The 72,089-nt window shown below is 45.0% G+C and overlaps 2 protein-coding genes across 2 annotated transcripts; one reads left to right on the top strand and one right to left on the bottom strand.

Moving 5' to 3' along the window:
* Positions 1-23,850: 23,850 nt before the first annotated feature.
* Positions 23,851-28,013, top strand: LOC109747268 (uncharacterized). Its single transcript, XM_073505211.1, has 2 exons — positions 23,851-24,089; positions 25,061-28,013. The coding sequence occupies exon 2, from the start codon at positions 25,061-25,063 to the stop codon at positions 27,800-27,802; it is 2,742 nt and encodes a 913-aa protein (XP_073361312.1). The 5' UTR covers positions 23,851-24,089; the 3' UTR covers positions 27,803-28,013.
* Positions 28,014-35,275: 7,262 nt separating this feature from the next.
* Positions 35,276-39,097, bottom strand: LOC109747269 (transcription initiation factor TFIID subunit 7). Its single transcript, XM_020306353.4, has 6 exons — positions 38,700-39,097; positions 37,655-37,808; positions 36,460-36,593; positions 36,271-36,390; positions 36,109-36,169; positions 35,276-35,703 (listed from the first exon to the last, which is right to left on the bottom strand). Exons 2-6 carry the CDS (start codon positions 37,779-37,781, stop codon positions 35,558-35,560), a joined length of 588 nt encoding a protein of 195 aa, XP_020161942.1. The 5' UTR covers positions 37,782-37,808; positions 38,700-39,097; the 3' UTR covers positions 35,276-35,557.
* Positions 39,098-72,089: the final 32,992 nt, after the last annotated feature.

The raw sequence follows: 72,089 nt of genomic DNA, 5'->3' as shown, positions 1-72,089 counted from the left end.
TCCATGGATTCTTGCTAGTTTTTGAGGGAAAAGAGAGAGAGGAGATCTAGATCCACATTTTCACCAATCACTTTCTCCTCTATGTGAGGGGAACCCCTTGGATCTAGATCTTGGAGTTCTTGGTGTTCTCCTTGTTCTTCCTCTCATTTTCCTCCCTAGCATTAGTTGCTTCGGTGGGATTTGAGAGAGAAGGACTTGGGCACTCCGTGTGCCCTTGCCATTGCATTTGGTGCATCGGTTTGAGTTCTCCACGGTGATACATGGAAGTGAAGGTTGAGAAGCTTATTACTCTTGGGTGTTTGGGCACCCTAGAGCTTGTTCCTCTTGGGTGCCTTGGCGCCCTAGACGGTTGGTATTGTTCGGAGCTCAATCATTGTGGTGTAAAGCTCTGGGCAAGCGTCGGGGTCTCCAATTAGGTTGTGGAGATCGCCCCGAGCAATTTGACGGGTACTTGTGACCGCCCCCAAGGGTTGCCAAAGTGTACGGGTTCAGTGACCGCCCCCAAGGGTTGCCATTTGTACGGGTTCGGTGACCGCCCTCAAGGGTCCCTTAGTGGAATCACGGCATCTTGCATTGTGCGAGGGCGTGAGGAGATTACGGTGCCCCTAGTGGCTTCTTGGGGAGCATTGTGCCTCCACACCGCTCCAAACGGAGATTAGCATCCGCAAGGGTGTGAACTTCGGGATACATCGTCGTCTCCGCGTGCTCGGTTATCTCTTACCCGAGCTCTTTACTTATGAACTTTACTTTGTGATAGCCATATTGTTTCTTGTCATATATCTTGCTTTCACCTAGGAGTTTATCTTGCTTAGCATAAGTCGTTGGTGCACATAAGTGAGCCTAGTTGTTGTAGGTTTTGTGCTTGGCAAATTAACCGCTAGGTTTATTCCGCATTTGTTCAAGCCTAAACCGTTATTATTTTAAAACGCCTATTCACCCCCCCCTCTAGGCGACATCCACGATCTTTCAATTGGTATCAGAGCCTCGTCTCTCTTTGTTAGGCTTAACCGCCTAGAGAGTAAAGATGTCGACTAGGGGATTAGGATTCTCTGACACACTTAGTTTCGATGGCACAAATTTTGATGTTTGGGTAATTCGCATGCTTAATCTCTTTAGGGTCGTGGACCCAAATTTAGAGCGAATTGTAGATATGGGTTTTTCTCCTCCAAAAGATCCCCAAAGATTATCTTTAGAGGATGAGAAAAACTCTTATCTCAATGCTCAAGCTTCTAATGTGCTTTTCCATGCTTTGAGCAATGTAGTTATATTTCAACTCATGTCGTTCCGGGATGCTCATGAGTTATGGACAAAGCTTCAAGATAAATATGGTGTGTCCAAGATTTGTGGGGATGATTGTTCTCCCTCCACCTCCGGTCGTGTTGCCTTCTCAACTTCTTCTACTTCACCTACATGTGGATTGCCACAAGGTAATGCTAGGGTGAGTAGTGGTGGTCATTGCAATGATGATAGTGTGCTTGTTCTTGGCGATTCTTCATCACTATCTTATTGCAATGGTCCTTCTTTGGACTTTAACACTTCGAGCACCTTACATGTTTCACATGCTCGTGTTGGTAGTCCTTGCATATCATGTAGAAATTGCTTGCTCAAATCTCATGATGATATGCTTGCTATGTCTTGTTGCCATGATGAAAATGTATCTATTTCCTCGAGTTGTTGTGCTAACAATGTAGAGGAAACCCAACACTCCATGAAACAAGATGTGGTCTTGAACGGTGCTTCAAGGGATCCTACATCATCATCGATTGCTTTTTGCCTTATGGCTAAGGCTTCAAAGGTATCTCCCACTTTGAATCCCAATATATCTTGTGATGATATTGATGATGGCAAGAATGACGATGATGTTGATTATGATGAAGAGAATGATAATGTTTCCTCCTTAAAAATTAAGGGAGAAATGGTTTTTAAAGCTCTTCATAAAAATAAAATTGCTCGTTCCAACTTCATGGAAATTATGTCCATTGCCATTGAGGGCAAGAAATATATTGAGGAGTTGGAATCTCATCTCGAGGAGCATGAGGTCACCATTGAGAAAATGGAAGGTCATGAGCGTGATTACGCTAATGAGATTGCGGACCTCTCTCAAGCTCTTGAACTTGAACAAACCACCAAGGAATCTCTTGAGGAGACTTTTGCTCTGGCATTATCTAGAGTGAAGGAGTCTCATGATAGAGCTCTTGAGGTGACCAATGATTTTGAAACTAAAAATGAGGAGCTTGAAGTTGCGCATGCTAAACTCCTTGAGGACTTTGAGCACCTCGAAAATGGCTCAAGGGTCATTAAGAGTGAGCTCATCAAACTCACCGAGTCTCATGCTCAACTTAAAGCTTCATATTCAAAAGAGCTTGCCAATTTGTCTTCCCCTCTTGTTGCTAATGATGATGCTTGTGCTACTAACTCTATCTCTTGTCAAGCATCCATATTGAAGGAGAATGTTGAGCTAAGGGCTCAACTTGAGTTGCTATCTAGCAATTATGGAAAATTGGAAGAAAGTCATGTAAAGCTTGCAAGCTCTCATGATGATCTTCTAGTATCCCATAATGTGCTAAAGATAGCTCATGAGGCCATGCTTGCTAAGGTAACATCTAGTGAGCCTCTTGTGGACTCTAGCACTACTTTTAGTCAAAATGCTAGATTTCCTTGTGCTAGTCCTCGCGATTCTTCCATGCATAACATTGGTACATCTTGTGATGAATTGCTTTCCTTGCCTTGTTGCTCTAACGATGAAGCTTATACTTCCTCTAGTGCTTGTGTTGAGACTAACCATGTAGAGGAAATCAAAGAGCTCAAGGCCCAAGTCACTTCTTTAAAGAAATATTTGGAAAAGTGTCATGACGGGAAGGCCACACTCAACAATATCTTGAGTGTACAAAAACCCCCCAATGACAAAGGTGGACTTGGATTCAACTCCAATAAGAAGAAGAAGTCCAAGAGCAACAAGAAGAAGGGCCAAAAACAAGTCAAGAATTCGGCCAAGATCATTTGCTTCAAGTGCAAAATTGAAGGGCATCATGTTAGATCTTGCCCTTTGAAGAAGAAGGCCATTAGTGACAAGCAACAAGAGAAGCGGCCACAAGTTCACTCTCATTCTCAACCTCAAGTTGAAGAAAGGCCTCTTCCCAAGAAAACTCAAGCTAATGCTTCTCAAGTTGAGAAATCAAGTGAGAAGAAAGTAAAGAGTAGACGTTGCTACCTATGTCGTGAAAAAGGTCACGTCGCTTCTTCATGCACGAATGGTACCTTATCCAACCCTATTCTAATTGATGATATCTATTCTCTTGGGAAGGATAAGGTTGGCAATGTGTTTGCCAAATTTGTTGGTACTCAAAGTGGTGTCAAGAAAAGAACCATTTGGGTAGCCAAGCCTATTGTGACTAACCTCTTAGGACCCAACTTGGTTGGGGACCAACTAGCTCATACTTGATCAATAGGTGTTGTTGGAGGTCATTGGAGACTTGGCTACATTATGAAGAATTAAGGGGTCTTCATCATTCATATTGCCTCAAGCCAAGTCATTCGGATTATCAAGTTTCCATCTCATATCCAATGTGCCTCCTTGCGGTAACTTGTACTTAAATTGTTTACATTGAAAGTTACTTGCCCCTTTGCATGTTTTGGTTATGTTCCTTGCATCTATTTGTATATGTTGTGTCTCCAAATTGCTTATCTTGAGTAATCAAGTATATGTATGTTGGTTTGCACTTCATGTACATGTGTGTCGTTCGTTGAGCCTTTGTGCATCTTGGTTGTATCTTAGTTGGCTCTTGTGAGAGATTAATGGAATATCCCATTATGGGGGAGTGATGTGCTTTGTGCACCTCACAATCCTATAAATGTGTGGACATGAGTAGTACCATCTAGTATTGATATTACAAGATTATCTAGTCGCTATGTGGTATGTCTTCTCATCAGAAATTCAAATTCTAAATAGTCCATTAATTATCTTTTGTTGGATCCTTTTAATTGCCTCTTGTCTATCTTTAATTGGTATCACATTATGGGGGAGTAATGTGCTATGTGCATATTACAAGCCTAGAAAATGTGTACATTTGAGATATTGTCACCTAGAATTGATATTGTAATTTATCTTGTTCCTAGGTGGCATGTTAGCTCTACAAGTTGCAATTTGCTTGTGTTTGGAGTGAAGATGATGTTGGATATCCTTGCTTTCTACCAATGGGAATTATTTCCAAATACTTCTTGTCTTATGACAATTGGTACTCACTTATGTGATGTAGAAATTATTGATCATCTTTACATTGGCCTTTGCTTTTATTTGCCTTGTCTCTTGCCTAGGAATGTATCAACTCCCTTTGTCTTCCATAACACTTGTGGATCTTGTTTGTTTCTTGATCTTGTCCAGTTTTTCTAGATATAGTGAAAGTGGTGATCACACCTTGTGCATTTTGTATTCAAATGCAAATTCTCTATAATGCACTAGACTTGGGGGAGCTATCCTATTTTCTATAAAACACTCATCTTGCGATCCTTATCAAGTGTGTGTTGGTGGAAGGCAAGCCGTTTTCGTTTTGGTACTTTGCGCCATCATGAAACTTTGTAGAGAGCTTGGTTTGTTTGGAACCATCCTCTCTGTTGGGAGTTTGATATTTTTTATTTTGAGTATATCAATGGATATCTCATTCCGTGATGTATCTTTTATGGATATCCTCCAAGTGATGATTTATTCATTTGGTATCTTTTCCTCGCTTGGTATTTCTTCTTCTTTTGGTCTCGATTCTTTGAAAGTCTTGAGCATGCATATTTACTTCTTGTAGTTTCTTTGGCATGCTTTCTTTCTTTGACCCAATATATAGGGGGAACTCCACCAAGTCTCAAATTGGATGAGATGTGCATGAAATTCATTTTCATATCTATATGCACATATTTATGTGGAGTTTGTCCTGTGTGTTGTTGGTTCTCTAACTCTTTGGTCCCAATGAGTTTGGGTACCAGTTTGTTTGTGTTGTTGTTCTAGGAACAAGTGGAGATGCATTGGATGCTCGGCTCACTCACAAGGAAGGTGTTGTCACCATGTGCTTATTGGAGTCAAGCTAGGATGATCAATGAACTACTTTGTACCTTCAACTGGTATCTCCTACATCCTTCCAATGTTATCTCGGTAACAAGTATCTTCATATACTTCATGCACACATTTCTTGCATCAACCTTGTGTAGGTTGTATCATGGCATGTTATCCATTCTTTCTTGTGATACTTGTTTTCTTTCTCAAAGCATCCCAACAATGATGTCTTGTTGCTAGTTGTGATGTCTTTGATGTTCGTGTGCTTGGAATTCATTTATATACAATAAGACCATATCTAGCCATGTGCTATGCTCTCAAGCAAATATCTTATTGGTATGTGTATGACTTCCTTTTGGATATCTTGTTCCTTCATGTTGTAACTATTTCGGGTGTACATCCTTCTTTGTAGATATATATCATCATGATTTCGTCTACCTAGAACCTTTTACACTTGAGAGAAATTACATCTCTAGATGATATCCTTTCTTTCACGTCCACCTTGTCTTTCTTTTGTTATTTCTTGGGTGGCTCCATGAAAGCTTTTGCCTTGAGTGCGTGTCTTATCTCGTTGCATCTTGATGCACTCTTGTGTGGTGAAGATCATTTTCCTCATGCTTATCTTTACGAGGCTTTTGCCATCTTAATTGGTATCCCTCATCTTGATGAGGCTTTCATCTTCTATCTTCACCATGGGTTGTCACAAGTGTTGGTTATTCATTTTGCATTTTTAGTGTGCTTGTGAACCCTTTTGCTTGGTGTGTGTGGGGAGGACATGTCATGCACCTTGTATCTCCACTATCCAAGACTATGTTGATGCTTAATGCTCATTCGTACATTAGTCTTCTCAAGTGCTTTTCCATGACTCACACACATCATTTTGGTTGAGCCTACTCTTAAGTTGCCTCTTTTATATGTTGCTCAACCATTTGTTTGTTGCAAGTGCTAGGCTTTGTTTCCTATATGCTCACTTGCACTTGTTGTGAGTTTCTATTGATTTTTGGGGAGTGATGATCCTATTTTGTGCACTCGGTATCCTAATGCAAATATTGTAAGAAGTGCACAAATCATGGAGAGCTTCACTAGTGTCTTTAGAACATTCGGTTGCTCTCTTGCACTTGTCGTGAGGTTCTATTGATCTTGGGGGAGTGACGATCCTATTTTGTGCTCGTTGTATCCAGTTACAAAACTAAATTGTGCACAAATCATGGGGAGCTTCTCTAGTTTCTCTAGAACACTCTTTTGCTCATATCATAATTTATTTCATTCATGTGGCACGTAGGATCATTGGTCTAGTTGGCTCAATTGATATCCGTTGATTGCTTGCTTCAATTGGTATCTTTTGATTGCTTGTTTGCTTGTTTCTCTCTTTCTTATGTCTTTGTGGCATATCTTTCTTTTGTAAACTTTGGGCATAAATATAGTTTGTTTTCCTCCTAGTATTTACCGTCAAACTTGTGTATTGCATTCCACTCTCTTGTTGAGAAATACACAAATTATGAAAGAACACAATTTATATTAGCCTTCTAAGCTTTTCTCCCATTTTGGCAATCGATGCCAATGGGGGAGAAGTTTTAGAGAGTTTTGTGGAGAAGTTTAGAGAATTCTCTCCTCTTGCTTTGGTTTTGTTCCTAAGCATTTGCATCTCTTACTCATGCATCATTGGTTGTTGCATTGCATGGTGATGCATAATTCCTTATATAAACTCTCTTGAAAGTGATTGTCATCAATTACCAAAATGGGGGAGATTGAAAGAACATGTGGTGCCCCCATGTTTGCTTTTGGTAATTGACGACAATCTCTATGGACTAATGGTTGCCTTGAGTTATATTTGAAGGTTTTGTCCATAGGCTTTTCTTGGGGTACATGTGTTGGTTTCAAGGAGAGTTTGTGTTGACCAAGGTGCTATTAAGGAATTATCCAAAGATTGGTCATGTGAGAGTTGAGCTTATTGCAAGCATGTCTTGAAGAAGAAGATTGTGTGATCATTCATGTTTACCTTCAAGACATCATCCAAATGAAGAGAGTTGGAAAGATTCTAGGTTGATCAAGACTAAGTCAAGAGTGAATTAAGTTGATCAACTCACAAAGCGCAGAAGATGTACCGAGAGGGATCAAGTGATCCCATGGTATGGTAAGCATTGTCCATTGTGCTTTGTGTACTAACCCATGGTCTATGTGAGAGTTCTATGTGGGGTTAGGTACGTGTTCATGGGCTTGCGTCAAGAGGAAGATATCACTCAACCCATGGAGAGGATGACATCAAGTGGTGATCGTCATCAAGATTGCCGTGTGCAAGTTCAAGTGGAGCATCACGAAGAGATCAAGTGCTTGAAGATTTCCGTCCATTGTGGTGACAATGGACTTGTGAAGATGTGCCGAAGAGTGGCTCACCCATAGTGGACTACGGGGGAGTAATCATCTAGTCTTCATCGAGCCAACGCAATCAAGAAAGGTGGTCCAACTTGAGGGAGTCAAGATCGTCATCATCTAGCTCAAGTGGACCATGTGCAAGGAAAAGGTTTGCCCTTGATAGGTTTTCTATTTTACCGGTCTCATGGTGGTAGTTGGGAGACCGGGTTATAGGATCGATAGCCGTACTATCAAGGGGGCTCTCAAGTGAGTAGCTTGATCGTATCGTTCGTCAAGAGCTCAAACCATTGCATCCTTGCATCATGTTTCTTGATTCTTGTTTGGTTCTCTTTGTGAGTCTTAGAGCTAATGGTCATCTTGATGACAAGCTTGAGTTCATCGAAAACGGAGTTTGCATGCGTCTTCTATGATGTTTTCGATGTTGGAGGTTTTACCGGTCTTATCCGAGGAAGGGTTCTCACCATTTTCTTTTGGGCCTTTTCTCATTTGCTTCTTATTGGTATTTCTATCAATATTGTGTTAGCCCTTGTCGCTAGCTTTCCAACAAACTTGGTTTCGTCGAATTCGGAGTCCGTTTGCAGAAGTTGTGTCAGTTTTGGTGTTTTGAAAAGGCTGCAGAGGTATTACCGTGGACAGGAGCGGATGTAATTTTTTACTACCGCTCATGGGAGCGGTACTACCGCTCTTGGGATCAGTACTACCGCTTGGAGCAGTACTACCGCGGCTACTTCCGTGGCTACTTCCGCTCGGGACCAAAAACTCGTCACAAGTCCAGCGGTGGTAGGCACGGATGTAATTTTTTAGTACCGCTCGCAAGCAGTAGTACCGCTACCCTTAGCAGTAGTACCGCTACCCCTAGCGGTAGTACCGTGAGGTCAAGCGGTACTACCGCTCCGACGGTTCTTCTGGCTTTTTTGCCTCCTCGCTGTTGTGTTTCAAAGGGCTACTACCGCCCTAGCGGTAGTACCGCTCCTTGGAGCGGTAGTACCGCTCGGTGCGGGCTGTGACCATAACGGTTGGATTTTTCCCCACCTATAAAAGGGGGTCTTCTTCCCCAATGAACCTTATCCTTTGAGCTCGTGTTCTTCCCCCATTGTTGACCTTCTTCGAGCATGCTAACTCTCAATCCCTCCATGGATTCTTGCTAGTTTTTGAGGGAAAAGAGAGAGGAGATCTAGATCCATATTTCCACCAATCACTTTCTCCTCTATGTGAGGGGAACCCCTTGGATCTAGATCTTGGAGTTCTTGGTGTTATCCTTCTTGTTCTTCCTCTCATTTTCCTCCCTAGCATTAGTTGCTTCGGTGGGATTTGAGAGAGAAGGACTTGGGCACTCTGTGTGCCCTTGCCATTGCATTTGGTACATCGGTTTGAGTTCTCCACGTTGATACGTGGAAGTGAAGGTTGAGAAGCTTATTACTCTTGGGTGTTTGGGCACCCTAGAGCTTGTTCCTCTTGGGTGCCTTGGCGCCCTAGACGGTTGGGTTGTTTGGAGCTCAATCATTGTGGTGTAAAGCTCCGGGCAAGCGTCGAGGTCTCCAATTAGGTTGTGGAGATCGCCCTGAGCAATTTGACGGGTACCGGTGACCGCCCCCAAGGGTTGCCAAAGTGTACGGGTTCGGTGACCGCCCCCAAGGGTTGCCATTTGTTCGGGTTCGGTGACCGCCCTCAAGGGTCCCTTAGTGGAATCACGGCATCTTGCATTGTGCGAGGGCGTGAGGAGATTACGGTGGCCCTAGTGGCTTCTTTGGGAGCATTGTGCCTCCACACCGCTCCAAACGGAGATTAGCATCCGCAAGGGTGTGAACTTCGGGATACATCGTCGTCTTCGCGTGCCTCGGTTATGTCTTACGCGAGCTCCTTACTTATGCACTTTACTTTGTGATAGCCATATTGTTTCCTGTCATATATCTTGCTTTCACCTAGGAGTTTATCTTGCTTAGCATAAGTCGTTGGTGCACATAAGTGAGCCTAGTTGTTGTAGGTTTTGTGCTTAGCAAATTAACCGCTAGGTTTATTCCGCATTTGTTCAAGCCTAAACCGTAATTATTTTAAAGCGCCTATTCACCCCCTCCCTCTAGGCGACATCGACGATCTTTCACTCTTTTAACTTGGTAAATTTGGGTGGCCTCAAGAGAGTTTGTCGATCGGGTAGGGGCGCGGCGGGAGGGGGTAGGAGACCGACATTATTTTTTTCTAGGGTTTGGGTGTTCTCGAGAGTTTTGGTCGAGCGAGAGGGCCAGGGGGTGCTCCGGACGTCCCCCCTCACTTTAGCAAAGAACTACCTTAAAAAAAGACTTGCTTCACCGTGGGTCCTTCTTCATTTTTTCCTTTGTTTTTTCTTATATGTTTCTTTTCGTTTTCATTCTACATTTTCGTACATATGAAAAAAAATAAAGTTTCTATACAAAAGTGCACAATTTTTATGAACAAATTACAACATCTAAATTAACTATATATCTAAATAAATATAACTATACATCTGAAATTTTCCTAATCTTAGAACTAAACTAAACATAAACTAAAATAATCTAAAAAACATCTAAAAACATCTAAAAATAGCATCTAAAAACATCTAAAAAACATCTAAAAACATCTAAAAATCTAATAGCTAGCACCCGGCAGGGGCGGAGGGGCACGGCCGAGGGGTCGGCGCCGGCGGGGCAGGGCAGGGGCGCATGGGCGCGGGACAGGGGAGGGGCGCAGGAGCAGGCTGGTGCTCACAGGGGGCGGCGGGTCACGGTGGGCGGCGCGTCGGGGCCGGCAGGGGCGCGAGGGTCGACGCCGTCGTCGGGGCAGAGGGCGTCAGCGGCGGCGGCGGCGACGTTGAGCAGCCTGACAGCGTTGGTGGTGGCGGCGACGGCGACGTCGAGCAGCCTGACGGCGTCGGTGGCGGCGGCGACGGCAAGGTGGAGCAGGGGCGTCGGGCGGCGACGGCGAGGAGGAGCAGGGGCGTCGGGGGAAGAAGTGATGGATTTGGTCGAAACTGCTAAGTGTTTTCTTATATACCCAGGGCATTGGTCCCGGTTCATGACAACAACCGGGACGAATGCGACCTTTAGTCCCGGTTGGTGCCACCAACCAGAACCAAAGGCCTCTTTTCAGCAGCCCAAAGGGCGGGAAGCGGCGGCCTTTGGTCCCGGTTGGTGGCACCAACCGGGACTAAAGGGATGGCATTGGTCCCGGTTGGTGCCACCAACCGGGACCAAAGGCCTTGTGCTGCTGCGCCGGCGTCAAAAGTTTAGTCCCACCTCGCTAGTTGAGAGGGGCGCACAGTGGTTTATAAGCCCCACTGTCGCACCCCTCTCGAGCTCCTCTCCATTGCAGGCTTACGGGCCTAATTGTGACTGCTATGCCGATGGGCCTACTGGGCCTTCTGCGGGCCTGAATCCTGGCCCATGGATGGGTTTCTAGTCGTATTCAGGCCGTGGTGGCCCAGTAGGTGGCAATTTTTTTATTTTTTCCCAGTTTTTATGTTTTCTTTTTTGCTTTATTTTTTTGTTTTGTTTCTACTTACAACAAAATACTTATTTATTTTATTTTATTTTGTTTCTAATTACTTATTTATTTTATTTTATGATAATTCTTTTTGCTATTAAAGTTTCTAACAAACAAAGTTCTTTATGAAAATTCTTTTTGCTTTTAATGATTTTGAACAGAAAATACTTTGATAATTTTAGTTGCATCAGTTTTATATAATTTTAGTTTCATAAATTTTAGAGGTCGCTTATAATGTTTTGAACAGAAAATACTTTGATAATTTTAGTTTCATAAATTTTATTTATGTTATTAAAGTTTATTCTATTTTATTTTATTTTGTTTCTACTTATATATTTTATTAAAGTTTATATTATTTTGTTTCAAATTACTTATTTATTTTATTTTATGATAATTCTTTTTGCTATTAAATGTTCATGCATTTACTGGATATTTTGAGCTATAAGACCCTGAAATTGAAAAGCATTTCAAATGAACTCTCAAAAGGTTAAAAGTTGGCATGGTATCATCATTTCACCCACATAGCATGTGCAAGAAAGTAGAGAGTGTTACGGCAAAAACTGGATACACTTCGTGTACAAAACAGGCAATCTCTTTCGAAGTATCAGGGTTTCATACGGAAACTCGTCTGTTACAAAAGGATTTCAATTTTTTGAAATTATTTGAATTCCATAGTTTTTCTATGTTCAAAAATGCAACATTCAAAGCCACATCATCAATTTTCAACCTTTTCTGACTTCATTTGTTATTTTTCATGCATTTACTGATTTTTTTTTCAACTATAAGACCCTAAAATTGAAAAGCACTACAAATGAACTCTGAAAAGGTTGAAAGTTGGCATGGTATCATCATTTCACCCACATAGCATGTTCAAGAAAGTAGAGAGGCTTACGGCAAAAACTGGATGCACTTCGTGTACAAAACGGACAATCTCTTTTGAAGTATCAGAGTTTCATACGGAAACTCGTCTGTTACAAAAGGATTTCATTTTTTTGAACTTATTTGAAATCCATACTTTTTCTGTGTTCAAAATGCACCATTCAAAGCCACATCATCAATTTTCAACCCTTTCTGACTTCATTTGTTATTTTTCATGCATTTACTGATTTTTTTAGCTATAAGACCCTGAAATTGAAAAGCACTACAAATGAACTCTGAAAAGGTTGAAAGTTGGCATGGTATCATCATTTCACCAACATAGCATGTGCAAGAAAGTAGAGAGGCTTACGGCAAAAACTGGATGCACTTCGTATACAAAACGGACAATCTCTTTCGAAGTATTAGGGTTTCATACGAAAACTCGTCTGTTACAAAGGGATTTCATTTTTTTGAACTTATTTGAACTCCATACTTTTTCTGTGTTCAAAATGCACCATTCAAAGCCACATCACCAATTTTCAACCCTTTCTGACTTCATTTGTTATTTTTCATGCATTTACTGATTTTTTTCAGCTATAAGACCCTGAAATTGAAAAGCACTACAAATGAACATGGATAGATAAGTGACCAAATTAATAGTAGTTCATCATCACATTAAAAACAAAGTACATACATAGTTCAAATTGAACAACATATAGCTCTCCAGACCATCTAGTTAAACCCATTGAAACTATGTAAAACCTTTCAATGCAACAACAAATGCGATCATAATCACAACTAAGGTAATAATTGATCCAACGGCATAATGATACCAAGCCTCGGTATGAATGGCATATTTTCTAATCTTTCTAATCTTCAACCGCATTGCATCCATCTTGATCTTGTGATCATCGACGACATCCGAAACATGCAACTCCAATATCATCTTCTTCTCCTCAATTTTTTATTTTTTCCTTCAAGTAATTGTTTTCTTCTTCAACTAAATTTAACCTCTCGACAATAGGGTCGGTTGGAATTTCCGGTTCAACCACCTCCTACATAAATAAAATCTATGTCACGTTGGTCGGCATAATTATCATAAACAATAAATGAACCAAATAGTTATAAAAAGATAATATATACCACATCCGAATCATAGACAGGACGAGGGCCGACGGGGGCGGATACCAGAACCATCGCACTATATAATAACAAGGAATAATAAAAGTAAGAAAATTAGACAAGTATATATCTCAAGTAAGAATTTTTTTTTTTCAGAAAGAAGATAAGAACAAGAGGCTCACCACGGTGGTGCCGGCGACGAGATCGGCGCGGGAGATCGACGGCGGTGAAGACGGGGACGGGACGTGGCGGACCGCTAAACCTAGAAAAATCTCGGAGATAATGGAGCTCAGAGGTCGAGTTTCGAGAGAAGAAATATTAACTAGTGTGGCTCGGACATTTCATCGAACACCTCATGTGCATAGGAGGTGAGCTAGAGCACCCAAATGCCCTCCCCTCGCCGGCCAGCAAAAAACAGAGCAGTGTGGAGTGCTCTGCTCGCCGGCGATGGGCTATATATAGGCAAATCATTTGTCTCGGTTCGTGGCTAGAACCGGGACCAATAGATGTGGGCCAGGAGCGAGGCCCATTGGTCCCGGTTCGTGCCTAGAACCGGGACAAATGGGTCCAGACGAACCGGGACCAAAGCCCACGAGGCCCTGGCCGGCCACCTGGGCTCACGAACCGGGACGAATGCACCCGTTGGTCCCTGTTCATATAAGAATCGGGACTAATGGGCTGGCCAGACCCGAACGAAAGCCCCTTTTTCTACTAGTGGTAGGAAAGTTTTCCCTAAGGAACTCTCTCACAGGTGGACGTTCGGTTCAAAGAAACAATGCCTAAGAGGCGACGTTCTGGTATGTAGTATCGAGTAAAATTACGGAGAACATCAACATATGAAACATACACTTTCCAGCTTGGAGGCTCTCCAGTAGTCCTATTCAGCGTTCAACCTTTATATGCGGTCAACTCACCAATTAATCTAGAATGGCTGAACCGAATTGAATAGCCCTCCTAGTTCAAGATCACTTGCATGCCTTGTCCCCGGCGAGTTCATCTTGTCTCAGTCACCATACAGTTAATCATAGCTCTCATCGCTAAGCATTTACTATTTGATTAATCCGGTGCTAGATTAGATCAGATGCCCGTGTCCCCGTCTTGCACCAGAGCATTACTGCATAATCAGGCTTAGGTGCAGAGTTGTTCTCCACCCAATACTTTGTGTTGGATATGATCCTCCCAAGTCAAAGATGCGCCGCTCAAACCAACTTTTCAATCTACTTCCCTCGTAATAAGTTAGTACATTAATAAGCTTCAGAAACCACGATAGCGAGCATGGTAACGTGCATTTGTAACTCTCTTGCGATGGTTTGCATTGTATTATTCCCCGTCGCGAGAAATGATGTTTAGTTTCTTGTAGGACGACGACACCACCGGAGTTATATGTATATCTTTGTATTTATTAATTCGTTTTACAAAATCATCCATGAACCTAGGACATTATGGAATGTTGAGTGGATGAAACTTCAGTTTGACCCAAAAAAGAGGCATGTGAAAAATTCACTTGACTCCAGCTTAGAGGCCCTTGTAATAATCTCTACTTAACTGGTTTTTTCGCGAATACGCAAAGCTAGTGTATTTTTCATTAATAAAAAAAATTAGAATGAGTAAAAAAAGGTGCGGCCACACCAACACCTCGCCGCACCCTGGACCATGTACACCTCCACGATTTGTCGGGTGCCAGATCCTATGTCATGTGTTTGGTGGGGCTAGGTGCGGCCCCATCAACCCTTCCGACATGGCAGTTTCGACCAACAATGGCTTCCTCATCTTAGGTTCCAGATCCGGGCTATAGGATTGCTTAGAGTCAGGCCAGGGAGAAACCTCTGCTCGACCTGCCGGTGCTGACGCTGGCGACGCTCGTGAGTGTTGTTTTCCTTCTTGGAAGCATTGTCATGGCCTTCATCTGTACCCCTCTTCGAGCTCAGGGGAAACCCTATGTTTGTTGTTTTCTTTCTTGAAAGTGTTATCTTGCTTGCTCGCGGTGTCCCTTGTGTCGGTTTGGCAATGTTGAACCTCTTGCTTGAAGGATACAACACACAGCTAAACCCTTGAAAGATTTTCTCCATATGCCGCTAGTGGACACGGCAAAGGCAACTATAATGTGCTCCGAAAGTGCTACCCCGAAAACGAAGGTTTTGTACAGAAAATGAGGCGACGGGAATGAAAGGAACAACCACTATGCGGCGTGAGGATTACAATGAGCCAGGACGAGACGGGCGTGTTTCTTCATCTTACCCCGCCGTGACATCCTATCGGCGTATATCACACTGACGTCGCGCCAAAGACAGCTGGAGTGATTTTTTTAACAAAATACACTCATAGATGCTCACAAACACGTACATACACTCACCTCTATGAACACATGCACGCACGTACATCCTACCTTTATGAGCATCTTCGAGATACTGACCTGGCACAACATCTACGATGGGAACTTCTCCTACCACCGAACGCACATCTTCGAAAAGTTCTAGAATATGGTGGAAGTTTTTGGAAAGGTCTGTAATCTTCCAGAACATTCCGAAAAAACCGTACCCCCCCCCCCCCCCCCCAATTGCTTGAGGTGGAAGTTGGCCTGATGGGGCCAGGTCGGCCGAACACCCCTTGGCTTGGGGGCAAAGTAGTCCTCACCGAACTCTACCTACGTGAGGGGCAGGACTCCCTCCCTAGGTTGGCCGAGCCCCCCCCCCCCTCCCCTCTCCCTAGTGGCGGAGCTAGACAAAGATGTCAGGGGGGGCTAAAGAGAAAACATGCATGCTTGGGGGGCTAATTACTACACTTTCTTGTATTTAAGATCCCAAAATATTTTTTCTTCAGTAATTATATCAAGGCTGGGGGGAGGGGGGCACAGCCCCCCCCCCCCCCCCAAAGACACACATAGCTCTGCCATTGCCTCTCCCCACCTATATATAGGGGTGCAGGGGCGCAGAAAGGCACCCCTTACAGCCCTGGCCGCTGCCCCATGTATCCCATCTAAGTAAGATCTGTGTAGTGCGGTTAGGCTGCTGTAACTCCACTTCATACATTCCCTGATGTTCTGGTGTACTGGTATATAAGGTGTTGCTAACATGATATGCGTGGATACCTTGGAGGTGTCGTAATCTTGGATGGTTGATCGGCAGATCATCACGAAGAGAAAACTCTCGCGGCTATGGGGTATAGTCTAGTTGCGCCAATAGGAGGACTTCATTGATACCGTCAACATCTCCGCCGCGCTGACGGATCGTCGAGGGTATGAACTCGTTGCCGGCACCTCCATAGTGATCCTGGTTGGTTTGTGTGCGGTAAGTTTTTGTTTTCCATAGCACGTTACCCTACATGGTGTGTGCATGGTGTTATCTAAAATGTTCCGTGTGACATGAATGTTTGTTTAGATGTAGAGAAAGGAAGAGTTTGAGTACATTTCATTATCTAACATGTCAATTTTCATGAAACAATATGTCATGCACACCAGCCTAGATAGTTTTATCTTCACCTGCTCTTGGTAAGGACAAGCAACATGGGAGTTGTGACTTCAATCATGTGCACTTTCTACACAAATAACGATTGTCCTGGGCACATTATTTTGTACCCACTTCTAGTTCCTTTAAAAAGAAATACCCCTTTCACCTTTATTTATAAGCTAATGGCCTCATTCTGTGACCTTGTTGTAGCACGTAGGTCATTGGGGGATTCATGCCACAATAGGAGAATGTTGGGTCCTAGTGCTCAACCACATCATAAGCAAAACTACAGACATATATAGCCGTTCATGTTGGATGATCATTCATTATGTTTTTGCTCGTTGGTTGACCAAACCGTTTGTTTGGCATGAGAGGTTTTGGGAAATTCAAGTATACATCGGCTATCATTCTGGCATGAAAATAGAGCACCATTTGGTGAAGCTGGGAGAGGGAATCTTGTGCGAAGCAGTAAGAGTCATAGGGCAGAGCTCGCCGATGAACGGTGACAAAGAAGCATGGTGAACAGGTTTGGGATGGAAGCATCAAGAGATCAGTTAGGCCCCGTGTGGTACCCAAGAAAAGCATAGGGAAAACACATGAACCTTGTTCCTGAGGAATTCTATCGGACATGGGCGTTTGGTTCAAAGGAAACACTGCCTAGGAGGCCACGTTCTAGTATGCAGGATTGAGTAAGGAGAACATCAACATATGAAACATTCACTTGTCTCCAGCTTGGACGCTCTCTCTGGTGAGTGCATATCCAGTGATACGAGCACTGCTATGATACCGTGATCCAGCGAGATGTGGTCCGTTGGATCTGTACCCGAGGAACAGGATTTAAGATCTGCAGACTCCACTGCTAAATATACAAAACAGGCCTTGAAGTTATTGCAAATTACTAGTTTGCAACAATGCATTATGCCATGTCAATCCTATCTCTTTTTTGCAGGGTACATGTCACTCTCACTGACACGGATAAATTACGAAATTAATATTAATATAATTATTGCATGCATGTGTTGATTAATCCATGCATCTTTATCTTTGTGCTACCTCACATGTGTTTCGCAGAGCTGCAAGAAAAAAGAAACCAACAAAACATCAAGCTGTTTTTGTGTCTGAAAAACATCAAACTAATTTAACTTAAGCTGATCTCTTCTTAACTAATGATTCGATTTGAGATACACAAGTGCACTTATCTGGTGCCATGGGTTTTATCATAATCTGTATGCACCAAGCAAATTTACATACCTGTTATTCAATGGTACAAATAGCTAATTGCTCGAATCAAAATCTTGTACCATATACGGCAAATTGCATACTTAGTTTGGTGCCAAGGCTACTTATTACTCAAATCAAAATCGTGTACCGTAGATGGCTAATCGCTCGAATCAAAATCGTGTATCATATGTGGATGATCGCTCGAATCAAAATCTTGGTAAAATGTTCCAAACCAGCCAGGTTTGATCGCCACGGGAAGCGGATATTTCAACCGGTTTCTCGCTTCTTCTACAAAAATAAGCCGGGCGTGCTCGCCCCCTCTGGTCTTTTTTTTTAAAGAAAAATCTTGGTAGAATTGGGTTATCTGATGCGAAGGCTACTTATTATTTGTACGTACAAGTAATAAAACATTTAGTTCCGAACTTCCTTTCAACGACCATAATCACATTAATGAAAGTTCCAAACCTCCTTTTTTTTAGAAAGTTCACAGCCTCCTTGCAACTTCCTTGTCAAATAATTGAATAATCAGTTTACTTATGTTGTCGAGGATTGCCTTGAAAATGTCTAAATATTTTCTGAAACGGTTGTTGTCAATCCATATTAAAAGTTTTAAACACATATGAGGTGTACCTCTTATTGTGCACTCAGCTCCAGTCTACCATCTACATCTACAGTACAATGCTATTGGTTCGCCTTTTACTTACGCATTAAGTTGTGAATTCCCCTTCCTCTTCTGTAATCAGGAAAAAGAGTTTGCATCAAGATTAAATGTATGAGCAGCAGTACACACAGCTTTTGAGTGGCAAGATGCAAATATACAAGGGGCATATGTAAAATAGACCTGTACTTTGATCAGATGCCTTGCATGCAGATCTGATGTACCACACAGTCTTGGAGCACCGTATCATCCTATGGACCGTATCACAGGATATTTTCCCCTCTCCGGTAGTCCTATTCAGCGTTCAACCTTTATATGCGTCCAACTCACCAATTAATCGGAAAGTTGTAGTGAAGCTCGAGCTACCTGGTACTCACTATCTCGGTCGTTGGTTCATCTTGAGATATGTGCAATTCAGTGAAGCAATGTCAGGCGATTATCAGAGACGGCTGTACTAATATCACGTGGCTCCTTCTCGCATACCGTGAAGTTGGCAGATAGGTGCACGCAGGCTACAGCCCACATTGGCAAGACCACGTGCAGGGAACAGAGAGAGGGGAGTGAGAGAGACCTGCCACGGTCACTGTGCACAGTCTCCAGGAGAGAGAAGGGAGAGTAGTTAATGCGGTGCAAGAGAGAGGGGGCTGTACGAGAGGAGCTAGGCCAAGGGCACTGTAGCAGTCTCCTCACGTTACTGTAGCACATGCTATGTACCCCGACGACTCCACTAGCACAAGTGCAACAGTAGCATGTGTAGGGTGCCGGGAATTAAAATAATTGACTCAGTTTGTTTTCACCTCAAATAATCGACTCAGTTTATTTAGTACTAGCAGGTTTGTAGAAGAAAGATGAGAGTTTCGCAAAGAAAAAAAGAGGAGAGAGTATGAAGCATGCAGAAGCTTGTCAGAAGTTGGATGGAAAAGTAAAGTTTCAACAGAGGGGGTCTGCCTTTGCTCGAAATCATTTGCACATGGCGATGGGAAGAGGGAGCAGGGAGTGTGGCCTGTACACACATCAGTGGTGGACAAAAAAATTCAACGGGGCTAGTCTGTTGGTCACAAGTCAAATCAAGTCATGTGCCTCGCAGCAGAGGATTAATCTCTGAGCGCCTGGCGCTAGCTGCTTATTCCTGCAATGATGCACACATCCACATAAACCAGATGCCAAAATGGATGGTTGTGATATGGGGTACCACGTAGGCCGAGCTAGGAAAAACCGCTCTCCCAATTAATCTAAAATAGTTGAACGGAACAGTCTTCCATGTTCAAGCTCACCTGCATGTCTTGTCCCAGCGAGCTCATCTCATCTAAGTTACCATACATTTCATCGTAGTTCTAATCGTCAAGCATTACCTATTGATTAATCCAGTGCTAAGGTTAAATTCAGATGCCCATATCCACTAGTAGAAAACAGGGCTTTGGTCACAGGGCAGTATTCACATTAGTCCCGGTTCAGTCACGAACCGGGACGAATGGCTAAGGCATTAGTCCCGGTTCACCGGGGCCCTTTAGTCCCGGTTGGTGCCACGAACCGGGACTAAAGGTTAGTCTAACCTTTAGTCCCGGTTGGTGCCACCAACCGGGACTAATGGGCATCGCACCCTTTAGTCCCGGTTGGTGCCACCAACCGGTACTAATGGGCTTTGAGGCATTAGTACCGGTTCATTTTCAAACTCTACCCCTCGTGGACCGCCTTTTCAGTTTTAGAAAAAACAAAAGAAAATGATAGAAATGTCAAAAAAAAAATAAGTTTCCCATGTGATATGTGGTCTAATTGTTGGGAAAATTAACAAATATGAATTTCGACTTTATTTGCAAAATCTCTCTAGAATTTGTAAAATGGGCATAACTTTTGCATACGAACTCGGATGAAAAAGTTTTTTATATGAAAAATCATCTACTCGAAAAGTTACATCCGAATTTAACAGGGGGAACCCCGTTAAACATTTTCAAAATCCTCAAAAACCTAACAAAAAAAGTTACGGGGCTTTTAAACTGTGGTCAAACCGTGGTCAAACAATGGTCAAACTAAATATTCTAGAATATTAGTGTTACTAAATAATTATTTCAGTTATTTTGAATTTTGGTCAAATCTGGTCAAACTGTGATCAAACAATGGTCAAACTAATTATTCAAGAAATATTAGTGTTACTAAATAATTATTGTTTTTTAAAACAATAGTTTCAAACTCAAACAGTGAAATGTGTCACTTCATGCTCAAGCAAAATTCCTGAGGGTTAATAGGATTGACATCTTACTATTGTCAGGAAAACAACAAGTGTAGACTTGGAAACGAGGGAGAATAGAACCCGGAAGTTAAGCGTGCTCAGGCTGGGGGAGTTGGAGGCTGGGTGACCGTTCGGGAAGTTAGATGATTTGAAATGATGAGGGATGATTAGAGATTAGAGGATAAATTGAGCAGTGATGAGGAGTGATGATTAAAGATTAGAGGTTAAAATAATTCAGAAATTTGAAAACAAAAAAAAAATCAAAAAAAAATTCAGAAAAAAAATCATAAAATTTTCTTTAGTCCCGGTTGGTGTTACCAACCGGGACTAAAGGTGGAGCTCCACGTGGCCGCGGCCTTTAGTCCCGGTTCGTGTAAGAACCGGGACTAAAGGGGAGAGGCATTAGTAACGACCCTTTAGTCCCGATTCAAAAACCGGGACTAAAGGGCCTTACCAACCGGGACAAAAGCCCCTTTTTCTACTAGTGATCCCCATCTTGCACCAGAGCATTACTACATTTTAAGGTTAGGTGCAAAGTTGTTCTCCAACCTAATACATAGACGAGCTTTCGCGTTTGTTATGATCCTCCGAAGTCAAAGATGCGCCCCTCAAACCAACTTTTCAATCTACTTCCCTCGTAATAAGTTGATCATTAATAAGCTTTAGAAACCATGATAGAAGGCATGGTAACCCGCAGTTGTAACTCTCTTGCGATAGTTTGCATTGTATTACTCCCCGTTGCGCGAACTGATTTTTTGTTTGTTGTAAGGGAGACGGCACTCGCCGAAGTTCTCTGAATATATTTGTATTGATTAATTCGTTTTAAAAATCATCCATAACCGAGAAAAAAAGCATTCATGGACCTAGAACATTATATGGATGAAAGCTCAGTTTGACCCAAAAAAAGACAGACAAAAAATTCACTTGACTCCAGCTCGGAGGCCCTTGTAATAATCTCTACTATCTTATAAATTGGAGGTGGTGGTGAGTTCACTCCCACGATCTATCCAATCTCCCTCATTCATCTAGAACCAACTGGATTCTGGTGCTCGCGTCCCTGTCGCAGTTACATAATTGAAGTTTTGGCTGTTTCATTGAGCTTCTTCTCCAGTGTTCACATGCATTGGTTGTTATATACTACTATATACTAATTCAATACAACTGAATCATTCAACCTTTATATGCCGAACAATTGAACTGACTGGAACAGTCTTTCGAGTTCCAGATTACCTGCCTGCCCTGCTCGTCATCTTGGCCCAGTTGGTTCTCATCTGGTCACCATTATTCTCATCGCCAAGCATTAAGTATTGGTTAATCTAGTGCTACTGTGCTGCCCATGTCGCCATCCCTTCAATAGATCATGTTATCAGGTTTAGGTGGTTTAGGTGAGAGTCGTTGTCCAACCTAATGCATAGACATCATGCCGCTGATAAATCATTGTTAACTCAGACAAGCTCTGTGATCGATCTGATGCATCCTAGCAAGTCAAAGACGCACCGCACGCGAAGCCAACTTCAGTCTGCTGCCCTCATGACTAGTTGAAGCCACGATGTTTACTCAACCTTGACACTCAACAATCAACATGCCAAGTTGCACATCAATAAATCCGCAAATAAAATAAAATCTCACATCAATAGAAGTGGAACAAACCATCTATGTGCAACAGAGGTAAGATAAACAGGCGCGCAAGAAAAGAAGATTCGGCTCTGAACTTGGACGCAGTTGGGTTGCTACCAAAGCAAGCAAAGCCGCGGGTACATGAGCACAGGAGCAGCAAGAAAAGACAATTCCATATGCGCCTAGGTACTCCCTCTGTGAATGAATACTTCTCCGACAAGTATTTTCGGACGGAGGGAGTATAGGATCGTTTAGATCACTAAGACTGTTTAGATCACTAGTGATCTAAGCGATTTTCTATTTGTTTACAGAGGGAGTACCAAATAAACGAATTTACTGGTCCGGATTTCATGGGCATTCTTTTCTTCCTCATAATACATGTCGCTAGTGGAGATGGCAAAGGCAACAACGATGCTGAGCGCAGAAAGCGGACACCCCAAAAAAGAAAGGAAAACGTCATGCACAGCGCGGCTCTTTCCTCCAGAACCACTCATTTTCTATACTTACCTTTCTCTCTTTGACGGTCGTTGTCACCTACCTCTCTCCTTCTCTAACCTCTCCGCCCAGCTCCTCCCATCACCACAATTGCGAGGCTGAGTCGGTATCGCGCGTGCTGCTGCAGTAGAGCACCGACGAGGTCGTTGAGCTCCTCCGCCGCCGCGTGCTGCATCGCAGCATCCGCTGTCATCGCTGGTACTACAATGAAGCACCACCGAGGTCGTTGGAGCTTTGCCGCGGGTGCAATTAATTGAGCTTCGTCGGAGCTTCAATGGAGCGCCAGGGGTTGTAATGCAGCGTCCCGGTGCCGTCGGAGCTTGCCGCGACTACTGTGGAGATCCGAGGGAGCTTCAATGGAGTGTGTCAAGGGCTGCAATGGAGCGCCGCCGGGGTCGTTGGAGCTTGTCGTGGATTCAAGCTTTCACCGGAGCTGCAATGGAGCGCCGTCGGAGCTTGAAGCTTTTTTCGCGCCGCAGTGCAACACCGCCGTCTATGTGCAACTTTCCGCCTGTTTCAATGAAGCACCGTTGTTCGTGACACCTGGTGCAACGCGGCATTGCCGTCGGACGCACGAGCTGAGAGGGGGTGCCATGGCGCTACCAACCAGGGATGTTGCTTTTCTCTCCCAACGCAACCACAATCTGCTCAGCTCCCCACATGCAGCAAGCTCACATGCCGCACCTAGCACACCGCGACACGACCACGTGACTGCTACTATCGGGGGCCATGGCCAGCGAGCTCAAGGGTTGGGGCAGCCATATGCCCTGCAAAGCTCAAGGGTTGTGGCGGTCATGGCATGTGAGCTCTGGGGCGAGTCGTTATAGGCGGCGCTACAACCGCGGAAGCTGACTGCTACAACCGTGGTGACCGTGTGTCGTGACCCCCAGTGGGGCTATGCTGCGACCGTCCGGGTGAGAAGCTACGCCCCCAGCCGAAGATGTTCCGACTGACATGGGCGGGGGAGGGGAGCACGGGCGGGCGGCGCAGCAATCGTCGGCGACAGGAAGGTGCAAACCTCGACAGCCATGCTACAACCTTCCAATATCTGGAGCTGGAGACAAGAAGGTTACCGGTGTGGTGCTCAGATCGGCCGGCCGATGCAGAGCACTGTCCAAGGCGAATACAAATTCGAGTCAAAATTGTGACAACACAGTAGGCGTGGCCGTACGAGTTCGAGTCACGCATGACTAACGATGCTCACGCACCGCACCAACGGCGTGAGCGCGGCGTCCAACTCCAACGGCCACCAACCAGCCAAATCCCCAACAGCACCAAACGACGTCACCTTTGGAATCTCCTCCCCTATTCTGGCTTTTGCGACCGCCTCTCTCTCCTCCGCCTGCCTATCCGCTCCATCCTCCACACGTCAGGCGTGCCGTGTCTCTTCTTCCTTCTCTCCCTCCCTCCCGTCCGAGCCTGCTATAAAATCCCTGCCCCCTCCCGTCTCCTCTCCACACATCCGATCCAATCCAATCCAGTCCCCGTCCAATCGAAGCGAAGCGAAGCGAAGGCTCTCTCGTCCTCCTCCTCAAGGTATGCGATGCGAGCCTCCGATTTTCTCTCCGCCTTCTCGTCATGTGCGTGCGTGCCCCGGGATCATTGATAAGACTGCCCTGATCGATTATTGGTGGTTCCCCTCGATTCCTGTTAGTAGGTTGGAGTAGATCTGCGGGCGGGCCGAGTCTGTTATAGTCGACTGATTGCTGCTGGTTCGCTCAGTCGAGGTTGATTAAGTCTCGATTTTAGATTAATCTCTCTCGATTATGCCTGGATTTTCGAGTAGATCTGCCGATTGGGATGCGATTTTTCTTGGTTTCGTCCATCTATATATATGCTGTGGTTAGCTATGTCTGCTGGTTGTTGATAAATCGTCGCAGTATTCTTGGATTTACGATTTTGTACCCCTCGTATCACACCAGCAATTTGCTGTTGCTAACCTTTGCTTGCTGTACGCTGTGCATCGACTTTTTACCTTCATATTGCTCCCACAAGGCTAAAGATTGCTTGTAGATCTGCTAATATATTTCTGTTGAGTTCTGCTAAGATTTAGCACTGCATGCTCTGAAATCCGTTTGCTTAGTCTAGCGGATTCTTTGTACTGTGGCCTCGTTTATCTATAGATTGACTTACTGCAGATTTCATTATTCTTGTGGTTTCGGCCCTGTAGCTACTTGTTTAGTCTTTTGATTCAACTCTTAAATACATGTGGGTTTGATGATGTTACTGTTAATACGTCCATGACTTGACCAGCTTATTCTGTTTAACTGACTAATAATATATACTCCCCATGACCATGAGGCTAGAGATTTCACTGATAATAAATCTGCTAATATATTTGTGGTAGGGGTTCTTCCAAAAGTTAGCATCGTCAATCATTTGATTAGCTTATTCTAAGGGATTCCTTAGTTACAATTCCATCTCTGTTGTATAATCCGGTTCATGTATTGTTACAGATTTCTCTGTACCGTTTCTAACTCTGGTTCTGTGTGCTTTGTTGTTTACAGATGCAGATCTTTGTGAAGACCCTCACCGGCAAGACCATCACCCTTGAGGTCGAGTCCTCGGACACCATCGACAACGTCAAGGCTAAGATCCAGGACAAGGAGGGCATCCCTCCGGACCAGCAGCGTCTCATCTTTGCTGGCAAGCAGCTTGAGGATGGCCGCACCCTCGCTGACTACAACATCCAGAAGGAGTCCACCCTCCACCTGGTGCTCAGGCTCCGTGGTGGCATGCAGATTTTTGTCAAGACCCTCACTGGCAAGACCATCACCCTGGAGGTTGAGTCCTCGGACACCATTGACAACGTGAAGGCGAAGATCCAGGACAAGGAGGGCATCCCCCCGGACCAGCAGCGTCTCATCTTCGCTGGTAAGCAGCTTGAGGATGGCCGCACCCTGGCGGACTATAACATCCAGAAGGAGTCCACCCTTCACCTGGTGCTCAGGCTCAGGGGTGGGATGCAGATCTTTGTGAAGACCCTCACCGGCAAGACCATCACCCTTGAGGTCGAGTCCTCGGACACCATCGACAACGTCAAGGCTAAGATCCAGGACAAGGAGGGCATCCCTCCGGACCAGCAGCGTCTCATCTTTGCTGGCAAGCAGCTTGAGGATGGCCGCACCCTCGCTGACTACAACATCCAGAAGGAGTCCACCCTCCACCTGGTGCTCAGGCTCCGTGGTGGCATGCAGATTTTTGTCAAGACCCTCACTGGCAAGACCATCACCCTGGAGGTTGAGTCCTCGGACACCATTGACAACGTGAAGGCGAAGATCCAGGACAAGGAGGGCATCCCCCCGGACCAGCAGCGTCTCATCTTCGCTGGTAAGCAGCTTGAGGATGGCCGCACCCTGGCGGACTATAACATCCAGAAGGAGTCCACCCTTCACCTGGTGCTCAGGCTCAGGGGTGGGATGCAGATCTTTGTGAAGACCCTCACCGGCAAGACCATCACCCTTGAGGTCGAGTCCTCGGACACCATCGACAACGTCAAGGCTAAGATCCAGGACAAGGAGGGCATCCCTCCGGACCAGCAGCGTCTCATCTTTGCTGGCAAGCAGCTTGAGGATGGCCGCACCCTCGCTGACTACAACATCCAGAAGGAGTCCACCCTCCACCTGGTGCTCAGGCTCCGTGGTGGCATGCAGATTTTTGTCAAGACCCTCACTGGCAAGACCATCACCCTGGAGGTTGAGTCCTCGGACACCATTGACAACGTGAAGGCGAAGATCCAGGACAAGGAGGGCATCCCCCCGGACCAGCAGCGTCTCATCTTCGCTGGTAAGCAGCTTGAGGATGGCCGCACCCTGGCGGACTATAACATCCAGAAGGAGTCCACCCTTCACCTGGTGCTCAGGCTCAGGGGTGGGATGCAGATTTTTGTGAAGACCCTCACCGGCAAGACCATCACCCTTGAGGTCGAGTCCTCGGACACCATCGACAACGTCAAGGCTAAGATCCAGGACAAGGAGGGCATCCCTCCGGACCAGCAGCGTCTCATCTTTGCTGGCAAGCAGCTTGAGGATGGCCGCACCCTCGCTGACTACAACATCCAGAAGGAGTCCACCCTCCACCTGGTGCTCAGGCTCCGTGGTGGCATGCAGATTTTTGTCAAGACCCTCACTGGCAAGACCATCACCCTGGAGGTTGAGTCCTCGGACACCATTGACAACGTGAAGGCGAAGATCCAGGACAAGGAGGGCATCCCCCCGGACCAGCAGCGTCTCATCTTCGCTGGTAAGCAGCTTGAGGATGGCCGCACCCTGGCGGACTATAACATCCAGAAGGAGTCCACCCTTCACCTGGTGCTCAGGCTCAGGGGTGGGATGCAGATCTTTGTGAAGACCCTCACCGGCAAGACCATCACCCTTGAGGTCGAGTCCTCGGACACCATCGACAACGTCAAGGCTAAGATCCAGGACAAGGAGGGCATCCCTCCGGACCAGCAGCGTCTCATCTTTGCTGGCAAGCAGCTTGAGGATGGCCGCACCCTCGCTGACTACAACATCCAGAAGGAGTCCACCCTCCACCTGGTGCTCAGGCTCCGTGGTGGCATGCAGATTTTTGTCAAGACCCTCACTGGCAAGACCATCACCCTGGAGGTTGAGTCCTCGGACACCATTGACAACGTGAAGGCGAAGATCCAGGACAAGGAGGGCATCCCCCCGGACCAGCAGCGTCTCATCTTCGCTGGTAAGCAGCTTGAGGATGGCCGCACCCTGGCGGACTATAACATCCAGAAGGAGTCCACCCTTCACCTGGTGCTCAGGCTCAGGGGTGGGATGCAGATTTTTGTGAAGACCCTCACCGGCAAGACCATCACCCTTGAGGTCGAGTCCTCGGACACCATCGACAACGTCAAGGCTAAGATCCAGGACAAGGAGGGCATCCCTCCGGACCAGCAGCGTCTCATCTTTGCTGGCAAGCAGCTTGAGGATGGCCGCACCCTCGCTGACTACAACATCCAGAAGGAGTCCACCCTCCACCTGGTGCTCAGGCTCCGTGGTGGCATGCAGATTTTTGTCAAGACCCTCACTGGCAAGACCATCACTCTGGAGGTTGAGTCCTCTGACACCATCGACAACGTGAAGGCGAAAATCCAGGACAAGGAGGGCATTCCCCCGGACCAGCAGCGTCTCATCTTCGCTGGTAAGCAGCTTGAGGATGGCCGCACCCTGGCGGACTATAACATCCAGAAGGAGTCCACCCTTCACTTGGTGCTCCGTCTCCGTGGTGGCCAGTAAGTGCCTGGCAATGGAGCGGCTTCTCTGCGGGTTCACAGGTCTTGTGTCTTCGATATGTCCTCCAATGGTGCATGTGTCTGTCGTCCTGGTCGTTTCTATGTTTCTATCGTAGTGTGCTGCATCGTTATGTTCGGTTGTATTTGAGAACTGCTGCTGTTGTGAACAGCTTTGGTGAACTTGATAAATAAGTGAGCCCCTAATTGTGTCTGCAGCTGCTGAGTTATCCTGCGTTTTCTTTTGTTTGCTTCTATCTGATGCATTTCATCTCTATTCATATGAATATTGTACCTTGCATTTGTTAGTTCGACTATATGGTACTTTGTGGCAATTACATCTTGGTTATCATAGAGGCTTCACTCTTTTGAGGAGTAGGGATTGGGAGGGACCGGACTATCATTAGAGATAACCGTATCCTGTTTGTCGACAAGCAGCATGGTCGGGCACTCCGGTGGGATCATGGTTGAATCGGACTGCATTGATGTCGTCGAGGTGATGCAGCAAGGGGTTAAATCTGTGGGCGATCTTTGAGGAATGTAGTTTCTTATGCCGTAAATTTTGATCATGTCTTGTTCAACCATGTCCTGTGAATTGAAGATGAATCCTTAGTTGTCAATCAAAAGGATAAGAAAAACGATGTTCCATATGTAATAATTTGTTCATAACCAAGTAAAAGTATCTGTGTAACTAGTAGAAAATTCAGTAGATCAGAACAACATATGGTACCAACCCATTTTGTACATCAAGGTTGATTGAAAAACATTTTAAGGAAAATCTGTTGTGATTCTGGTGCGCCAACTACAAAATTATGTGTGTGCCTTATATTATAAGGTGAGAGGCATTTCGGCAATGCAAATTGTGTGGACCTTCATATATGTATTGACTTTTTTTTTGCGATGAGTATTGACTGGTTTATTAAGTGCATGAATCCCTAACTTTCACCATATGCACAAAACTTCTGAGGGTTATGTGGGCATTATGCCAGCCAGACCGAATCAAATGCATCGATGTAGTAAAATTAACTTTATGCAACTCATATGTTGCCGCTAACTATTTTTCCAATATAAATCTAAATATCTACTTCCCCCATGTGAAGTATGAGTAACACATACATGAGATGCCTTATAATTGTTACCTCTCTTCTGGTACCTATCTTTCCCATTCTATGGCTAGGTTAACGAGATAGCAAGCGGAAAGTAGAAAGAGCAGAATAACTAATCAACCAATGGTTGGAAATTAACTTCTTAAAAAGTCGATGGGAACAGGGGCTGTTAGGGCATCTTCAATGGCAAGCGCTTAGATAGGCGCTTACAGGAAAATAAATAAATGGATTTTAGCTTAGCACCTGCATTGGAGTCCATACCTCCAACGCAAGAAACGGAGAGCAGGCGCTACATGAGTTGGGAAAGAGGGCTCGCGCAAGGGTAAAAAGGATGGGGTGCTCGACGCCAGACTTTGCTTCGACGCTAACTAATTTCCTAGATTTGGGTGGGAATCGAGTGTAACGGACAGGAATTTGATCCTGGCGTCTGCTCTTAGCGCCCCCGTTGTATATATGCCCTTAATGTGCGTAGGTGGTGGTTCAACTTTAAAATGTACGTGACAAAGGGAGACGATTGATGACATGGAGAATTTAGGAGCACCGGTCACATACACAAAGTTAGGTGCATATAGTTATTCTCGTTGAAGATTAAAATAAATAATAGTTGAAATTACCCATGTGTGCCTTTTGCCAATTTTTTTACGCATTGAACATACATGTTGTAAGGATAAGTCTTAATGATATATCAATAATAAAATATTACATAACAATATAAGTTTAACATAGTACTTAATATCACATATCCTCGAAGCAAAACATGTTGACAATGTGCATCTTATGTTAATGCGGCTCTAGATGCTGCAGTTCGAGAATGTGTGTTTCATCGACCATGATGTAAACATATTATTTCAGTGGCTTAGAATGAGACGCTAGTGAGTCATACTGGTCATTGATGGTTCTGCTGGGCTTGATGATTTCCGCATATGCCAGGTATCAAGATAACTGCAAACTGAGCGTAGTTTAGATGGTTAGGTTCCTTTGTGGTGGAAGCAACCCACCAGGATTCAAGTACTAGATTTGACACTGGTGTTCGCATTTTTCTGGATTTGTTTCAGGCTTCCTAACGATGCTCATTCAATGAGAGGAGACGTTTCCATCGACTACGAGGTGTCTATAACGATTTCTCAGTATCTCGGAGGTACTCATAAGAGTAGGTTGTGCATGCATGTGTTCATAAGGGTGAGTGTTTGTGCGTGCATGTGAGCGTGTATGATTGTACCATGTAAAAGAAGGTATCTAGATAACTAATCATGTATGAGCCCTACAAGAGGACAGTATACTTGCAACATGAGGGCCACTTGTGCACGGATTCTTTGGTCAAGAATTGTCATGTTTTTTTTCATTTGATCCGATTAAAATTAAGTGGATGTAATGAAACGAGAAATTAAATTAGACTACTTAATTTTTTAACCTACTAACCTATTCTATGTAGATTCAACAATATAATAGAAAGACTCTAAAGTGTCGTAGAAAACAAATATTATATGTAGTTCTTACTACCACACTTTAAGATTCCAACCTTGGATGTCTAAAAATGGCACAAGTGAGAATTTTGCACAATGCGATACATCTCATACAAAATGTCAATATGCAAATAAAGGAAGTAGCAACATGAAAAATAATCCTACTCATCTTTGTGACAGATTTACAAATCGACTAAACTATCCAGAGTTGCATCAAAGTAGCTAGAAGAGCACTGTAGCACTTGGAAACAGAGCAAAAGCAGATAAATCAATGCTGTTGAAAAGGTGGGTCGATTTGTGAACACTAGAACTGCCGTTGTCGTAGAAAGACAACCTGCACATAGTACATGAAAGGCATGCCACGTGTATACATACGTGAGTATTCAAGCATAACGCCATTATAAATTAATGGCTACACTCGCCACATCTTCGTGCAAGGCTTTGTTCTGCACCTTCTCGCTTCCCAATACCTCTCGTGCCTAGGTAATGCTAGCAAGTGATCGAGAATAACAATTTGCTCGATGCATTCCTCTTTGCTGTATAAAGAAGGAGAGGAGCTAGAATAACCTAAACCTAAATTGATTCCTCGTCTCTATTTATGGTGGGAGTGGTGCATATATAAGATGGATTGTACAAAGAGACCTCCGTGAAGGAGATGGTGGGATACCGTAAAGGACGGAGTTAGCATCGTAAGAGAGCACGAGCAAACAGAAAACAACATCACTTTATAAATAGTTAAATACCCATCTGTAGTCATTCTCCTGTAGTTATCAAATGTATTTTCGTATATATGTTCTCCTGCAATCATGACTTGAATGCGTGTATACCCTTCACATTAGGGTGCTTCTCTGTGAAAATATAACCATGTCCTTTTGCCCCATAAAGATATCATAACATTTTCAACATGACCGGTGGTTATCGATACTGGGCAATATCATTAATGCTTTGTTGTGTCTTTGTCTCTACTGTACTTGTGATCTAGTGCTATGTTCATTTGTGCATGCAAACTTCTACTGGGGTGCAACAGCTTTGATTAACTTTTTTTTAGATCAGAACTCACTTAGATTAAACTTGATGATCATTACAAACGGTGGTCCGGGTACAATACGATACCAAATTCCGACAAATAGGGTCACGAAGGGTAATACTAGCCTAGCTAAAACATATATAGCTTTGATAAACTATCATGAATAAGTGAGACATGTATTCTGTCTGTGATTCCAACTTTCACTAGATTTTCAGTGTTATCCTGCGGTTATTTTTCGAGAGCGGTTTTTCCTAGCTCGGCCTACGTGGTACCCCATATCACAACCATCCATTCTGGCATCTGGTTCATGTGGATGTGTGCATCATTGCAGAAATAAGCAACTAGCACCAGACCCTCAGAGCTTAATCCTCTGCTGCGGGGCACATGACCTGATTTGACTTGTGTCCATCGGACCAGCCCCGTTGTATTCTTTTGTCCATTATTGACGCGTGTACAGGCAACACTCTTTCTCCTGTTGCCATGTACAAATGATTTCGGGCAAAGGCAGACACCCTCTGTTGAAACTTCACTTTTCCATCCAACTTCTGACAAGCTTCTGCATGCTTCATACAATCATACTCTCTCCTTTGTTTTTTTCTCTTTGAGAAACTCTCTCCTTTTTCTTTCTACAAACCTCTTAATACTAATAACATGCATGATAGCAGAAAAGTGAGCGTTAGATGTCAAAAAATGAGTCAATTATTGATGTAAAAAGACCGGGTCAATTATTGAGATGAAATAAACTGGGTCAATTGAAAATATACATGTGCTACAGTGTGAGGAGACAGCCACAGTGCCCTAAGCCTAGCTCCTCTCGTACAGGCTCTCTCTCTCTCTTGCACCGCATTAACTACTCTCTCTCGCTCTCCTCTCTTTGTCCCCTTCACGTGGACTTGCCTGCAGCCTGCATGCACCTATGCCTACTTCACTGTAAGCGAGAAGGAGCCACGTGATATAAGTACACCCGTATCTGATAATCGTCTCACATTGCTTTACTGAATTGCACACATCTCGAGATGAACCAACGACCGAGATAGTGAGTACCAGGTAGCTCAAGCTTCACTACAACTTTCCGTTATTTCTCTTAATCCTCATTTCTGATGCACTTTATCTGCTTTTGGTGCAAGTTTTCTGGTTACTGACTGTCATAGTTTCTTATTCACTTTTGAATTCCTGTGTGATTAGCTCTTCTGAATGTTAAAGCATCTGAATCGTTCCTTGAGTGAATTCAAGTTTGGTACTGCTGCCTTGGTGATTTTGGGGTCTGTACCTTAATCCCAACTTTGCGTTCTTGCCAGTAGAATGTTTTTTGCGGGAGGAAAAGGTGCCTAGATTTTTGCTATGCATCTAATAAAGTTAAATGAGTGCGTCTTTCTGATGTCTTTCCCTTTAATTTCACGTTCCACTAAAACTAAAACCATGAATATTTCGAGAAAGATGCAGATCGAAATGTATGGCACCTTGAGTATATGAGAGAAAGGTACGTAGGCAAGCTCTGCATGCATATTAACTGCTCACTAACTTAGAAGCTCCCATTAAAGATGTTGCCGCTCCTGTGACCTCGTGGAACAACGGCACGCTGTCCTCTTCCATGATGCCTATTGGACTTTCTTTGAGAGCGAGGGGGCAGAAATTTTTAGTGGGTGCACTTGTGTTGGAAATTCAAATGGATATAATAGTATTCTCAATAATTCAAAAGGATTTGTAAGATCCCTCTTTCCCAGCGAGCTCCATGTCTGCATGTACGCAACTAAGAACCCACCGCACGCCGGTGGGCATAGGTGCGGCGAAGTCCTAGGAAAAGCGAGGCATTTCCTAAAATTGCTCCTCCTCGTGCAAGACAATTGATTTATCGATCCACACACACCGACGCAGGTTTCTGATCTCACTCATAACCCCATGCGTGCTTGCTGGGCGAACTTCTCGCGCAGTAAACGTTGACCGACAGTGTAGTGGAATTGATGCATGAACTGGGATAGGTGCGGTCTATTTGTACATCACCTGGCACAATCCAACCCATCCCCTGGGCCTTCCTAGGTGTTGCACCGGTGTTTATCCCAGTTAAATTGGGTTGCCGACCCATTTACCGCCTATATTTAGTTTAAATTTTATTTTTTAAAATATAGTTAAAATGTTCACATCTCAAGACAAAAGGAAGAAGATGCTTCATACCTTTATTTCCATAAATAATTCATATATCAAGTAAAATGTCCACATAATTAGTCAAAAATCACGAGGATTACCAAAATCTTGGTACCAACCAATTTTGGGAACCATTTTTCATTCGAAAAAAATGTTCTTATATCCAAAAAATGCATAAGTTTCAAGAAAATGTGGATGTGCAAATTGGAAAAAACCCTTTATGACGTAGAGACATCACACATGAGAAAAACAAGAAACCATTTACGATAGGCACACGTCATAGACATAGACGGGTTTCTAGTGGGTGCTCATATAAGTTAAGTTAAAGTCACGATACAGGCAATTCTCCAGCACAAGATACTCAGCATGTGCTCGCCCTTTTATTTCCAAGATGTTGTGCTTAGAGTTACAAGATAAGTGAATTTAAGTGCTATGCCAATTCAACTCAAATTACAGTGACATCAATTCTCTATGCGCCTTCGTGCAAGAGCTGGTTGCACACCTTCTCACGTCCCAATACCTTCCATTCCAAACTAATGAACTAACAAGAGAGAGAACATGGTTTCTCGGTTTGTTCCACTTTATTACATGGAGAAGAACTAATGAACTAACAAGAGAGAGAACATGGTTTCTCGGTTTGTTCCACTTTATTACATGGAGAAGAAGAGGAGCCGACACGCACAAACCTCAACTGATTATTCATTTGCCTTGTGATGGGAAGCGAAGCATATATGGGATGGACTCGGTAGAAGATCGGGAAGGGCGTTTTTTTATGCTAGGGGTGCTTCCTCAAAATGATGGGCTATGGTAAAAAGAAAGGGTTAGTGTCCTACGAGAGCAGGAGTAAATAGAGAAGCACCAACACTTCATAAATACCCATCTCTCATTATTCTTTAGTTCCCAAATGTTTATCACTTGTGAGTACTATATATATCTTCTCCTGCAGTTAGGTCTCGAACAAATCCTTTGTGTGCTCCATACCGTACCAGCAAGAGTAAATAGAGAAGCATCAACACTTCATAAATACACATCTCTTATCACTCTTCTCTAGTTACCAAGTGTTTATGACTTGTGAGTATGTATGTTCTCCTACAGTGAGGTCTTGAACCAATCATTTGCATGCTCCTTAATCTGATGTCGTATCAACGTAAAGACATTACATACAAAAATAATAACCATCTCCTCTTGCATCATAGAGCGATTAGAACATTATTAAAGTGCATGGTGATTTTCTATATTTGGCAATTTCATTGATGCACATCACCCTAGGACAATAATTAAACTCGGCCTTTGCAACACCATGATGGCAAAGCATGGACAATGCACACATTCAACATACCAACCAGCAGAAAATAAAAATAAAAAATAAAAGCCAAGGAGGAAGATACCCATAGTCGGCGTCTTTAAATAAGGCACCGCCTAGCAGGTGTGGCGTTGCAAAGGCCGAGCTCCAATGAGCTTGTTTTTTAATACAAATCAAAACATAATTGCACTCCAATTCTGTTACTTTTGAAAAAACATACACATGTTACGAACTTACTTATAGAGATAACAGAGATTCCACATATTGGTAAATCAGGAAAATGGTTACTTATATGCACATGCTGCTATTGCAGACATCAGAATATTTCCAAAAGATAATCAAATCTATCAGAGTTGTATCAAAACTAGTGATGGACCATTTGTGTAAAAAAAAAATCTTGGGATATCACCCTGAGCTGCTCTATATCTTCTCGCACATTGGCCAGACTAAAATTACGGTGATATATCATCCAATTCGTCGTTCGAAGTAACAGAACTGGAGTGCAAAATTCAGGAACTAGCAGCAGTTACAATCACCCTTATGACCTCTTCCACCATGATGCAAAGTCGCACACTCCTAATATTATTCAGATGATAACCAATAGGTCCTAAAAAGACAACAAGCGCCCTTGCTTGGTAAAAGTACACTTTCTTTGATCTGAATCGCTTAATTCACCGGATTGCTCGGCCAACTGAAGCTACACTATCTATTCTGGCCCACTTCAGTTCTCCGAGTCATCAGAGTCACTCCTCTCAGGCTCAGCTTCTTCGCCATTTGCAGCAGGCTCTTGAGCGTCTGGCTTGGGTGCAGGAGCTGGTGCAGCTTTCTTGCGGTCACCACCTTCACCACCCCCACCTTCACCACTTTCTACAAACAAGTTAAAGAACTTTATACGTAGACAGGTTGGCATACAAACAGCGAGATTTCCTTTCTATGATGGTTTGACCAATGAACACAATGCAATCATGTTACAAAACCTATGACGTCGGTGTCGATCTTTTAACAAGGTTAGGTTTGGAAACATCTATACGCAATCACTATAATGGCATGCTTAGGAGATTCACAACATTATCTTTATCAACAAGGGAAGTACATATAGACATAATGGTTTCTAAAGTGAAGGGCAGGCAGTTTGTGCATTAGGAAGTTGATGATGAGACAATGGAAGTGCAAAACTACCAACCAAACAGTACAGAAAGAAACAAATTATTGCCATTTATTCCATTGCAATAAGGAGAAATATTTTGCATATCACACAGACCAAAAGGATACTGACAGACACTCCATGCATAATACTTATAAGATCCTTCTCAACACGGTGAACAAGCTCTGCCTGCAAAAATGAGTGCATGCAAGCTTTAGCATCCTGATTAACAGTATATTTCAATCAACATGGAAAAAACTATAGCTGAAGAGTAGTCAATTCATATATACATTCAAGTCAGGCTCTCTGCGATAACGTCGCCTACGTGCATCCCTCATTGGAGGAGTAAGTCCATGCTTGTATTCAACTTCTTCTGGAGCAGGATCAACATCTTCTCTTACCATTACCATCTGTTCCAGTTTAAAATGATTATAAGGCCTACAAATTAATGAGATATATACGCAAACCTTCACTTTTACCTGACCAATATCAGCAGCTTTAACTAAAAATGAATCATCATATGTCTTATATGACTCCACAACAGTTGGGAGATCCAAGAGAGATGCAGGAAAGCTCTTGTTACCAATCATGAATGTGCCACTTCTTCCATCATCTGTAGGAGGAAAAATACCATCAACCAGAAGGCAATAAAGATTAAGTAAAGATCAGTCCTGATAACAATTATATACTACTATTGTAAGTTGTATTCTAAAAAACCAAGAGAGACCATTGCGTTGTAATTACAGGAAATGAAACGGATAAACTGAATATGCACATACACAATGCTACATCTAAAGTTTGGCATGAATTAATTTATCAGCATTTGAAGGTATAACTACAGAGGTTGTCTAGTAAGAGCCTGGCATGCCACTATGAAAAAGCCTAAGTTTTTCAGAATCATATATTTACTGATCCAAGTTTCTTTTTTGTTGCCAATATAGACTGGTTATAAATAAGGCAAGTTGAGCACATCTGAGCCAATAAATGCAATCCCAGTAACTTGTGGAAAAGGGAAAACGAACACAGAAAACAGTTAAGTGAGATCTTCAAACTGATCTCATCTCATCCGCAGATAAATATCTAGAACGCAGCAACTGTTGAGCTACAAAGAAACAACACAGGTGCGGAGTTTTGTGATACGGTGATACTTCAATTATCTATTTAATCTGCGTGAGCAACGCTGATTTGAGTTATGTTAATGAGACAGTTACAACAGACTAATCTGCTAACAACACATTCCAACCTATCAGTGCAAATCTAGGGCATCAACAAATACAGTGTTAATCATGGTTCACTTTATTCATGTTTCAGATAGGAGATAGCACAATGAAGCGTGCAATCGCCGGCCGGCCGGCGATGGGCTGTTCCCTCCAAACTACCAAGAACACTTAACACATACCAATATACCATGATGCGAGCCAGTAGTGCTAGATATCGGCATATCGCTAGGGCAGGGTACTCCAATACCAGTTAGTAGTTTGTCAAACCGCATGCTGGCATGCTGCTCCGCCAGCAAACTATCTAACAAATGTCCGTCTCTGTTTCAGTGTATTCTCTGAGAAATACCCTGTCTCGGTTGCTCCTCAGATCCGCAGTTCTACCACTCTACAACAATTTCCCGCGGAAACAGGAAGTAGAATTTGCGGGGCAAAGATGAAGAGAGGCGGTGGTCACCTGAGAAGGAGAGGTCGAGGGAGGCATCCTCGGGGTTGGAGGATGAGCCGGCAGCAGATTCGTTCATAAGACGCTCAATCTGCTCCGCCACAGAAGGGGGCACGCGGAGGATGAACTGCTCATCCATGGCAATTACACCGTGGGGAATCGAACTCTGTACAAGATTCCAACACAGGTAAGTTCGAATGATAGCTACCCCTACCCCTTTGTCTGTTTATCCTAAAGAAGAACTCGCATCATCATTTCTAAATAAAATAGTTCTGTTGTACAGACATTTCGTTGATCCTCATTCGTTAACATGTGTTTCACTTTTCAGATCATCCTATTTGGAAGGTCGATGGAACATTGAATGGTTTGGTCACAGCAGTCCTATAGCATTTGCAGCCCGGTTTTTGTTAAAGTAGGCCAGTTTTGCTGGATATTATATCACAATGGACTTACTACTGGATATTATATCACAATGGACTTACTACTGAAATTAGAGTTCTCCTTACTTTATTCTCATGAGACTGAAGTTACATGGTTTGTCAAAATTTATCTTTACATGGTGTGGTGCAAATACATAAATCTACATTAATACTTCTCTGCAAAAATGTGTATCACTTAGCAAGCATATTTTCTTGCAGGTCACCCACAAGTATCGCAAAATTTACAGGGCTTTCCTAGAACTTCAAGTTCTTTAATACGGCAATTTTCAAAAGATTTGGAAAGTCACCTACAGTTATCATGTGTTTCTTGGATTTACCTCTACCTCAATATGTTTAACTGCATTATTCCACCGAACTCAACAAGTCTTAAAACACATGAAAAATCGATTTACTAATTATTTCTTTTTTATTGCATAGCTCCCCCCCCCCCCCCCCCCCCCCCCTGCGGCCCTGTAACCCTAGACACCTACCTACAGCTATCCATACAAGTCTCGTAGTTATTATACCTAGTGATAACATTGCTGAGGCCTAACTTAAAAAGCAGTGGAAATCCGCCTAGATAGGCGATGTGAGGCAAAGAGATTTGCAGTGGTGTGGCAGTACAGTTGCCCGCTTACCGCAGTGGCCCCTGGCCGTGGCCTCCCCTAGCTCCGCCGCGCGTGCGCCCACGGCTCCGGCGAGACGACAACGACCCTTTCCGAAGCGCGAGCCTCCCCTCGCCTCTCCTCTCCGGTCGCCGGCGATGCCCCCCTCCCGTCTCCGGCACCAAGAGTCCCCGGCCAGCCACTCCGTGGTGGGGCGAGGTCCGGGATGGAGAGAAGGCGAGCGTGGAGGTGCTGGAGGAATTAGGGCGGTGGTGGAGGAGGATCCCGCCGGCGAGCGTGGCTCCGATTTGGGCGGGGAAGGGGATCGATGGAGCAGAGCACCGCCACGCCCAAGACGATGAGCTCTGCTCGTGCGTCTACTTTTCCCCTCTTTTTTTTTTTTGACAATTCCCTCTCACCATAGTGAATGCTCGGCCCATGGAAATGAGGCCCAGCAATAAGCCTGGAACTGGAAGAGCTGGCAAAACCACCATCCCCTGTTTCTCAGAAAAACAGAAAAGCCACCATCCCGTGGTGTGGCCATCGAGTTGGTGACAGGCTCACTGCCTCCTCCTGCGGTAGAGGCACCATGGCGAGAACCGAAGATGAGCACAATGCCTCCTCCAGCTATTGCCACAATTTCGAGGCTCACAAACTGAGGAACATTTTTTTTTTCAAGAAATCTTCTAATCCATTCATCTTCAATGATGACATTACAACAAACACCAGAAATAATAAAAATGACATCCAAATTCGTAGACCACCTGGCGACGACTATAAGCACTGAAGCGAGTCTAAGGCATGCCGCTGTCATCGCCCCTTCATCTTTGGAGCCGGGCAAAACTTGTTGTAGTAGCGTAGATCAAAAGGATCCAACCTGAAGACACACAAACATGGACGAACGATGACCAAATCTGAGCAGATCCACCAAAGACAGATCCACCTGAGATACAACTCCACACGCCTACCGACGATGTTAGACGCACCACCGGAACGGGGGTAGACAGGGAGAATCTTATTTCATATTCAGGGAGTCGCCGTCGTCTCGTCTACCTGAGCAGGACACAAACCCTCACAAAATTCAAAGAAAGATCTAAAAATGAAGCCCTCCGGCTGGCAAGGGTCGGAATCCACCATGTCCCATGGCCCTAAGGCTACCGGAGACGAGGCGGACTTGGGGCAGCACCGACGAGAGACGAAGGAACCCTAAATTTTTTGGAGTAGAGGAGCCTGCTAACTTAAGCTACTTTTGAGGATAGATACAAACGCTTCATTACCTGGGCTTATCATTAGTTTGTTAGTTAGTTAATTATGTATTATCATTCAGTTTGGGTCATCGTATATGCCTTACCGGGTCTTATGACCCCTGTGTCGACCCCCTGTAAGCTTTGTCTTTGACCAATAAAGCTTTGGATTTATACGGTTTGATAGCAAACCACGAATGTAGCAATCATACATCATCCATGATTTTATTTGTTATGGCGCTTAATTGGGTCAAATGTACAATTTTTATATGCCTTTCAGCGCCTTCCCTCAAATGGACATCTCAAATATTACATCCCAGACAATCTAAGGATAACAACATTACAAGATCAACCTGACACTGCATTGCATTTCCTTTGCCCAGTCACATTGGATGGACAATGTGGCCGAGCCAATCCAATACTTGAGTTTGTTTAGGTTGTTATCTGAAGTGACATCAAACTACGTGTCCGTTCTACAGTAGTGACCTTCCTCGATCTTTTGGTATATTTGTCACTGCATTTTATTACATTTGACGGTCATGTGATTCAGAATCCGTGCATAGTTAGATAACATCAATTCAGACTTAAGAATAGGCTGTTTATACACAAGTTAAGTTTCACTACTGACCTTGCAACATAACAAACTATCTAGCAAAGCCTTCTGGCAATTGATGACCACTTCCACTAGTAGAAAAGAGGGCTTTGGTTCGGGCCGGGTCAGCCCATTAGTCCCGGTTCAGTCCAGAACCGGGACCAATGGGGGCACTGGTCCCGGTTCGTGAGGCCAGGGGCCTGCCGGGCCTCGTGGGGGCATTGGTCCCAGTTCATCTGGCCCCTTTGGTCCCGGTTGGTGGGACGAACCGGGACCAATGGGCCTCGCTCCTGGCCCACCACCATTGGTCCCGGTTAGTGGCTTGAACCGGGACCACAGGCTGCCCTTTAGTCCCGGTTCATGCCACGAACCGGGACCAATGAGGTGCCTATATATACCCCTCGCCCGCGAGCAGAGCACTCCAGTGCTCTGTTTTTCTTGGCCGGCGAGGGGAGGGCTTTGTGGTGCTCTAGCTCACCTCCTATGCACATGAGGTGTTCGATGAAATGCCCGAGCCACACTAGTTAAGCTTTCTCCTCTCGAAGCCCGACCTCAAAGCTCCATTTTCCTCGAGATTTGTCTAGGTTTAGCGGCCCGTCACGTCCCATTCCCGTCTTCACCGCCGTCGATCGCCCGCGCCGATCTCGTCGCCGGCACCACCGTGGTGAGCCTCTTGTTCTTATCTTCTTTCTGAAAGAAAAAAATTCTTACTTTAGATAGATACTTGTCTAATTTTCTTACTATTGTATTGCTTGTTATTATATAGTGCGATGGTTTTGGTATCCGCCCCCGTCGGCCCTCGTCCTGTCTATGATTCGGATGTGGTATATATTATCTTTATAACTATTGGTTCATTTATTGTTTATGAAAATTATGCCGACCAACGTGACATAGATTTTATTTATCTAGGAGGTATGTGAACCGGAAATTCCAACCGACCCTATTGTCGAGAGGTTAAATTTAATTGAAGAAGAAAACAATTTCTTGAAGGAAAAAATAAAAAAAATTGAGGAGGAGAAGATGATATTGGAGTTGCATGTTGCGGATGTCGTCGATGATCACAAGATCAAGATGAATGCAATGCGCTTGAAGATTAGAAAGATTAGAAAATATGCCATTCATACCGAGGCTTGGTATCATTATGCCGTTGGATCAATTGTTACCTTGGTTGCGATTATGATCGCATTTGTTTTCGCATTGAAATGTTTTACATAGTTTCAATGTATGGTTTAATTAATTAGATGCTCTGGAGAGCTATATATTGTTAGATGAGAACTATGTATGTACTTTGGTTTTAATGTGATGATGAACTTCTATTAATTTGGTCACTTAATTATCTATTCATGATGTTCTGTAATGGTTTTTGACACACTTAATTATATATAATGCACGCAAATGAACCGGCAATGGATGTACGGTGACAGACACACCTCCGAGTACATTAAGGGCATGCATGATTTTCTCGAAGTGGCTGAGGCAAACAAGTAGAATGGTTTTATGTGTTGTCCATGCCCTAAATGTGGGAATACGAAGTCTTACTCTGACCGAAAAATCCTTCACACCCACCTGCTTTACAAGGGTTTCATGCCACACTATAATGTTTGGACGAGGCACGGAGAAATAGGGGTTATGATGGAAGACTGCGAAGAAGAAGAGGACGATGACAACTATGTGCCCCCTGAATACGGTGATGCTGCAACGGGGGAAGCTGCTGAAGATTAAGAGGAACCAGACGATGTGCCCAATGATGCTGCAACGGGGGAAGCTGCTGAAGATCAAGAGGAACCAGTGCCCGATGATGATGATCTCCGCCGGGTCATTGTCGATGCAAGGACGCAATGCGAAAGTCAAAAGGAGAAGCTGAAGTTCGATCGCATGTTAGAGGACCACAAAAAAGGGTTGTACCCCAATTGCGAAGATGGCAACACAAAGCTCGGTACCGTACTGGAATTACTGCAGTGAAAGGCAGAGAATGTTGTGCCTGACAAAGGATTTGAGAAGCTATTGAAAACATTGAAGAAGAAGCTTCCAAAGGATAACGAATTGCCCGACAGTACATACGCAGCAGAGAAGGTCGTATGCCCTCTAGGATTGGAGGTGCAGAAGATACATGCATGCCCTAATGACTGCATCCTCTACTGCGGTGCGTACAAGGATCTGAACGCATGCCCGGTATGCGGTGCATTGCGGTATAAGATCAGACGAGATGACCCTGGTGATGTTGACGGCGAGCCCCCCAGGAAGAGGGTTCCTGCGAAGGAGATGTGATATGCTCCTATAATACCACGGTTGAAACGTCTGTTCAGAAACGAAGAGCATGCCAAGTTTATGCGATGGCACAGTGAGGACCGGAAGAAAGACGGGAAGTTGAGAGCACCCGCTGACGGGTCGCAGTGGAGAAAAATCGAGAGAAAGTACTAGGCTGAGTTTGCAGGTGACCCAAGAAACGTATGGTTTGGTTTAAGCGCGGATGGCATTAATCCTTTCGGGGAGCAGAGCAGCAATCACAGCACCTGGCCCGTGACTCTATGTATGTATAACCTTCCTCCTTGGATGTGCATGAAGCGGAAGTTCGTTATGATGCCAGTTCTCATCCAAGGCCCTAAGCAACCTGGCAACGACATTGATGTGTATCTAAGGCCATTAGTTGAAGAGCTTTTACAGCTGTGGAATGTAAACAGTGTACGTACGTGGGATGAGCACAAACAGGAGGAATTTAACCTACACGCGTTGCTGTTTGTAACCATCAACGATTGGCCCGCTCTCAGTAACCTTTCAGGGCAGACAAACAAGGGATACCACGCATGCACGCACTGTTTAGATGACACTGAAAGTATATACCTGGACAAATGCAAGAAGAATGTGTACCTGGGCCATCGTCGAATTCTTCTGACCAACCATCAATGTCGAAAGAAAGGCAGGCATTTCAAAGGCGAGGCAGATCACCGGAAGAAGCCCGCCATGCGTACCGGTGATCACGTACTTGCTATGGTCAATGATTTACACGTAATCTTTGGAAAGGGTTCCGGCGGACTAACTGTTCCGAATGACGCTGAGGGACACGCACCCATGTGGAAGCAGAAATCTATATTTTGGGACCTACCCTACTGGAAAGACCTAGAGGTCCGCTCTTCAATCGACGTGATGCACGTGACGAAGAACCTTTGCGTGAACCTGTTAGGCTTCTTGGGTGTGTATGGGAAGACAAAAGAGACACCCGAGGCACGGGAGGACATGCAACGTTTGCACGAAAAAGACAGCATGCCTCCGAAGCAGTACGAAGGTCCTGCCAGCTACGCTCTTACGAAAGAAGAGAAAGAAATCTTCTTTGAATGCCTGCTCAGTATGAAGGTCCCGACTGGCTTCTCGTCGAATATAAAGGGAATAATAAATATGCCAGAGAAAAATTTCCAGAACCTAAAGTCTCATGACTGCCACGTGATTATGACGCAACTGCTTCCGGTTGCATTGAGGGGGCTTCTACCGGAAAACGTCCGATTAGCCATTGTGAAGCTATGTGCATTCCTCAATGCAATCTCTCAGAAGGTGATCGATCCAGAAATCATACCAAGGCTAAGGAGTGATGTGGCGCAATGTCTTGTCAGTTTCGAGCTGGTGTTCCCACCATCCTTCTTCAATATCATGACGCACGTCCTAGTTCATCTAGTCGACGAGATTGTCATTCTGGGGCCCATAGTTCTACACAATATGTTCCCCTTTGAGAGGTTCATGGGAGTCCTAAAGAAATATGTCCGTAACCGCGCTAGGCCAGAAGGAAGCATCTCCATGGGCCATCAAACAGAGTGTGTCATTGGGTTTTCTGTTGACTTCATTCCTGGCCTTAAGAAGATAGGTCTCCCTAAATCGCGGTATGAGGGAAGACTGACTGGAAAAGGCACGCTAGGAGCGGACTCAATAATATGCGGGGACGGGCATTCTTGGTCTCAAGCACACTACACAGTTCTACAGAACTCTACCTTGATGACCCCGTATGTCGATGAACATAAGAACAGTCTGCGCTCCAAACACCCGGAGCAGTGTGACGACTGGATTACATGTGAACACATCAGGACTTTCAGCAGTTGGTTGGAAACACGTCTCAGAGGTGACACCACTGTTTGTGATGAGTTGTACTTCGTTGTCCAGGGGACCATCTTCGACTGTATTGACTTACAAAGGATACAAGATAAATGGGAATACATTTTACACGATCGCCCAAGATCAAAAGAGCACCAACCAAAACAGCGGTGTCCGCTTTGATGTAGCAACCGAGAGGGGAAAGGACACATATTATGGTTACATAATGGACATATGGGAACTTGACTACGGACATGATTTTAAGGTCCCTTTGTTTAAGTGCAAATGGGTCAATCTGTCAGGAGGCGGGGTACAGGTAGACTCACAGTACGGAATGACAACAGTGGATCTGAACAATCTTGGGTACACTGACGAACCGTTCGTCCTAGCCAATGATGTGGCACAGATTATCTATGTGAAGGACATGTCTACCAGACCGAGAAAAAGAAAAGATAAGGAAGCGAATACATCATACGATGAGCCAAAGCGCCACATAGTTCTTTCAGGAAAAAGGGACATTGTGGGAGTGGAGGGCAAGACAGACATGTCTGAAGATTATGAAAAGTTTCATGAAATTCCTCCCTTCAAAGTCAAGGCTGACCCAAGCATCCTGATAAACGATAAAGATTATCCATGGTTACGGCGCAATAAGCAAATGACACTAGAGAAGAAAAAATGAAGACTTTCTCCCGCAACTATTATGATGATACCATGCCAACTTTGTAACATACGAGTATGATACCATTCTCCGTTTTGTACACGAAGTGCATCCAGTTTTTGCCGTAACCCTCTCAACTTTCTTGCACATGCTATGTGGATGAAATGATGATACCATGCCAACTTTCAACCTTTTCAGAGTTCATTTGAAATGCTTTTCAATTTCAGGGTCTTATAGCTCAAAATAATCAATAAATGCATGAAAAATAACAAATGAAGTCAGAAACGGTTGAAACTAAAATTATATAAAATTGATGCAACTAAAATTATCGAAGTATTTTCTATTCAAAATCATTGAAAGCAAAAAGAATTTTCATAAAGAACTTTTTTTGTTAGAAACTTTAATAGCAAAAAGAATTATCATAAAGTAAAATAAATAAGTAATTAGAAACAAAATAAAACAAAATAAATAAGTTTTTTTGTTGTAAGTAGTAACAAAACAAAATAAATAAAGCAAAAAGAAAACAAAAAACAGGCAAAAAATAAAAATTATGCCACCTACTGGGCCACCACGGCCTGAATACGACTAGAAACCCATCCATGGGCCAGGATTCAGGCCCGCAGAAGGCCCAGTAGGCCCACAGGCATGTACAGAGAGGTTAGGCCCGTAAGCCTGCTTTAGAGAGGAGCTCGACAGCTCAGGCGCACCGCACCTTATAAACAGGTGCGGCTCTCTCTCAGCTAGCGAGGTGGGACTAAACTCCCACCACCACGCCGCTGTGCAAGGCTTTCCGTCCCGGTTGATGGCACCAACCGGGACTAAAAGGGGCCTCCAACCGGGACCAATGCCCCCCCTTTAGTCCCGGTTGGTGCCACCAACCGGGACCAAAGGCCGCCGCTTCCCGTCCTTTGGGCTGCTGAAAAGAGACCTTTAGTCCCGGTTGGTGCCACGAACCGGTACCAATGCCCTGGATATATAAGCAAACACTTAGCAGTTTCGACCAAATCCATCACTTCTTCACCCCTGACGCCCCTGCTCCTCCTCGCCGTCGCCGCCCGACGCCCCTGCTTCACGTTGCCGTCGCTGCCGCCACCGACGCCGTCAGGCTGCTCGACGTCGCCGTCGCCGCCGCCACCGACGCCGTCAGGCTGCTCAACGTCGCCGCCGCCGCCGCTTTCGCCCTCTGCCCCGACGCCCCTGCTCCTCCGAGTCGCCGTCGCCACCCTCCGCCGTCGCCGTCGCCCCTGCTCCACCGTGCCCCGCCGCCCCTGTGAGCACCAGCCTGCTCCCGCGCCCCTCCCCTGTCCCGCGCCCCTGCGCCCCGCCCCGCCGGCGCCGACGCCGGCCCCTCCGCCGTGCCCCTCCACCCCTGCGCGGTGCACGGGGCGGATGTTTTGTAAATGTTTTTATTGATGTTTTTAGATGTTTTTAGATGCTATTCTTAGATGTTTTTACATGTTTTTTAGATTATTTTAGTTTATGTTTAGTTTAGTTTTAAGATTAGGAAAATTTCATATGTGTAGTAATATTTATTTAGATGTGTTGTTAATTTAGATGTTGTAATTTGTTCATAAAAATTGTGCACTTTTGTATAGAAACTTTATTTTTTTTCATATGTACGAAAATGTAGAGTGAAAAAAAAAACAAACATATAAGAAAAAACAAAGGAAAAAATGAAGAAGGAAAAGAAAACCGCCCGGCCCGGCCACCACCGCATTTTCATAAAGTGTTTCCACCGAGTCCACGTCGCACCGATCGAGCACCCGCGGCGAAGCAAGTCTTTTTTAAAGGTAGTTCTTTGTTAAAGTGAGGGGGGACGTCGGACATTACATGAGGCGGGGGGGGGGGGGGGGGGGTGCGTTGGACATGGCATGAGGCGGGACGTCGGAAAAAATAAGAAGAGGAAGAAGAAGAAAAAAAGAAATCTTCCACTCCTCTATTCCTTCTACTTCTCCTCTTTTTTTTCTTCTTTTTTATCGGGAATGAGGGTGTCGAGGATCGCCGAGCGGTCGAGGGTCGGGAACTAGGGCGGAGGGTCGAGGGTCATCGAGGGTTCGAGGTGCGAGGGTCGTCGAGGGATCGAGGGTCGAGGAACGCCGAGGGGTTTTGTTGAATCCTTTGACACTAGCTAGACAAATGTGAAGCGTTGCCGAGGCCACCCCAAACCAGGGAGAAGCTAGGTCTACGTTTGCCACTAATATATCCACCTGCTTCATGTTTAGAAAAGTGTATATATGTATGTATGTTCTCTGTGTATATATGTTCATATATGCAAAAGTTAGATTTTTAGAAAAGTGAGCACCCCCTCTCGACCGTGATAACTTATACCACGGGAGCACCCCCCCGGCCCTCTCGCTCGACCAAAACTCTCGAGGACACCCAAACCCTAGAAAAAAACGATGTAGGTCTCCTACCCCCTCCCGCCGCGCCCCTACCCTTGAAGTGTTGCCGAGGCCACCCCAAACCCGGAATAAGCTAGGTCTACGTATGCACTAATATATCCACCTGTTGTCATGTTTGTGTAATAATTGCCATGTTGTAATATTTGCAGAAACAATGGAGCACGGACAAGACGAGGAAGCAGAAGAGGTGTTGGGGGACATAATCTTAGCCGGAGGTGATGTCTTGTCGTATCTTAACGACAATGATGGTCTGGAAGAACAGGGTGAAGAAGCAGGCTACGGTGATCGAAGAGTGGAGGAGGAAAGACATGATTATGATGGCTCCGATGCCCAATGCTGGTGCAAGAAGGAGCCCGTGGTGACGACTCCGGTGACCGAACAGAGTCTGGCCAGGTAAATATATTAGTTAAGCCTGTGCGGTGGAAGGCTGGTTTTCCGGACGCAGGCGGTTACAAAAGCCAGGAGAGGAGGAAAAAAGTGGAGCAGACCCAAATTCAGAAGCTGCACGAAAGGGTTCAAGCGCTAGAGGAACGAGACGGCAATCGACATGCCGAAACTACCCCCGAAGCTACCCCGCCATCTCAGCGGAGAAGCAGCGTGGCTTCCACCGAGCTGCTTCAGCCGGAGCATGTCTTGACGGCTCCTGCTAGCTACCCCGTGGATGCTATCACGGAGTCTCGAACATTGCCACCTTATGACGCAATGGCAGAACTTCAAAGTCAAGGCGGCTGTTGGCTCTGTTTTACCTCCTGAACCCGGCGCAACCTACCACTGCCGGCCGATTCCAGAAAGATATGCTAGGGTGATGGTGGATGAAATAACGGAGGGATTTGAGGACCTCCAGCTTGACCACCCTACCGGTGAAGGGGAGACTCGGCTGGGTTCTGCTCTGAAGACTCCATGCCTATGGCGGAAGGAGCTCATCAACCTTCTGAACTGGACGCCTCCGGCGAGTAAGGGCACTCCGCCTCCTCCTCCGCCTCCTCCTCCGGCGAGTGATCAGGGCACTCAGCCTCCTCCGGCGCGTGGCGGCACTCCGCCTCCTCCTCCGACGAGAGATCAGGGCACTCAGCCTCCTTCTCCGGCGCGTGGCGGCACTCCGCCTCCTTCTCCGCCTGCGCCGGCGCACCCAAGCAGCCAGCCTCCTCCTTCTCCGCCTCGTCAGCAAGGGCGGAAGAGACCCGCCGCCACTTCGGCTGCTCCGGCGCGTCGTAGTCCTTCTCCTCCGCCTCATAAGCAAGGAAAGAAGACAGCCGCAGCCGCTCCGTCTGCTCTACCGGCGTCTAGCAGTATAGCCAGAGGCGGGAGGCAATACAGATTCGGTCCTTCTCTAAAGACTCCAGAGAAGTTACCATACGAGAGGACCGAGGAGGAAACCACGAAAATCGTGCGAGCCGAAGTGACGAACTTCTTTGAAGGGGTGAAAGCAAAGAAACATCCACCTCCGGAGGAGAAGGAAGATCCGGTGAAAGCGAAGCGCACTCTGGCTGCCCTGACAAAACCACCAAAGTCTCCGCCGAGAGGCAACTATGAGCGCATTATTGCAAAGACATTTGTCGAAGCGGAGCGGTCGGGAAGTACTGTCAGTGATCAAAGGTTAAAAGAACGACGAGCTGGGAAAAAAATTGCCCAGCTCAGCGAACAAGCGAACCAATCGCGCCCCCCGCTCAAGGTGTCTAGCGACATCGTCGCTAATGCTCCGAGCATGGTGCCCGGTTATAGCAATCTTGGAGATTACCTGCCCGACGATGTACATTATGATTTCTTGGAGGTGGACGAACACAAATACCATTACGGGAAGCCTCTCGTCAAAGATGAAAGATCTCTAACAACGATGATGCGAAGATTACATGATTGATACATGAAAACCTGCAGAGAGTCTGGGGGGAGGAATACTTTGATGCTGAGAGTTAAAGAGGAGCATGACCTCGTTGGAATTGAACTGTTGAATGTTCCATTTGAGGAGTTCTTCTAGTTTTTCAATCAAAAGGCCCTCGATAAATCAACGGTCACTTGCTACTGTCTGTAAGTAGTACTACTTCTGTCATTAAGTCTCTCTATATAGGTCAGCTCTTTCATTGCATGTATTTATAATTATCCTCACTATATTATGCAGATTGAAGATCGCCGAATTGAAAAAAAAGACAAATCGGTGATATTGGGTTCATTAACACAAATCTCATAGATGCAACTAAGGTTAAATATCATGCCGAAAATACCGAGGCCAACTTGCTACGATCGTTGGTAATAAATGAAAACAAAGATATAATACTCCTTCCTTACAACTTCAAGTGAGTGTTACTGTCTTGTGCATATTCGGTTTCCCTTATTAGTCCAGGTTATAGTAATGTAATTGATGACTTATGCATGTGTGCGCAGCTTCCACTATATTCTCCTAGAGATTAAGCTTGAGCAGAGAGTAGTAACCGTCTTAGACTCGAGACCAGAAGATCCCCAGAACTATGCGGACATGACTCAAATGCTCGAGAAGTAAGTTAAATCGATCATTATCCACCATATCAGCAACTTTGTTTATTTCCTGATATCAAGTAATTGTTTTCTTTGTCTGGCGGGGTTTGGAGGAAATTCACCAAAAATCTCCGGGACTGCCGAAGAAGCTGCAATTTAGACACCCGAAAGTATGTACTATAGTAGCCTGTTCCGCGCATCTCCTAGTGATTCAAGCGCTAGTTTCACAATACCATTTAGCATGCTTGCTTATCAGTTAGATTGACCTCTATTTCTTGTAAAGTGGTTGTGGCAGGAACAAGGGAATGATTTCTGTGGATACTACGTTTGCGAGTCCATCCGCCACACGACCTGTGAGCGGGGCTACTCTGACGAACAATATGAAGTGCGTAAGCAATAATATTCATAATTTTATTTTATTACCATCATTTGTGTTGAGTTTCATTTATTCATATATATATATATATATATATATATATATATATATATATATATATATATATATATATATATATATATATATATATATATATATATATGTATGTATTGACCCCCTTCTTCAAATTAGATCTTTCGGATGCGGGATGAAATCCTAGCACCAGATCGTATGCGAGCAATTCAAGAGGAATTGGCGGCATTCTTCCTTGACCACGTGATTGCTGAAAATGGAGAATACTATATGGACCCTGTGTTCTTACAATTTAATTAGGAGATTATATTGTAAGAGATAATTATTGTATATATGTAGCCGGTAGTGTCGGATAGATATACGAGAACTTGTTGTTCGACCAATCTCTCGGAGAAGGAGAGGTGGTCGATATCACTTCTCTCTGTATGCATATGTTCATGACGATCTTCTGTTTCCTTCATTTGCTTACTAGCTAGCGTGTCTAGTCCTCTCTATACGTATACAGTACGTAGCGTCGACCAAGCACGGAGATAAGAGAGGACACTTCTCTCTATTAATTAGCTAGCTAACACAATATATGAAACACCTAAATTAACCCCCCAAAACCCCCAACCCCCCCTTTCAAAAAAAACAAAAGCCCCAGCCCCTGAAATGCTGACGCGTGGATGCCTATTGGTCCCGGTTAGTGCCACCAACCGGGACCAAAGACCCTCCTGCCTGGACTCGCCGCACCGGCCACGTGGAGGCTCATCTGTCCCGGTTCGTGTAAGAACCGGGACTAAAGGACTAGGGCATTAGTAACGACCCTTTAGTCCCGGTTCAAAAACCGGGACAAAAGGCCCTTACCAACCGGGATAGATGACCCTTTTTCTACTAGTGTTCCCTTGTAAGTTTAAGCTAGGAGCATCTCTAGCAGACCCCCTACAACCGGTTAGAGGAGGTTACATTGCATTTTCCTCCTCTAACCGACATCTTGCCGATCCCTTGTAACGGTTAGAGGTCGAGAATTTATCCCACGTGGCCGTTAAATATACTCATCTCCCCACCCGTGGAGGTTATTTTGTTGCCTATTCTCACCCACGCTCTGCCCCGCTCAGCCGCATGCACTTCGGCGCTGCCTTCCTTGCCTCCGATGGCCATCCCGTAGCCCCGTCGACCTCCCACCACCAAATTTCGGCAGGATTCCGTTATTTTATCGTCCTTTCCATCGTCTCCAGCCACGGCGGCGCTCATCCTCCTCTTCCCTAGCGCTAGGCGCTCCTCCTGTCGTTCCCACCATCGGCAACCGTCTGCACCTCACCGCGTCCTTGATAGCAGCTCCGGGAAGTGATCAAAATGCACTTCTAGGAGGAGCTCCACTTCGTCATGTCCCCACACGACGTCGCACGCATGTCAAGTGTGTTCCACCTTATGCTTGCCCTTGTGGAGGACAACACGGTCACCGAGGATAAATTCTTGGACGATGGCGAGGTGGTACTAACCAGTCGTCGGTGCTGCCAAAGAAGTTCGCCATTTATTTAAACGGGAGAGTTGGTGCAGCAGATCCCGACACTGCCGCCCGCGGTCGCCTTGCCGCTAGGTACTGCCTCCGCGACATGAGGCCACACGATCGAGTGCCACCTTTTAGCTTGTATGCGTGTTGTGTGTGTTGCATTGCAAGTGTTCGACAAAATGCATGAGCCAAGTATAAGCTATAGGGAGTTAAGTTTAAGGGATAGGTTAGAAACGACACTTTTTCAAGGAGCAAATATCCTCCGCTAAATGATGCTCGCTGTATTCTCTTTTAAATTACAGGAAATCGGTTAGAGATGCTCTAATCATTTTCTAATAGAGGGCCTTCTTACTATTTTTATCACTTCCTTTGACCTTTTTTTTTGTGCAGGGTAAAAGAGATTTCCTTGCTTAACCTTGGTGATTCAATCGTTATAGTACAACAAATCAATCTCATGAGGACCAGACCTCAGCCAAACTGTTGTCTGCATGTCATAACCTATTTGAGCTAGGCGATGAGCAACACTCTTTCCTGCTCGGCGAAAAGTGTGCCAATGGAGTACAGTTTATCTTGCGCAAGAAGACTTTGTATCTTGCCAATAATAGAGGCCGTCGCGGACCGATCAATCTCCAGCTGCTGGATCATGTTGGCTGCCAGTTCGGAATCAGTTTCGACGATGGAAGCTTTGTGCTCCACCCGTAGGTTAGGACAATTCCCTCCATGCATGCAGCCAACTCCGCCTCTAGCGGACTGTTACAAAGTATGCAGATGATGGCACGATGCGAAGACGATCGATCCTTCTTCATCACGGAGGATCGTACCAATTTCTTCTGAAACTGCTAATTTACATTTACTTGCACGTGCAAGACAGTAGAACAAGTCCTGGATCGTCCACACGTACTACGAGCGCCACTCATTAGACCAATAGTTATGGCATGAAACCATAGCTGTGAAACAATGCACGAACACCACCCAACCATAAATCATTTGTGCATATATATTGCTCCATTGGCACTCATGGAGTAGCATCCTACGAGTTGACACACTTTTCTGCTGGTTTCATATAGGCCACAGAAGGCTAAATCTAGCGAGGTCAAGAGGCATGCATGGCAAAAGAAAGTAACAGAAAACGTGAAATGCATTTGGGATTTGGGAATAGGAGACTTTGGGAAATATTCAGACACGAGTAATGCTACACGTACAAACGAGTTACAAGGTTTTACAAAGAGGGTTGATTTGATTGGTCAATAGGCGGGGAGGCGGCCCACCCCCTGAAAATCGGGGGGGGGGGGGGGGGGGGCAAATTTGTGATTGGTTAGTAGATGGAAAAAATCCTAATCAACGTGTAATTGCGTGTAACTCTTTGTATGTTTAGCATTATTGTTCAGACACCACAGCGATCGCCACCACTGGGACTCTGTGCGATGCCTCGCAGTCAGCGCTCGAGCTGGTTACACCCTGTTTGTGACACGGACCAGTTCAAGTGTTCGACGTAGATGATGGCAGCATGGCAAGAAACGTAGATAGAGGAGTAGTGACCGTCGCTCGTGGCAACCACAGTGGAAGGATGTCTTCAAGGGCACTACCACACTGATTTTCAATGACACAAGGGACCCAACAACCTATACTGAAATTACAAAGCAGTATGGAAAAGAATGTCTGTGGTTGATTCAGGCTGGGATGGGCTCGTGAATCCACCCTGTCAGACAGTGTACATTGTTTGATAGCTGATTTGGTCTACCTGTATTACAAATTTAGCAAACTATATAGCACGGCAAAAAAATCTCGCAAAAAGAAAAAGGCACAGTACAAAATCGGCCCAACCTCTGTTCGCTCCGCACCGGCCCCTGCCTTCTTTCTCTCTCCGGCCGGCGACGTCCAAATCGATGAGTTAACAAAATACTGGTCACTTTGTAGGTGCGGTCAGGAGTGCAGGAGGAAGGCGAACCTTGATGAACTTTTCTATGCTCCCGGCCATGGAAATGTCCGTGGAAGGCTCGGGTGCATCCTCGCTGATTCCGCTGTCGATCGATCTAGGCTTCCACGACTCTAGGAGGCAGGGGTCAACGAGCTTGGCTTCTTGATGTTTCTCAAAATTTTGATAACTGATTTTTTTATGTTCGAAATCACGTTCTATTTCTCCTTCAAAAAGAAATGATCCATCTTGTTTCTCTGTCTAGATTTTCATGTTCTATAGATCCGATTTTTGGTGAGATAGATGGTGAAAACCAATATTCATGATTTTTGATTAAAATCTTGTTCATGCCTTTTTTTAAAGATCCGTTTTGGTCCTTTCTTGAGAACTAGTAAATGCGCACGTGTAATCTTAATCCGGCTTGAAGATATACCTGAATTTTCTTTAGAAAAGTAGCATCAAAAGAAATAGTTTGTGTAAGCATCACCAGCGGCAGGTCCATCTCTTCCTTCAAATGGGTTGAAAATTGTACTAACCCAACGTAGTTAATGGTATATCAAGTGACCAGGGGAGGGCGCACATACCTTGTCCTCGGGCCGCTAAAAGAGAAATCCAAAAATCTAAGCACAATCCATTGAAATCAGCACACCTGATCTACTACCCAGGTGCTATCAAAAGTTCCATATCACTGTGTAACCTGGTTGTTTCATAGCGCACGTTGGTAATGAAGCTTAATAAGTGTTGAATGTGTGCACACGTGGCTGCTTTTGGTTCAGTTTTACGAACACTGATTTGGGTACAATTTTTAGTGCATACAACGTACTTTTCTGTTAAGTGAAACATGAATCAATCTTCTCCGGAAGAAATAAAGAAACAAGAGATGAAAGACCTCTGGCTAGGCGACTGCGTGTTTGACGGCGGCGTGTCCCCTGATGGCAGCACTGACGACCTAGGCCCGACGGAGAGGGACAGGCAGGCGGTCGAGGCAGTGTCCATGATGGTCCGACGGCCCGACGCCAACGGACAGCCATGCGGTGTCCCTGACAGGTCCGACGACGATGGGCGGTCCAGGTGGCGCCTCCAACGCGCCCCCGCCGGTCAGCCAAGCGCGGTCTAGGCGGCGTCCCGACAACCGGCGTCCTTGAAGTTGCGGTGGCGTCGCTACGGCCGAGGCCACACAAAGGCGATGCGTAGAGGCGGCACGGAGATGTGAGGGGCGGCGTCCTTGAAGCTGTTGCCGGTCGAGGCGATGGGGCGGCGTGTGTCGCTGAAGCGAGGTGATGGGGCGGCGCCGTGGGGCGGTTCTCTGTGGCGGTTTCCTTTCGTGTGAAAGTGTACGTAAGGAAGGGGATCGCACGACAGTTCGCTGTGGCAGTTTCCTTTTGTGTGAAAGGGTACGTAAGGAAAGGGATCACACGACGGTTTGCTATGGCAGTTTTCTTTCGTGTGAAAGGGTACGTAAGGAAGGGGATCGGGGAGAGAAAGGATTGATTAGCACTAAACGCGTTTAGCGGTAAACGTGTTTGGTTGCTCACCATTAGGACAATAAGGACTGTCGGATTAACGCTAAAGGATGGCCGAGATATGTTGGATCTGTCTCACTGGGTCTTTTTATATTGGTATAGATATAGATACTATTCATGATTTTTGCTCTTTTGTTCTTGACTTTGTATGTTGGTGAAGAAAAAAATGTGGTCGTATTTTTCTTTTTCTTGATTTCAATTGTTCATCATTTTTTAAAAATTGTGTATCAATGCATTTTTTTTAAATTGTGTATCAATCTATGACCAGCTTATTTCCTGAGATTTTTCCTTCCTAATGTGTGAAGTTGTGAATCATGAAATTTGACTTGACCCAATGCATGGGGATATGCTTCCCATTTTTTTCCTTCCTTATGTATGTCAGTGTGATTGTTTCTTTTCCAAAGAAATTCCTTCTAATCCGTATATCATGGACATACCCTTCCTGATGCATGGAAATATGTTTCGTGATTTCCCTCCTTCCTATTTGTTCATGATGGAGGTGAAACACATAAAGCTCACATTTTCCTTTTGTTAATGGCCGAGGTAAAATCATAAACTCACGTCAGTATTTTAAGTAGTCCTACTCATAAGTAACTCGCCAACAGGCTTGACCCAACAGAAACGCTCCATTCGAGCATTTGCGAGGCTAGGGTGGTTGGAGGAGGGAAAACGTGAGGAAGGTTAAAGGGGTGGGGCAAAATTGGGATGAACTAATGAACTAGGGGCACGAAAATAGAAAACCCTATTATTATGGGCAAAGGACCTATGATAGCTAGTGAAATCAGTTGTGCTTTGCTGCGGGGTTTTCTCCCTATCAGCTTATCTTGCCTATCTTGCTATTTGCAGCAAAAACTTAGTTTTGGTCTTAGTAGAAGCGAAACTATCTAAGCAAGCTTGTTTCAAAATACACAATTTCTATTGAGTACTTGCTACCAAAAAAATATTATCAACATATTATTTGGAAAAAGGACGCAACATTGAATTGAGATATTTAATGACAATTTCAATCATGAGACATGGCCTAGATAGACCCATCATTGTTAAGTTATTCCGTTAGTTTTCATTTTTCTGCATTGTTATTGTTCATCGTTAAAGATGGGTGTGTGAATCATAATGATGCAAAGGCTGGGTGTCTCCTTTAAAAAATATGGTATTGCCATTAAAATGATAATGCTCTTCATTTCTAGGTTGAACGGATTGTGGGTAGATCTTTGTTGGCAAGCAGCTCGAGGATTGGAGCACCCTTGTTGAAAACATATAGAAAGAGTGCACCCTCTACATATTGCTCTACCTTGGTGGTGGTAGGCAAATCTTCATCAGGGCACTCATGGGAAAGACTATCACACTTGCGGTTGAGTCAACACCATTAACAAAATCAAGGCAAAGATCCAGGACAAGGAGGGCAAACCTCGGGTGCAACAGCAAGGATGACCTCACCCTGGCGGAATACAACACCGAGAAGGAGTCCACTATTCACTTGGAGTGTTGCCTCTGCGGTGAACAATAAGTACTTGGATGTGGCATTGTTTCTGTCTCTAGGCTCGCATGTCTGGTGCCTTCAGTGTCCTCCAATGGAGTTGTTAGCATTGCTCATCTTGTTGTGTCTTTGTTTCTACCTCAAAGTGATCCAGTTATGTTTGGTTGTGGCTACCAACATTTGTTATGGAGTAGCTATGGATGAATGGTGATGAATGAATAAATGATCCCTATGTGTGTTGTTATATATGTTCACCAGCTGATTCTCGTTTCACTCTTGTTCCTGATGCATTTGAGTTTGTTTCGGCGTCGTCTCACGAGTTTGTGCTGTTTTAGTGTACCTTAAATTTTTTCTTGTTCCTAGCTCCTTGAACAACTGGAAGTGACTTGTTCTTACATAACTCATAGTTTTTGTTGGTACTTGTATTTGTTTTTCCTCAAAATGAGTAATCTGAACTTCGTCTACAATACTTCTATTTTGAACTATCATGAATATGCATCGAGCTTGAAATTATATTTTTTTACTTACACGGTTCTTAAACCGTTGATGTTTGTGTGTTGTAATATTGATTACTTATCCATTACCATGAGGCAAAGCAAGACCAAAGCAAATAAAACATGACACCACAACGCAAACGCCGTGTGACAACTTGTTAATTATTGGCAATCGATATTGACAATTCCATGGACCCTCATGATGTCGTCATGCTTCACCTCATGCCACGCAACATGCGGTCCTCCTCCATGATTCTATGCTTGTGCACAAAACAGTAGCCGACGTGGGCATCCTGGAGGATGGATTAGTGTTCGGTATCGTGGGCTCCATCACCGGGCTTGTGACTCTTGAAGAAGACCCGGTGCGACTCCGTCAAGATGTGTAGAGTATTAGTAATCTATGAGCAAACAACTTCCATTCTTGTTGCTATCCCTCTCCCAAGTTCCGATACCTATCATTCCAATCCAATGGCTAGGCTACCAGATAGCGAGTGAAAATTGAAAGAGAAGAACAACAGATCTACCCTCGCTAGCTACTTCTTCTGACACTAGGAAATTGACATCTCAGTAAGATGTTGGAAAGTGAAGGCAGGTGATATAGATAAGTAGGTGGTAGTTGGGCGTAAAATATCCATAATAAAGATGAGATATTTGATGACGTGGAGAGCATCGATCGATTACAATGATAGGTGTTAGTGTTTTTCTAGTTGCAGATATTGACATGAATAGTTTCAAATTACAACTTCACTTCCCTTGGGAACTAGTTTCTTCCTTCACCGTAGTGTACATACATGTTTTAAGGGGAAGAGGACCCACATTATGATTCAGAATTTGATTTTATTTCTGTATATCCGTCATGTGACATGCATACTATAAAGTTTTCTGTAGAATTAAGTTACACTACTTCCATCAACGAAGGAAGAAAATGAAGAAATAGTTACTATGGATAGCATACCAACATGGCAGTAGTAACTAGTAAGTAAATGTACTCCTGGGCGTGGAGCAGCAACAGACTTGTGCTCAAAAAGATAACAAACTGTGCTTCCTTTCCTGGTGTATGTGTGCTTCCCGTCGCACTTTATGAAAGACTATATTTTTGTTGGTACGGCACAACTTACATGTTGCACATGATGCCTTCATGCGCGACGTGCGAAGCAGTACACACACATTCACCGTGCAGCATATGTGCATGTACTAGTACTACTAGCCTAGGTAGTACACGAGAAAACTAGAGAAAAAAAGAAAAAAATAGAAGCTTCAAGTCGATGTGCCACATGCTGCGCTAGCGAGAGATGGGGAGTGCCCAGATCCAGCAGGCTCACATTGGGCCTTACGCTGCCCAGATCCAGCCCAAACTCTTTTCCTCTCCACCGCCTGGGGTGGCTGCCCGGCATTTCCTATTTAGCGCTGCAGGCGCCCGTTAATGTGTATTCTGCTAACGGGCGCCTGCAGCCACTTTAGCTGGGCTTGGCCCATTTCTCTCGCTTCGCTGTCGTTCGCTTATACAAATCGCAAAAATTCCGCGACAGCTGGGAATCGAACCAAGACCTTCCTGGTTAACAGCCCACTGTGGCAACCACCCTGCCATAGTAACTTCATGCCCACAATTCCATCAATTTGTTTTCCTTCTATCTCTTTCGATGATCTTTATCAAATTCATCCACATTTTTCGAAAATTGATGAACTTTTTTCTAATTCATTGAACTTTTTTCCAAATTGACTTTTGTTTTCTCAAATTCGATGAACCTTTTCCAAATCTGATGAACTAATTTTGATGAACTTTTTTCAAGATTGATGAAATTTTCATTCAAATTTGTGAACTTTTTTCAAAATCGATGAACTATTTTCTCAAACTCGATGAACTTTTTTCAAAATCGATGAACTTTTTTCAAAACCGATGATTTTTTTTTTGGGAAAACAATGAACTTTTAAAACTTTTTCATAATTTTTTTTCCAAAATCGGTGAACTTTTTAAAGTTTGTGAACTTTTCTTCAAAAATGATGAACTATTTCTCAAAATCGATGAACTTTTTTTAAGTTTGTGAACTTTTATCTCAAAATCGATGAACGTTTTTAAATTCACGATTTTATAGAAGTAAATGAAAAAACTAAATGATAAATAAATAGCGCGCCCATACTAGTTCATGTAAAGTTTAGCGCTAGTAAATCACAAGTGACCAATTGCTCTAGTGGTCAGCAAAGATAGTACAAGGGTTGCCTACTTGAGCAATGCGAGTTCGATCCCTGAAGAATCCACCCTTGCAAACATGAACAGTTTGCTTGTTTCAAGCTCCGTCCCATAATATAAGAGAGTTTTTTACACTACAAGCTAGTTCTTACATAGCTGATAGTATTTGTTAGGTAGTACTTGTGTTTATCTATTTTTTGTGCGTACTTGTATTGGTTTCTCCCAAAAATGTACAGTATGAATTTTTTTCTATGGTGCTGCTGTTTTCAACTATCGTGAATTAGTACCAGGCTTGAAATTCCTTTATGTTCTCTATCCATTTGAACCGATTTTGGGGAGTCTCGACCAGCCACGCCTCCACACTGACGGACTGAGCCCTTCGTTCCCCTACTTCACACGCCCGTGTTTTCTCCCTATCACGCACGAAAAAAATTGAAGTGGCTTTACGTTCTTGTGAAACCTTGGATCCTTATCAAATGTTTGAGCTGATTCATGGGCACCTCTGTATCGACCGCGTGTGAAAGTGCTAACTCTGTGTTCTGTTGCTTAAATTTGAAGGGTCGTCATTTTCCCTCGAGTTGGTGTTCGAATCGATCAAGCTGATGAATTCTTCTTAACAGGCCAAACCAAACAAAACTTAGGCCACAGTAGAAAAGCCACACGAACTAGAGGCCGCCTTTGACGCTGTCATTCGTCCCAGCGACATCGCCTCTCCTGACCTCGTGCCTGAAGCGTCGATGATACTTTGCTCTTGAAATAGGCTTTCATTCCGCATTATAAATAAATCAACTATCCATACAATCAGCTCTCAAACCCCGAATCATAAACGACGGTTGGGGCAACAACATAATCATGCCCAAAGAGTACAAGAGAAATAAGAAAAAAAAGCCACACGAACTAGAGGCCGCCTTTGACGCTGTCATTCGTCCCAGCGACATCGCCTCTCCTGACCTCGTGCCTGGAGCGTCGATGATACTTTGCTCTTGAAATAGGCTTTCATTCCGCATTATAAATAAAGCAACTATCCATACAATCAGCTCTCAAACCCCGAATCATAAACGACGGTTGGGGCAACAACATAATCATGCCCAAAGAGTACAAGAGAAATAAGAAAAAAAAGCCACCTAGTGGCTGCCGACATGCAGCCCTATGATGGCGATAGGCGACGCACAGTAACCAGAAGCCTATCCAGCATCAGCCGAAGTCGTTTGCCGTCGTGCTTCCTAGAGAGCGGGTGCCAGTGCTGCCCTATAGAGACGACGATACTTTGCTTGTGCATGAAAATGTAGCTATCCTACTCCATAGGACGAAGGTGCTGAGTCAACCTAGGAGGCAGGAGCCATGGTCATCGTCGAGCTCCCGTCCATCAAAGAAGAGCTTTTACAACTCCACCAGGACATGAAGAGTACATGTGACCGGCCTTTTAGTACCAGGGTGTCTAGACTCCCGTCTATCCCACCGTTCATGCATAGCAGTTTTGCCGGGGATTTGTGCCATGGGCTGCAATTTTGCTTTCTTTCGCAGGTCTACTTGAACAGTAACGACGGGAGCTGGGCACCGCATGACACCGTATATTATAGGCAGATTCCACAGCACTTTCATGTCCTGGTCGTCGCCCCACTTGATATGTCAGCCTAGCGCACGCGGTCGTCTTCAACGTGTCGCACCCTCCTTCAATGTCTAGTCGTTGCTGCAGTAGATGACCATCGCCAGCCTCTTGGAGCGCCCATCGCCGCATGCGCGTTCCCCATGAACCTTGAGCGATGAAGCACCAGCAGCCAATCTGCTCTCCGTTTGAGGGCAAAATTTCGTGTTTGAACCCTTTTGACAAAGAAATTCAGGATCTGATCCAGGTTTGAATTTTTTTGGGATTTGACGCTTTTTCTTACCGCCAAGGGTCCTGGCGGTAGGGTTAGACAGCCTACCGCCAGGGCCTCTCGCGGTAGCGTACTTATCGACGTCAGCACGCGGTGACGGCCGCCGTTCCCCTCTGTCTAACCCTACCGCCAGGGGACCTGGCGGTAGGGTCCGGGCAGTTATTTCGCCCGAGACCCCGCGCCCCTTCCCATCTCCCCACCCCTCCCCCTCCCCCCCGTCGGCAGTTTCTCCTCCCTTTCTCCCCCAAGTCGCCCCTCTCTCCCTCTCTCATCTCCTTCACTCTCCTCCTCGGATCTTCACCGATTCTTCACCGTTTTTGCGGATCGAGATGGCCCCGAAGAGAGAAACATAAGCTCCTCCAATCCCTCCAATTAGTTTTTGCAAACTTGCTTCCGATTAGACGCATTATTTGCTTGAAATCCCTCATATTTTTGAACTTAGATTGGATTTTTTTCACCTAAAATTGTTTTACTTTGATTGTACTTCTAGTTCTTAGTTCTTTAGTAACTAGTGGTATTGAATATGAACTCTAATCAATAGTTCATAATTTTTTTTGTTAGTTTGAAGATGAACCCTAGTTCATAATTTTTTTGTTAAAAAAATCATGATGTAATGTTGATATGAGGATGAACCCTAGTTTGATGATGCATGTTGATATGATGATATGATGTAGTGTGAAGATGAACCCTAGTCTTACGATGCATGTTGATATGATGATATGAAGATGTTGTTTGGAAAAATTATTTAAAAATATGATGATATGATGTATGTTGGAGGATTTTTTGTTGATATGATGCATGTTGATATGATTTGATCCATCATGTGTAGTAGATGTTGTTGGAGGAATATGCTTAAGATTTTTTGTTGATATGATGCATGTTGATATGATTTTGATATGATTTGATTTCATTGTTTGTTTATGTATGCTTATGCTTATGATGCTTTTGTTTATGAAATTCTATTAAGGCGGCCACCTCTTGAGGACAACATCGGCCCACGGTACTCCATGCTGGACTGGGCATTCGACAAGGGTCATTGTGCCCGTTTCATAGAGAACGGAGTGGTAAGTGATATGAATGAAATATTGATCAAAGTTTTCGGATTGATGAAAATTATTCCCTAACTTTTGGCGTTCACTTTTTGACAGATGCTCCAGCCACTGCGCATGAGGGGTCACGGGGTTCATGGGCATATGGACTACGACGAGCGCTACACGTCGTTCTTCAAGAAAGCCCGTCTGTTGGGTTTTGTGTTGCAGTTCAAGCGTCAGCCGCCGACGCTTGCCACGCAGCTCTGACAGTGTTGATTGACCCGTGGCGACCGGAGACCCATTCTTTCCATCTTCCATGTGGGGAGATGACGGTGACCCTCGAGGATTGGGCGATGATTACTGCCATGCCGATCGAGGGTCATGCACTCACCGGGCGAGTGGAGAGGACCAACTGGCAGCAGAGGGTTGCCACCCTCATCGGCGACTGACCCGCTACTAAGGGTAACCGTACATCCGGTGTGCCGTTGATCTGGCTCTCGGAGCACCGGCAGAAATGCCCCGAAGGCGCCGACGAGACGACTGTGGAGTGGTACGTGAGGGCCTACCTGTGGTAAATTCTCACGGAGGTCGTGTTTCCAGACAGCTCCGGGAACTCTGCCAACTGGTCGTATCTCTTCTTCCTAGCGGACTGGGAGGTAGGGTACAGTTGGGGGACCGCATCTCTGGCCTACCTATACCGTTTGGTAAGAGAGGATCTAATTGCCTACCTACCTACGAAAGTGTGTCCATGACATTTTGTTATATCTGATCCTCATTTGATGTTTTGCAGCTTGACGATGCAACGCAGAGGACGGGAGAAAAGTCCAATATGGGTGGCTTTGTCTGGGCCTTCTCCATTTGGATGTGGGAGCGGCTGCCGGTGGGGCGTCCGGAGAAGTTGCCAAGACGCCCGTGGGGTGCCTATAGCGAAGACGGCGACGAGACTTGACACCCCACCATGGCTTACGAGTGGGACGTTGTCAAACTCTACACAAGCCTAAACAAGACTTCGTACAAGACCTACACCAACGAGTTGGACGCTCTGACGCATACGCAGGTATATGAACTTGCTCAACAACTTTCTCTTTGATTCTACTTTTGACCGAGAGTGGGAACTTACCAACGTATATATAATAGGTAAACTGGCGGCCATATCATGACCGAGAGTGGGACTTTGATCTGAACGTGATGTGCGATGCGGACCGTGGTCTCTGGCGGTGCATCGTGCCCATGATCTGTGTGTACGCCGTCGAGTGGCACTTGCCACACCGCGTGGCCACGCAGTTTGGGGTGTATCAGCATACCCCACCGGGCCAGCCCACCGATACCGGCGGCCACGCGCTCCATCTGTGAGCGCTTTGTTCTCTATGCACATGATTTCATTGCGTGGCGACTTTATTATGGTGTTTCTTGTGGCCTATGCCTTGCAGGATGAGCCGGCAGAAGAATCACTCGATCACAGACTGGGGAGAGGAGCATAAAACTCATGTGACGGTGTGGAACGGACGGAGGTTCCGTAAAGATGGGGAGAGGAAAGTGACTGACTGGAATGCTTACCTGGACCAACACATGAGGTGGTATGATGATGGTCGTAAGCACCGTCTTCGTCTCAGGCCTCGGTGGACGGCGGAAGACATCGCGGAGCTGGAGAGGGATGACCCCGAGGAAGCGGCCTACCAGACCGGCATCAGAGACATGCACAATGGATTTAGGGAGTTCGCACCCCTCATCAACAGAGTGGTAAGTTTGAACCAACGGTTGTATTTAAACTATTCTATTCGCCATCGTGACTGACTTATGCCGTTGCAGTCTGGTGAGCTGAACAGATGCATCTTTCAAGCCTCAGATGCACTAGGTGATATCCCCGGGAGCGTACAATCTGAGAACAAAATGAGGGGGGCGATGAAGGTACAATTTCAACATCCTCGGAACAGATGCATCTTGTTCACTTGCAATCATAAACCTGATACTTATTATGCCCTTGTTTCATTGTGAGTGCAGAAGTTCGTGAAGCATTGTCGCAAGCTAGTAGGGCTGCTTGGGTGTGCTGGAGCTGGGTCGGTTGAAGCTTATCGACCTGTAGCCACACAGGGTCTCATCGGCTCATCGAGCCATGTTCCTTCGTCGTCTAGGTTGGCTGAGGAGGAGGAGGAGGCCACACATGAAGAAGGGGAGGATGAGGAGGATGAGAGCAACGGGGACGAGGAGTACGATGAAGATTATGGACCTCCACCAACTCAAACATCTCAGCCATCTCAGCTGCCGAAGAGGAATCCGAAGAAGAAGGATTTGCTGAGCCGGACCCTTTCCAGAGACCGGTTACTCGACGGCCCAAGAAGAAGACTGAAGAGACTCGTTCAAAGAGTAACGAGGACCGTACCTCCAAGAGGGGAAGGAGCAACTGATTATGATCTTCGATAGTTGGCTCTTGTAGTTGGGTTGTCTATGTGTTTGCTATTAGGTTGAACTTCGTTTGGTTGATCTTGTCGTGTGAAACTACGTGGAACTATGTGTTTGCTATTTGTGGATCTATGTGTTTGCTATTTGTGAAACTCCGTTTACTAATTAGTTGAACTCCGTTTGCTACTATGTGTTTGCTACTATGTGTATGTGATGCCCAAGTTTAATTGTTCAAAATCTGTGATGTTGCTGTCATATTTGTGAAACTTGCTGTGATATTGCTATCATATTGAATTTGAAAAGAAGCAACCAAATGAACTTGAAACAACAAAACAGAGGACCCTACCGCCAGGCTCTGTGGCGGTAGGGTCAGACAACCTACCGCCAGCCCCAATGGCGGTAGGGTGAACCTACCGCCAGGCCCCTTGCATATTTTGTTACAGAAGGTTTGTACGGCAAAACCCAGCCACACCCTACCGCCAGGGTCTCTGGCGGTAGGGTTAGACAGCCTACCGCTAGGACCCCTGGCAGTAGGGTACTTATCCACGTCAGCACAGGCAAACGGCCACCGTCCCCCTCCGTCGCACCCTACTGCCACGGCCTCTGGCGGTAGGCTGTCTAACCCTACCGCCAGAGACCCTGGCGGTAGCAAAAGGGTCAAATCCTGAATTTTTTTCGAACCGGGGTCAAATCCTGAATTTCTTTGTCAAAAGGGTCAAAACACGAAATTTTGCCCCATTTGAGAGAAGTCACTAGGAGTATCTAATTAATCCAGTCCCACCAGGACCCATCGCGGTCAAATACTCCTGCCCCCGTCACACATCACCGTCAAGAACAGTACACCATCCTGTCAAACCTGTCCGGCACAGTCTAGGCATAAACAAGTACCTACTGCTAGTCCTATATCCCTAGTACGCGTCTACCGTCGCTGCTATCAGATGAGGCAAATGGCCGACAAAGTAGGCTGCTGCTGCAAATGGTCTCATTCCAGTCAGACCCTAGCACAAATCTCGAAGGGACTGAACGGGGGTGATAAGGGGGTGCCGGGAGTCCCGGGTGCTACCACACCTTTTCCTACATGTAAACAACAAGCAAACACTCATCAATATTGTTGCTACCTCTCTCCCGATACCTATCATTCCCAATCAATGGCTAGACTGCCGATATAAAAGTGGAAGAGAAAAACAATAAATCCACCATCGCTAGTTGTTCTAATACTAGAAAATTGACATCTCAAAATGGTGTTTGGAAGGGAAAGGATGGTGTGCAAATAAGTAGGCGGTAGTTGTACTTGAAAATTTCTGTAATAAATTTGAGAGATTCTGTCATTTTAATGGCACGGAGGGCATGTACATTTTAAATTTGGGGTGCGGAAAGTTATTCCAGTGGCAGGAATACTTCGAAACTATAACTTCACTTCTCTTGAGAACTAGTTTCTTGACTTTCTTCTATCACTGAAGCGTTATGCATGGTGTAGCAGAAGCGGACCCACAGTATTACCCAGGCTTTGATTCTATCTGTAATTCTAATTGCCAGATGTTCGTTGTTGGGTTATTCTGTGGTTTCTTTCCCATGCATTTGATGTCCTGTTCGTAGAGTACATGTTTCAGGTTACTGATTGTTATCCTAAAAATTTGTTTGTGCTGTGGTAGTGGTACAGCAGGTTTGTGGCACCTAACTTTTTCTGTGATTAGTTCTTGTGAGTATTACATCTGAATCATTACTTCAGGAACTTCTGCATGCTGCCGTACTCCCGCCTTTGTGTTTCACTGATACTCCGTACATTCGAACTGAATTGGTGGCATGTACATCTTTGCCGGCAAGCAGCTCAAGAACAATCGCACCCTTGCTGACTGGAACATCCAGAAAGTGTTCACCCTTCACTTGGTCCTCTGCCTCCGACATGGCCAGTAAGTGCCTGTCCGTGGTGCTGCTTCTGCCTTTGGGTCCTCTGCCAATGAAGTTGTTACCGTGTGCTCGTCTTGTTGTGTCTCTGTTTCTACCGTATTGTGGTTCAGTCTTATGTTCGGCTGTGTCTAAACTTCTTTTGTGCTGCAGCAACTTGGGATGAACGCTGATGAATGTATATGCGAGCTCTTAATATCATGTGCAATTCGGCTATTCTGCACAATGTGAGCTGCCATATGTTTGTCTACAAATTCTAGTTTCAGTCTTGTTCTTTTCTTGATGCATTTGAGTTCGTTTTGGATTATGTTTCTTCGCTGGCAGCAAGCCAGATAGAAATGTGTAACACATTCAACTGTCTCTGAGCTGCTGTTATCTCGTACACCGTGATGTTCTATAGCTTGGAGACATGAACTTTCTATTTGTAATTTGCTTGTTTCTAGCATAGCGCCAATATATTGGAAGTGGTTAGTCCTAATATATGGATGATAGGCATTTGAATTTCTTCTGCGGTACTGTTGTTTTTGATTTTTATCAAATGGTTGAGCTGATTTTGGATAGGTTAGGTCGGTCTGTACCGGGATGAAGTGCTAGCTCTATTTTCTGGTGCTTAAAGTTTGGAAGTGCTATCATTTCCTCTTGATTTAGCATCCCAATTTGGTTACAAATAGTGATATTCATCGTGCTTTGAATACATGGTAGTTTAGCTCAAGACCAAAAACAAACAAAACATATGTAGTACACAGCCAGATACCGCACGCAACTCGTTAATTATTAGTTGGTGCGGGTGACACTGCTCTCGACCTCATGCTAGCAGTGAGATGTTCTCCTGATGTGCTGGTGCATGAAGAACTAGCAGTGGCGCTCCGCCGGATGGTGCATTACCATCCACAGAGGCTCTCCTCACCGCCATGATATGTTGCGGTTCTTGTTCGCCCCCCGTATTGCTCGCATGCGTGCACTCGGTGACAGGGACCTCGGTACTGCCGGCGGCTGACCGATGGGTTGTAGTCTGTCGGGGCCTTGCCGTCCTCCATCTCTGCCTTGCCCTCGTCGTCGTCAGAGAGGACAAGGAGGAGTTGGGAGCCCCCCTGGAGCAGTGTTTGGTGTCGCCGTCATCCAAGGAGAGTGGATGCGACTCCGCCGAGAAGTGTGCAGTAGGAGCAAAACACGAACGCACATGGTGTGTTATGGACTTATTGTAGCTACCTCCTTCCTGATACCTATCATTCCCATTCAACGGCTAGTTTGACAAGATGGCAATTGAAAAATTGAAAGACAAGAAAAATACATCTACCATCGCTAGGAAATTGACAACTTGAAAAGACGTTGGAAAGGAAAGGAAAGGAAGTCTGTGTAAATAAGAAGGCGCGGTAGTTGAACTTGGAGATTTATGTAATAAAGATGAGAGATTTTGATATAATAAAGGGAAGGGAGGTTGTGTTTTTCTCTGTTTAGTTACTCGGAGTTTCCTCTGCAATGCGTTTGATAGGCTTTTTCGAACATGTTTTCTGGTTACTGATTGTTATAGAAATTTTTCTCGGTGCTGTGATACAAGTTACAATAGGTTTTGGTACACACTGGCACTTAAATTTTTCTATGATTAGTTCTTGTTAATATTACATCTGAATCATGACCTTATGACCTCCTGCATTCTACTGTACTGGCGCCTTGATGTTTAACTCATTGGAGGTACTTGTGTGCATGTGTGGTAAGTGCCAACTTTGCAAATCAAGACGTGACACCTAAGTAAAAGCGTAATACCAAAACGAAATGAAACGTACATTGTGCAAGTAAAAGTTTAAGATCTCGAGTTGGATTAGGTTTTGTTGCTAATGCACTTGAGTTTGTTTTGGATTAGGTTTCTTCGTTGGTCATGAAGAAAGTGTTGGAAATATGCCCTAGAGGCAATAATAAATGGTTATTATTGTATTTCATTGTTCATGATAATTGTGTATTGTTCATGCTATAATTGTGTTAACTGGAAACCGTAATACATGTGTGAATACATAGACCACAACTTGTCCCTAGTAAGCCTCTAGTTGACTAGCTCGTTGATCAATAGATGGTTATGGATTCCTGACCATGGACATTGGATGTCCTTGATAACGGGATCACATCATTAGGAGAATGATGTGATGGACAAGACCCAATCCTAAGCATAGCACAAGATCGTGTAGTTCGTTTGCTAAGAGCTTTTCTAATGTCAAGTATCATTTCCTTAGACCATGAGATTGTGCAACTCCCGGATACCGTAGGAATGCTTTGGGTGTACCAAACGTCACAACGTAACTGGGTGGCTATAAAGGTGCACTACAGGTATCTCCGAAAGTGTCTGTTGGGTTGGCACGAATCGAGACTGGGATTTGTCACTCCGTATGACGGAGAGGTATCTCTGGGCCCACTCGGTAATGCATCATCATAATGAGCTCAATGTGACTAAGGAGTTAGCCACGGGATCATGCGTTACGGTACGAGTAAAGTGACTTGCCGGTAACGAGATTGAACAAGGTATTGGGATACCGACGATCGAATCTCGGGCAAGTAACGTACCGATTGACAAAGGGAATTGTATACGGGATTGATTGAATCCTCGACATCGTGGTTCATCCGATGAGATCATCGTGGAACATGTGGGAGCCAACATGGGTATCCAGATCCCGCTGTTGGTTATTGACCGGAGAGTCGTCTCGGTCATGTCTGCATGTCTCCCGAACCCGTAGGGTCTACACACTTAAGGTTCGGTGACGCTAGAGTTGTAGAGATATTATTATGCGGTTAACCGAAAGTTGTTCAGAGTCCCGGATGAGATCCCAGACGTCACGAGGAGTTCCGGAATGGTCCGGAGGTAAAGATTTATATATGGGAAGTCCTATTTTGGACACCGGAAAATGTTTGGGATTTTTCGGTATTGTACCGGGAAGGTTCTAGAAGGTTCCGAAGTGGGGCCCACCTGCATGGGGGGACCCACATGAACGTGGGTAGTGGGGGCAAGGCCCCACACCCCTGGTCAAGGCGCACCAAGATCCCACCTTAGAAGGAATAAGATCATATCCCGAAGGGATAAGATCAAGATCCCTAAAAAAGGGGGATAACAATCGGTGGGGAAGGGAAATGATGGGATTTCTTTCCCCCACCTTTGCCAACGCCCCAATGGACTTGGAGGGAAAGAAACCAGCCCCCTCCACCCCTATATATAGTGGGGAGGCGCATGGGAGCAGCACCCCAAGCCCTGGCGCCTCCCTCCCTCCCGTGACACCTCTTCCTCCCCGCTTGCGCTTGGCGAAGCCCTGCCGGGATCCCGCTACTTCCACCACCACGCCGTCGTGCTGCTGGATCTCCATCAACTTCTCCTCCCCCCTTGCTGGATCAAGAAGGAGGAGACGTCCCCGCTCCGTACGTGTGTTGAACGCGGAGGTGCCGTCCGTTTGGCGCTAGGATCATCGGTGATTTGGATCACGACGAGTACGACTCCATCAACCCCGTTCTCTTGAACGCTTCCGCGCACGATCTACAAGGGTATGTAGATGCACTCCCCTCTCTCGTTTCTAGATGACTCCATAGATTGATCTTGGTGATACGCAGAAAATTTTAAATTTCTGCTACGTTCCCCAACAGAAAGGCGTCAACACATTCAGTTGTCTCCCGAGTTGTTGCTATCTCGTACACAGTGATGTCGTGTGGCTTGGAGACATGAACTTTCTATTTGCCATTTGCTTCTTTCTAGCATGGAGCTGATATAGAAGTAACTCCTTCTTATATAGATGACATGCATCTGAATTTGTTCTGTCGTACTGCCGTTTTGGATTTTTACCAAATTGTTGAGCTGATTTTGGGTCGGTCTGTACAGGGTTGAAGTGCTGGCTCTATTTTCTGCTGCTTAAAATTAGCAAGTGCTATCATTTCCCCTCAATTTGGCGCCCGGATTTTGGTTGCACATCGTCATTGATTGCGTTTTCAATGCAATGTAGTTCAGCACAATACCAAAACAAACAAAACATAGGACATAGTCAAACACCGCACACAAACTCGTTAATTATTAGCGGCTACTGGTGACGGTTCTCTTGAACTCGTGCCACGACATCAAGCGGTTCTCCTCAAAAAGTAGTAGTCACGCTCTGCTCGATGGTGCATTGCCACATGCCACACACATAAGCTCTTCGTTGCAACATCATATGCTGCAGGTTCATGTTCATCCTAGTATTGCTCGCACGACGGGGACCTCCGTCCCGCTCACCGGCAGTTTGTAGTCAACGGATGCCTTGTCGTCCTCCGTCTGCACCTTGCTCTCGTTATCATCAGAAAGGAAAAGGAGGAGGCGGGAGCTCCGGAGGATGGTGCAGCGTTTGGCTTCGCGGTCTTCCAACGAGAGTGGCTGCGACGCCGCTGAGAAGTGTACAGTAAGAGCAATTTATGAACAAACATGATGTGTTCTTGTTGCTACCTGTTATTTTATCTATAATAAAGAGGGGTAAAGTGCCCTTTTCAGATCATGTTGCTACCTCCCTCCCGATACGTATCATTCTCATTTAATAGCTAGGCTTCCAAGTGTTGGAAATGTGCCCTAGAGGCAATAATAAAATGGTTATTATTATATTTCCTTGTTCATGATAATTGTCTATTGTTCATGCTATAATTGTGTTATCCGGAAATCGTAATACATGTGTGAACACATAGACTATAACATGTCCCTAGTGAGCCTCTAGTTGACTAGCTCGTTGATCAATAGATGGTTACGGTTTCCTGACCATGGACATTGGATGTCATTGATAACGGGATCACATCATTAGGAGAATTATGTGATGGACAAGACCCAATCCTAAGCATGGCACTAGATTGTGTAGTTCGTTTGCTAAAGCTTTTCTAATGTCAAGTATCATCTCCTTAGACCATGAGATCGTGCAACTCCCGGATACCGTATGAATGCTTTGGGTGTACCAAACATCACAAACGTAACTGGGTGACTATAAAGGTGCACTACAGGTATCTCCGAAAGTGTCTGTTGGGTTGGCACGGATCGAGACTGGGATTTGTCACTCCGTATGACGGAGAGGTATCTCTAGGCCCACTCGGTAATGCATCATCATAATGAGCTCAATGTGACTAAGTAGTTAGTCACGGGATCATGCATTACGGAACGAGTAAAGTGACTTGTCGGTAACGAGATTGAACGAGGTATTGGAATACCGACGATCGAATCTTGGGCAAGTAACGTACCGATTGACAAAGGGAATTGTATACGGGGTTGATTGAATCTTCGACATCGTGGT

This window comes from Aegilops tauschii, chromosome 7 (assembly GCF_002575655.3).
Source record: "Aegilops tauschii subsp. strangulata cultivar AL8/78 chromosome 7, Aet v6.0, whole genome shotgun sequence".
NCBI lineage: Eukaryota > Viridiplantae > Streptophyta > Magnoliopsida > Poales > Poaceae > Aegilops > Aegilops tauschii.
The sequence above is the reverse complement of the archived record's forward strand: the minus strand, read 5'-3'. Positions and strand labels throughout refer to the sequence as shown.

What these genes read in the sequence shown, in the direction of transcription:
- LOC109747268 (XM_073505211.1), top strand. Translation starts at nt 25,061, where the DNA reads ATGCAGATCTTTGTGAAGACCCTCACCGGCAAGACCATCACCCTTGAG.
- LOC109747269 (XM_020306353.4), bottom strand. Translation starts at nt 37,781, where the DNA reads ATGGATGAGCAGTTCATCCTCCGCGTGCCCCCTTCTGTGGCGGAGCAG. An exon ending in CCTCGACCTCTCCTTCTCAG is followed by an intron (nt 36,594 to 37,654) that starts GTGACCACCGCC and finishes TTCCTCCTACAG; the next exon opens with ATGATGGAAGAAGTGGCACA. An exon ending in GCAGAGAGCCTGACTTGAAT is followed by an intron (nt 36,170 to 36,270) that starts GTATATATGAAT and finishes TCATTTTTGCAG; the next exon opens with GCAGAGCTTGTTCACCGTGT.